Source organism: Vigna unguiculata, chromosome 10 (genome assembly GCF_037176805.1).
Source record: "Vigna unguiculata cultivar grain cowpea cultivar isolate G323 ecotype 2 chromosome 10, ASM3717680v1, whole genome shotgun sequence".
NCBI classification, from domain to species: Eukaryota; Viridiplantae; Streptophyta; class Magnoliopsida; order Fabales; family Fabaceae; genus Vigna; species Vigna unguiculata.
The window spans coordinates 13,113,848-13,185,936 of record NC_140801.1 but is presented as its reverse complement, the minus strand read 5'-3'; the positions used below and the strand labels follow the sequence as shown (position 1 = coordinate 13,185,936).

General features: G+C 32.9%; 2 protein-coding genes and 2 pseudogenes across 2 annotated transcripts; 2 read left to right on the top strand and 2 right to left on the bottom strand.

Moving 5' to 3' along the window:
* Window positions 1-25,877: 25,877 nt before the first annotated feature.
* On the bottom strand, window positions 25,878-27,661 carry LOC114165265 (uncharacterized). Its single transcript, XM_028049923.2, has 4 exons — window positions 27,632-27,661; window positions 26,609-27,472; window positions 26,320-26,463; window positions 25,878-26,144 (listed from the first exon to the last, which is right to left on the bottom strand). The coding sequence occupies exons 1-4, from the start codon at window positions 27,659-27,661 to the stop codon at window positions 25,920-25,922; spliced, it is 1,263 nt and encodes a 420-aa protein (XP_027905724.1). The 3' UTR covers window positions 25,878-25,919.
* A 7,722-nt stretch (window positions 27,662-35,383) lies between these two features.
* Window positions 35,384-37,818, top strand: LOC146882168 (uncharacterized; annotated as a pseudogene).
* Window positions 37,819-56,779: 18,961 nt separating this feature from the next.
* On the bottom strand, window positions 56,780-58,395 carry LOC114165264 (uncharacterized). The gene is made up of 3 exons (XM_028049921.2): window positions 57,539-58,395; window positions 57,250-57,393; window positions 56,780-57,073 (listed from the first exon to the last, which is right to left on the bottom strand). The coding sequence occupies exons 1-3, from the start codon at window positions 58,352-58,354 to the stop codon at window positions 56,849-56,851; spliced, it is 1,185 nt and encodes a 394-aa protein (XP_027905722.2). The 5' UTR covers window positions 58,355-58,395; the 3' UTR covers window positions 56,780-56,848.
* Window positions 58,396-65,216: 6,821 nt separating this feature from the next.
* On the top strand, window positions 65,217-70,070 carry LOC146882167 (uncharacterized; annotated as a pseudogene).
* The last annotated feature ends 2,019 nt before the right edge of the window (window positions 70,071-72,089 follow it).

Genomic DNA, 72,089 nt, shown 5'->3' with positions numbered 1-72,089 from the left:
GAAGGCGAAGGTGGAGCATCAGAGGCCCGGTGGGATTCTACAGCCTTTGGAGATACCAGTATGGAAATGGGACAGCATCTCCATGGACTTTGTGACCTATTTGCCATGAACTTTTAGAGGACATGACACCATCTGGGTGATAGTAGATCGACTGACCAAGAGCGCACACTTCTTGGCGATGAACTTGAGAATGTCTATGGCCAAGTTGGCCTAGTTGTACATTACGGAGATAGTAAGACTTCATGGGTGCCCTCGAGCATAGTTTCCGACAGAGACCCGCAGTTCACATCCTGATTTTGGCAGACGTTACAGAGTGTTATGGGTAGCAAGCTCACCATGAGTTCAACTTATCACCCTCAGACCGATGGCCAGTCTGAGAGGACGATCCAATCACTAGAGGATTTGTTGAGGACATGCATACTGGACCACCTGGGAGCTTGGGATGAGGTATTGCCTTTGATAGAGTTTACCTACAACAACAGTTTTCATGCGAGCATTGGCATGGCGCCATACAAGGCTCTTTATGGCAGGAGGTGTAGGACTCCTCTTTGTTGGTATCAGGATGGAGAAGTGGTGTTGGTTGGACCAGAGTTATTAGAACAGACCATTGAGAAAGTGAGAATGGTGAGGAACAGGATGCAGGCTTCTCAGAGTAGGCAGAAGGCCTATGCAGACCGTAGGAGGAGGCCCTTGGAGTTCACAGCTGGCGATCATGTGTTCTTGAGGGTGACCCGAACCACTGGTGTGGGAAGGGCTCTCCGCTCAAGAAAGCTTTCCCCTAAATTTCTTGGCCCGTATCAGATCACGAGAAGGATCGGGCTAGTGGCTTATGAGATAGCATTACCCCCGCAGTTGGCGAACCTTCATCCAGTGTTTCATGTGTCACAACTGAGGAAGTATGTATTCGATCCGGCCCATGTACTGGAAGCTGAGGATATACAGATCAGGGAAGACCTCATGGTGGAAGTACCACCAATCGCTCTTAAGGATAGCAAGGTCGAGGAACGTCGAGGAAAGACGGTTAGTTTGATGAAAGTCATCTGGGATCGGAGGACGGATGACTCAACTTGGGAGTTAGAGGAGGACATGAGAAAATCACACCCACATCTGTTTACCTGGTGAGTCTTTATTTTCGAGGTCGAAAATTTTTGTTGTTGGAGGGAATGTAAGGCCCAATTGTTTCTGCCACCTTAATTTTAAGGGCTGCCCTGCAACAGTGGGCCTAAAGGCTGGCCCATGATATAAGAACCCTTCGTGTTGCCCTAATTCCACATTTTTTCATTCACTTTCAGAAAACCAGTCGTCACCCCTTGCTCTCACAAGACGCTCTGTTAGGGTTTCTCCCCAAGCTTTCTCGAACTAGCTCCGAAGCAGTTCCTCCTCCACGTAAGTGCCCCTTTTCTAGATCGTATGAGTTCTAGTGCTTTCCTTTGTATTTTTACAGTTAGGGTTCGTACTAATCCGCCCTTGTCCCGTGTACCTCCTGTCTTTTTCAGCTCTTTAGTGCGTTCCGAGGGCTGCGTGCTCGTGTCGTGTCGTCAAGGCTTCGGTTGGCTCTGTTTCCAGGTAGGGAAGCGAGAACCCCCTTGTGTACTTTGTTTTTGCTGCTGTTTTGCTTTCGTGCTGAGAGTCCTTGGTTGGTTTGATGTTCTGAATGTGTGCAATGGCTTGATACGTTGTTGTGGACTGGTGGGTGCCATTGTTCCAGGAAAATAGTGGCGAGACCTGTTAATCTCGCCCAAGCGAGCCAGTCTCGCCTAGGCGAGATGAACAGGGAGCTCGCCCAGGACTTTTGCGCGAAAGGTCGCCCAGGCGACCAGCTCGGCTTTTGAGCGAGCGAGCATCTCGCCCAAGCGAGATGGGTCTCGCCTAAGCGAGATCCCGCAAGTGCTTCTGCTCCCTTTCTTGAGCCCTCGCCTAGGCGAAGGGGGAGCTCGCCTGAGCGAGCACGTCTCGCCTGAGCGAGACCCCTCAGCCTGAGCGAGGTGCTGGGCGAGACAGTGCTGTGTTGAGATGTTTGTTTATTTCTAGATGATCTGTTTTGGGTGGGTATGAATGTTATGATGCGAGACATGTATATAATGGAGCATGATGAATACGTAGCATGATTCATGAAATTTAAATGATGGTTTTGGTATGAGTTTTGGCATGTGAACTAAATGAGATTGGTATTACTAAAGTGGCATGAAAATGAGATGAGTTGGATTCTATGTACATGAATGGATTATGATGAGTTGGAATGGGTTGGACCTGGAAATGTGAAAGGTAACTACTTTAAAGGTTGACATAATGAATGTACCCTTGCATGGTGAATATTATTTGATTGTATGATCGTATTTTTGTCGATGTCAGTGCATAATTCCTTGGGGTATCTAGGTGAGACTTTCAGGGTCGCGCTTCAGTGGTCGGGACGTAATTTCATGGCCCCTGGTAGTGGGTGTCCATGGTGGTGCCCCATTTGTATAACTAGGTAAGGATTCAAGGTAAGGTTGCATCCTGACACTCTAAGGAGTCAGTTAGTCTCACCTAGAGCGGACTGACTCCTGTGGTGAGAGTAGCAAGAGGCCCGAAATTCATTAAGGGCTAACCTTGTGGTGAGGGAAAATTAATCCATCGTAACACTTGTAACACATAGCTCGGGGGTGAGCAGAGGTATCCACCACAAGTGTGGGCATTCGCTGAATCCGACCAAGTTATACGTATCCGGATGAGTCGAGTCGAGTCGTAGTGTATTGATTGAAGAGTCATAACATGCTTGGTTGTGGTATGGATATTGGATGGTGAAAGTATATTTGACTGTATGATGAAAATATTGTTGGCTCTAGCTTACCCTGTTTGTTGTCTGGTTGTCTTGTATGTGGTTCTTCTTTCTTGCGATGATCATCAATTTGATTGATGGGAGCAGATGGGCGAGGTTCTCGTGGTTAGCAAGGAAATGGTGATTCCGCTACTTAGCCTTTTGGGTTGGATTTATCTTATTCATGATTTCTTTAGGGCTATGGCCCATGTATCGTTTTACGCATTCCTACTCTACACTCTTTGTTAGACTTGTATCTGGTTTCCGTTGGCATCGTGGTGTGCCCAGGTTGTAGGGGTTGGGTTAAGGACCCCAAGACTGCGCTACTGCACTATCGTCTGCGTGACGTTTTCTTTAATTTCATTTAATAATTAAATGGGACGTTACATTCACACTAATGAATATGCCAATAAATGTTTATGCATGCATAAAGTATCCGTTCCGCATCATCTTAATTACATAAAATTTCAGTATAAGTATTCATAGAACAGAAAAGAATAAAATCAGTTTTTTTTTTTTTCATAAATTAGAAAACAGTTTCTATAAAATTAAACTTTGTTAATAGAAAATTTCTTTTAACTTTTTTATTCTTTCCTATCATTATTTATGAAAAAGTCATTCCACATGTATGAGACTTTAGGTAGAAGATCCACCTGAATTTATTAATTGCTTGATACTTCTTATGGTTTGTATACGAATCAATCTTTTTACTTTTCATATAAAAGGTTATCTTGAGTTATAGGAAGACTTTAATTTTTACCTTTTTCATATATAACCACGTGAAATGAGTTGGCCTCATTCTGTGGTAGTGTGTGCACTTTTTGGGTCATATTTAGATGCAATGTTTTGTTTTGAACTCAATTCCCCTAACCCCGTTTTCCTTCATCATGATTATTGCTACACACGTTATCTCCTCAGTTTTTTAACCATTTCCATGAAATTCATAATTTAGTGAGGTTTATGCACATCATAATGTATAAATCAATCAAGAAAAAGGTATATATTGAATATTAAATGAACTAGTAAATTAAAAATATGTTAGTTTTACGTAGAAGTATCAGAAAAAACCGAGAAATATCATATTTCTTAGTCTTACCTAATACTTTTCTGTAAAATTAATATATTTCTAATTTATTAATTCATATAACGTTAAGCTTAAACTTTCTCGTTTTATACATGGTACAGTACAAAAACAATTTCATGTATATAAAATATTTAAAATATTTGCTTAATAACTAGACATGCTTAAATTTATTCATTTATAAGTCATTCCAACCAATTTATGTGTGTGTCACTCTCATGCATTTTATTCAACATAAACTTACCATTTTTTTATAAACTAAAACATATATATATATATATATATATATATATATATATATATTATTTAGTTATAATAAAAAAAGGTAAGAACAATAAATTGATGTATGCACCTCAAGTAACAACTTATATTATCTCATGGATTTGGAATTTTTGGAGTAAAAGAAGTGAAAGAAGTTTCCAATAATTTATATAAAAATAAACAATTAAATTTATATTTTATACTTGTTTTTATTTTTTCAATATATTTTTGTAATTTGTTCATATTTTTAAGATTATACGTGCTTCAATTTTTCCATTTTTTTTAAATCCAACCAATTTAATATTTGTATAAAATGTGTGATGATGACATTATTAACATACCCATATTACATGTTTCCTTTGACGACTCAATTTTTAATAGTTAGTTTATCGTTCCTTGTTTATATTCAAAAAATAAAACAAATTAAAAATGAAATTTAATAAAATGATGATAAAGAAATGACAAAAACTTAAATGTACTTTTTACCAATTTGACAAGTTCATAATTTTAGTCCTAAAGAAATTTAATTGCTTAAATGAAGTAATTTTACTCAATCACTGTACAGGATGTTTACTCTTACAAATATTAAATCTTATTTTAAAAATAATTTATGTAGTCTTTTAATTCAATTATATTAAATTTGTTTACGTGTTAAATAATGTTCTAAATTGACATTTGGACTTAAACGTATTAAATTATATAAATAAATCAGACTTTAATCTAAATTATTATTTGATTCGTAAGAAAAACTTACTACAATTAGGTTATGAATTCATTTTCAAAACTTAGACACCAAATTATATCAAAGAAATAAAAATAAAATTTTCACATTAAAGTTCATAGAATAAAATATATTTAACTATTTTATCATTTATTTTGTAATTGATAACAGCTACACCTTGGCAAGCAAAGCAATAGTGTAGATATAGTAGACGAGCGTGCGCATTCCATTCCATAGATTTTAGTTATGATTGCGAAGGCCATTATATCCAATTTCAATCATGTTGTCCAGGTATATACGTTTGGGTAATTATTGTTCATAATAACACAAACTATTTGCAACCATTTATCAATTTTGTTTACTTGTAATACATTAGGTTTAATTTATAATGGTGATCGTGTAAGGGATTTAATTAGAAAGGAAAAAGTTGTGATATCAAATGTCACATAAGAATAAAAGCACTTTTGTTAAGGAATAAAACATATGAGAATATACAAATGCAGAATGTTTTTGTCTTCGTAAAAAAAAAAAAAAAAACTTTCTTTAGATACTTAAAGTCAAAGCTAAGGACTAATATTAACAAAATTGCTTTGCATTGCATAATAATAATAATAATAATAATAATAATAATAAAATTATTATTAATGTTTACAAATTATATAATATTTTGGATTGGTTATTCTTATCAGTCTTCATTAATCGCGTAATGCTTGTTCAGAAACCTTATTATTGAATAACTTTTTTTAATCATATTATGGAAAAATAATTCTTTAATCGTAATTTAGATTTATAATCTCAAAAGTGTTCATATTAGACAAATAAGATTAATTCAGACCACCGAGTTCAAAATTTGGGTGTCAAACGATTATTATCAACCTTATGGATTCAGTCCTAATTGAAATTATTCTCTCGGAGGACATAGCACAGAAATAATATAAGTTAAAATTTTTCATGCGTATTAATTATTGTAAATCAGTTTAATACCAGTTTTTTAAACAAAACTATAAAATTATATATTTATATATTTTATTTTTCTTATAAAAGATAATTATCTTTCTATAAAAATTTTAATTTCTGTAATTTTTTGTGAATTTATTGAAATAATTGAACTATGTATTTAGTCATTCGTTGATAATTGTCTCGTATATTTACAAAATAAAAAATTAAGTTAATTCAGGTTTCTCGATATTTGATTTTTTTATAATATCTTTCAATGAATTAAATTAAATGTATCACCCATTTAAATAATAATATAATTAAATGAAATCTTACACCGGATAATATAAAGAGTCAAGTTGTGAAGTATAAGGTCACTCCTTACTGTTATCCAAGGTACATAAAAGGAATACTAAAGCTCACTAAAATGCCTACAACCCAGAGGAGTAAGGGATAGCCAACATTCAAAAGAAAGCCTTAGGGGCAACACAATACACGAGCCTTAGCCCTAAAGAAAAAGCCCAAATGAAACGTGAAGTCCAGCAGCCCAAGTAGACTATGCAGCGGAATCATCTCTTCCCTGTTGATCACGAGTACCACTCGCATATGCTCCCATAAATAAATTGATGATCATCGCAAAGGTAGAAGAACAACATACAAGGCAATCAAACAAGCAAAGGGTAAGCTAGAGCCAAAAAGATTTTATCATGCAATCAGATATATTTTCACAGTCCAATATACACACATCATCCAAGCATGTTATGACCTTCGAATCAATACACTAAGACTCGAATCGACTCATCCGGATACATATAACTTGGTCAGATTCAGTGGATGCTTGCACTTGTGGTGGATACCTTTGCTCACCCCCGAGCTGCTCACCCCCGTGCTATATGTTACAAATGTTACAATGAATCAATTCCCTCACACACAAGGTTAGCCCTAAACGAGTTTCAGGCCTCCTGCTACTCTCACCACAAGAGTCAGTCCGCTCTAAGTGAGACTAACTGACTCCTTAGAGTGTCAGGATGCAATCCTTACCTTGAATCCTTACCAAGTTATATAGATGGGGCACCACCATAGACACCCACTAACAAGGGCCATGGAATTACGTCCCGACCACTGAAGCACGACCTTGAAACCCCACCTAGAGATTTCAAGGAATTACGCACTGACCATGGACCAATCATAATCAAACAAGTAAGTAATGTATTCATCACGCATATATATCCCATGTCAACCTTTATAATCAACCTCTTTTATATTCCAGGTCAAACCCATACCAACTCCACATACTCCATCCATGAATATAGAATTTTAGCTCATCTCATTACCACGCCACTTTCATAGCCAACCATCTCATGTTTATTATATGCCAAGAATTTATCCAGTTCGTCATTCATAACCCATACACCCTCCCACTCATGCATATTTATCCCTTTCATGACATTATTCAATAATCCAATCAATTTCATGCCAAAATCACACCAACACATCAATCCAATTTCATAACCCCTGATCTCCATGCATTTTCTAAGCCTCATATTTTAAATCGGGTAAATCCATTAATCAAACAGTCCATAACTACCAAGCGAAGGAAAATAGCGTGACCTGCAGCGGGTCTCGCTCAAGCCAGACGTCCTCGCTTAGGCGAGAGGAGTACCCTCGCTCAAGCTGCAGACTCTCGCTTAGGCGAGACTACGATAGTGGCCTTGGGAGAGTTTGGGGGTGCTCGCTGAGGCGAGGCCATCTCACTTGAGCGAGATGGTTTTTCGCTCAAAAAATCAGTTCACTCGCTTGAGCAAGTACTCGCGCAATACTCCTGGGCGAGTTTCTGCAACTCTCGCCTAGGCGAGATGAGCTCGCCTGGGCGAGAACATCAGTTCGCCATCTCCTGCTTCACGTGACAGAGACATACACCCATTCCCAACGATAACCAGTTCATTCTTATTTCAAGACAAGCATTTTCCAAGCACAACAATCATAAAACAGAAGTGAAACAACCAACATACGACAAAAAGCGAAGAACCCTAGGTTCCCTTGCCTGGAATGAGCTAGTGCAAGGCCTCGACACCAACAGCGGAGCACCACAACTCAAGGAACAAACTTAGAAGATGGAGCAGAAAATGAGATCGAGCTTGAGTAATGTTGACCAAGTTTGGGGGTTAAATCCTAGCAGAGAGTTCGCAACTGCTCTAGAAAGGAATAAGGGAACTGTTTTTCTGAAAATGAGACGAATGAGTGGGTTTGGGCAGGTCTTGGGTTATTTAGCTCCCTCTGGGCCAACCCTTAGGCCCATTAGACCTTGGGGCAGCCCTTAAAGATTGGGGCTGAAATAAGAGGGCTTTAAATTCTTCCCAACAACAAAATTTTCGTCCTCAAAAATTCATCGATGTGGTAGGAAGGAACTATGTTCTCCTTATATCCTCTGAGAACCACCACTCAAAGATGACTGATATAGCGACTCCAACACCTATAGTCACTGGAAACTTTGCCTCTATGCTAAGCGATGTGTGTTCAACTGTGTAGATAAGTTTAGTCACTACTCTCGAAGCACTCCTAATCCTCCAGATTTAAAATTGGAATGCTCCTCCATACCTGCCCCACTAACTTGTATCTGATATACTGACTCACTTACCATATGCTCTCCACTACCCCTCGTAGGTTTTTACCAAAACCTCAGATGCCTTCAAGTCTCAAACTAACGCATGTTAGTTATCACTCCACACCACCTTGTTCCCTCCTTGTAGCATCACTTCACTGACTTGATCGCCCTTGACTTCTGGTTTATTGCCTCATATCAACACTCTCGGTCACCTTTATCCATGATGACACTCATAACATCTTGCCTCCTTTACTAACTTAAACCAATGGTAACAAGGTCCTTAACCAAGTCATTCCATTTCCAAATCAAACTTTTATCTGTTACAACCACCCAATTTATTTCAGTATCTTCCCTTCATTTTTGATCTACTAACTTGTAACCATCCTTCCACAAAAGCCTTAGAACCATGTCTTTCCTTGACTTGAAATTTTTAGTTTGATTTATACCTATCAAATCTAAGATACTTCTCAACTAAGATTTTTCTGAATTGCTTCTCCCCCAACCCTGTTGAGGGAATCACTAGTTCTAGTTGGATGACCCAACTAATGAAATCTCCTCACACATTCTCTTTCCAACCCAAACACTTATGTTTCTCAATCAACCCTTACTCTTAACTCGTTAAATCACGGATCTTGAATTCCATTCCCTGGCTAAACATCTACTCTCACTTTCTCAATTCCAAGTTGGCACTCTAATTTGAAATCATAACTCAAACCATCTCCTACTACTCTTGCACAACTTTCTCCGAGTAACCCCAAAATTCCAACTCTAAATGATTCTCTGAACATCTTTAATTGATACTCATAAGAACGACACTTTTGTTGTTCAACAAGAACTGGTTGTTGTAGTAATACTCTAGGTCGTGAGTAAGATAGTTCTTTTCACGCACCTCTTACCCTTCATAAGTATCACTTGTCGTCATCCCGTTGCGCCACTCTGATCAACACACAAAGTCACTTATTTGTTTACTCAAAATGATGCTCCTTTCATGTCTGCCGTGATAAGGAATCAATCATCGCTGAGAAACCTTCCTCCAAAACTTCTATGGAACTTGCAAAACCCTTTTGACTCCCTTGTGTATAGCCTTAACATCCTATTTTCTCAACATCGCATCCACCCTTTTTAAACCATATGTCTTACTAGTCACTCCGACCTTTGTCAATACTCCTCTTGAACATTCTAAGGACTCTCTTCACACTTGGAAAACTCACCGCTAAACCTTGATGATACCGTTAACCTGTTTGAAATTCCTTACCTTCATCATGTTTCCACCCTTTAAACCATAGGCCAAGAAGTCTACCCTCCCTTATCCAACGTTTTCCCTTGAACAGTCTATCCTCCCACTACCTCTCCTTTAAGATTCACCAAGCTCAGAGTCATCCTTGTCGTTATATTTAGTATAAGCCACTACTCGTCCAACATCTCCCCCATTTCCGTATTTACTTCAAATTCTTAGTAGGAACCATCCAATTAGAAATTATTGGCACAAGTCCTCCTTCAGACACCAATGCAAAAGTGAACTCCACCACACCAAGGTTAAAATTCTAATACTTGCTTTAGAACACGTCTACAAACTCTTCTGCTACCGAGACCCTTTGCGTCTATTATTCACTTTCCTTTGTTAGATGACTCTGATTCACGTGACACTTTGTGTAAGACCCATGAAAATTAATTAATTAATCAATAAATGCGGATAGAAAGAGCCTTTATGGCATTAATTATTGTTTGATGTGACGTGGAAAAGTACTAGCTTAAATGGTTGAGAGTTGGTTTGTGTGAGAGGACTTGGGTTCGAGTCCTATGTATGCCAATTATGTGTTGTTGTTTTATTATTGATTTTAATGATATGTATGAGTATGGAATTGGTATTGTAAACTTATATTGATTGGACTGTATCACTAAATGTGAATTGGCATAGTGGTTGTGCTTTGGCCTCATGAGTGGAGGGTCACGGGTTCAAACCTTGTTGGACATAAAGTATGCTTTATTTTTGCTAATTCTAGCTTGGGGTGGAGTTGAAAGGGCAAAGGTAAAAATCAGAGGGAGGAGCAGCCAAAGGGTTGAAAAACCAGTATTAAACCACTGTAATTACCCTTAAATTGAAATGTATAACACCTCATTAAGGGTATTTTCGTGTTTTCATTTAAACCCATTAACAAGACACATATAAAAGCCCAAGGTAGAAGTAAGGGTTTTGGCAGTGTTGGTTAGTGGCTGTGAGAGAAGCAACGAAAATTGGCTTGCGTGTGGTGAATTTTGGGTGCACAAGGGAGAATTGGGAGAAGGTTTGAGGAGGAGCGTTCTATCTTCTCAATTTTTGACTAAAAACTCCAGGTTAGGGGAGCTGAACCTAATTTTTGTATTGTTACTTTAGGTGTATGAAATTGATAATTGTATGGTATGAAATTCGTGTTGAATGCAATATGAGTTTGTGGTTGGGATGTTTTGATATTGTGGATTGAAAATCTACCAATTGTATAGGTTGGAGGGGCTCATGCATAGTTCACGTGGTTTATGGTTCTAAACTGGTTTTTTAGACTATATTGGGTCTCTACTGTTATAAATGGTATTCTGTGAAATCAGAATTTCGTGTGGCAGGTGTTGTAAATTGGTAATTTGGTTGGTTGAGATTGTGTGTAAAGACATGTTATGCATCCTTATGATTAGAGTGAGGGTTTTAGGAATTGCATGGTTAAAATTGGATAAATATTGGGTCTTGGTAGTTCCATCGGATGCAAATATGTAAACTAATATGTGGATGGTTGATTTGAAATGCTTGGTATAGTATCTATTGGGTTTTGGGTATGGTGTGGGTTGTTTTCGTGATGGAACAATGGCGAAGCTCTGCGATTTTCGCTCAAGCGACTCCTTCTCGCCTAGGCGAGAGTTGCAGGAGTCCATTCAGTGATTATACTCGAGCAATTCGCTCAGGCGACCAGGGTTGGGTTTGAGCGAAATACAGTCTCGCTTAGGCGAGATTGGCTCGCCTAGGCGAGGTTACGAGGAAGTTATTAGGGTTTTGAGCGCGACTTCTCGCCTAGGCAAGAAGTTATTAGGGTTTTGAGCGACAGGATGCTCGCTTAGGCGAGAATGGCTCGCCTAAGCGAGGTAGCAATGAGAATTGATGTTGGTTTGATTGAATTCTCATTCAGGAGAGGTGTGGGTTAATTTGAGCGAAGGTCTGGCTCGCCCAGGGGAGAGGATCTCGCCTAAGCGAGATAACGTGATGATGCTACTATTTTAAGCTCCCTCAGGCGAGATGAACTAGCCTAAGCAAGGCTGAGGGCTTAGCTTGGGTGAGAGTCCCTGGCTTAAGCGAGTTTATGCAAATTACCATGTTTGTGTGTGCTTGTGTGTGTTGATTTGGCTATTTTCCCTAAGTATAGGAAGTATATGCATGTAGTGTGGTGTTTGGGCTTGAAGGACTAAGTCCAATAGGGGTCTGGGATGTGCTTGAATGGTTGAACGCATGATGGGCATGGAACTGGTTGAGTTCCCTTCGGCTACTGTTGGGCGAGGAGTCCTTAGTACGGTGATTACATGCGTTGGACACACGATGGGCAAGGAACTGTGATGTTCCCATCGACTACTATTGGGCAAGGAGTCCATAGTATGGTGATTGCGTGCGTGCTAGGGTCCAAGTCGAGAAGGCTTGGAGGATTTACTATAGATGAGGAGTCTATAGGGCAGGACTATGAGCGTGATAGGTTCATAGGGTTGGACCACGAATGAGTTAGTTTCGGGGAGCACAGTGAAGTCCTAAGACCTAGTTAATGAATATGACTCATGAAGGACTATGAGGTCATGGTTGGGTAATTTGAAAAATGATGAAATTTTAGTTATGTTATTTTGGGATCGGTGGTATATTTATTTTATGTATCTGTTTATATTTTGTGCATAGCTCACCCTTTCTGTGTGTGTGTGGCGATGATCGGGTAACTCGTTATCCGGGAGCAAATGATTTGACAGGTGGGCCAGGAGATGCATAAACTCGGAGCGAGGGATAGCATGGGATTTTGTTCATATGTTTAGTATTTTGGTTTTGAGATAAATATGTAATCCTTTGGGAGCAAATAAGGACCCTAGTAGATTGGGGGTTAAACCCTAGTAGAGAGTTCGCAGCTGCTCTAGGAAGGAATAAGGGAACTATTTTTCTGAAAATGAGACGAATGAGTGGGTTAGGGCAGGTCTTGGGTCATTTAGCTCCCTGTGGACAACCCTTAGGCCCATTAGATTTTGGGGCAGCCCTTAAAGATTGAGGCTGAAATAAGAGGGCTTTACATTAAATCTCCTCAAACATATTTGTTTTAGTAAATTAGCAAACTATTATAGTAAATTAGCAAACATATTTTCAATCAGATTTAAAAGTAATTGAAATATGATTCATAGATAGTAAGTAAAAGTAAAATGTGTATGTTACCATAATAATAATAACTATTATAATAATTATAGTTGATAACAACAATTATAGTTAATAATAATTATTATTATTATAATTAGAGATAATAATAATAATAATAATTCAAGTTATAATTGATAATAATAACAATAATATAAAAATAAAATAATAAATATCATGAAAATTAGGTTATACTGTTGTAAATGTTATTATTAATGAAATGAAGTTTAAATTCAGTTTTAAATATAATAAATAAAATTAATATCATAGTATGGTGCAGTTAATTGATTTTAAAAAATAATTATAATAGTATATGACTCGTGCGTGTACGTACATTTTTTTATTTATTTCAAATCTGTTTAGAATAATAATATTATTGTTATTATATTTATTTAACCATTAAAAATAATAATAATAATAATAATATTAATATAAGTTATAAATTATAAATTACCAAGATATAGAGATAAAATGAATAACAAAACAAATACAAAGGGCAAATAATTGAGATACGATCCCGTAATAAATAAAAGTAAAATATGTGTCTAACTATAATAATAATAATAATACTATTATAATAATATCGCGTAGTGATAAAAAAATATTAATACTACTACTAATAATAATATTAATAATAATACAATTACATATATAAAGAAATAAACATCTTTGGTGTCCTTTTTATTTTATCATTTATATCCTCTTAATTATTATATTTTAAATTTAAATAATTATTTATAATAAAAAAATATTTTTCATTTCATTATTTTACTAATTTTAGTAACTATTTTTTTAAATTGAAATAATTGTTCAAATGGAAAGATAAATGAACAACAAAACAAATAAAAATGATAAATAATTGAAACATGATTCCTACTAGGGATAACAACGGGTCGGGTCGGGCACGGATAGTGCTTACCCGCAACCCGACCCGCAAAAAAAAAACAACCTGCTACACACCCGTTTACCCGTCGGGTATCCACTTAAAAAATACCCATGGATATTTTTAAAATTCGCGGGTATCCATGGATACCCGATACCTGCAAATATTTAAAAAAAAATTATATTTTATAAATTTTTTAATATAAAATTATAAAAATAAAATATAAATTAAATTAAATTTTAATTATAATTAAATTTGACATAATAAAATATACTGTTAATTTTAATTTTTATTAAATTTAACTTAATAAAATATAAATTAAATTTTAATTTTAATTTTTTGCGGGTAACGGGTACCCGCTGGTACAGATAGTATGATACCCGTACCCGATCCGTTTATAAGCAGGTATTAAAATACCCCCAACCCGTTATCCGCAGGTAGTAACTATACGTCGCGGATTTTATCTGCGGATATCCGCTGGCGCGGGTATTTTTGTCATCCCTAATTCCTACATAGTAAATAAAAGTAAAATGTGTATCTAACAATAATAATAAATAATAATAATAATAATAACTATTATAATAATTATAGTTCTTATTAATAATAATAATAATAGTAATATAATAATATAAATAATTATAATTAATAATAATGATAATAATATTTATAATTGATAGTAATAATGATTATTAATTATAGTTGATAATGATAATCCGTGACGGAACTTGACCAATAATTTTGGAGGAGCCAAAGTAATTTATGGTAAAAAATTTTGAACTCATCAATAATTTATTGGGAATAAAAATCTCTAGTTATTCCTCTTTGAATGTAAATAACCATATTGTGTTTAAGAAATTTATCTTTCATCTTATTCTGAATTTTGTTTTGATAATCTTCGTTGTAGAAAATGAAACATTAAGAGTTAAATAAAATGAATTAGACAATCAATCAAGTAAAATATCTTTAATTTGTTTGCTTTTGTCAAAGATTGACATAATTCAATAATGGTCGACGAATCCTTCAAATTTGGTATGAACATCAACAATAAAATATTGGAGTGAAATTTTAAAATAATCATATATTTATCAATATACCTATTTTTTTTAAGTTTAAGACAAATAAATAATTTATCATAATCTAATAAAAATTGAGACATAATTACTAACAAAAATATATAATAGTAATAATATTATATATTACAAATAAGAGTAATAACTTTACTACTAATAATGTTAATAATACTAATAGTAATAATATATAATAGTAACATATAATAATAACAATAATATTACTAATATTTGTTATAATTTTAGTACAAATCACTATAAATAATATTTATAATAATAATATTATTAATAATTAGAAACACTAATACTTATAAAAATATTGCAAATAATAATATTATTTATAATTAATATTATAGTACAAATGAAAAAATTAAAAGCAAATTGACTTTTGTAGGATTTGAACCCTGGTCCTTTTGTACCAGAATTTTAAAATGACGAAAAAACTAATTTTTATGACACGTGTCAAGAAAAGAAAATGAGTAATATAGTAATTTTGGTAGTATATTCTTTTCTTAATATATAATCTATAACAATATATAAAGAAGATTTCTCTTTTTGTGTCCACATTTCGAAATACCAATTTTACCCTTTAAATATAATAACTTTTTAATTTTTTAAAAATTAACCGTTATTTTTACAAACTTTTTATAAAATAGGCTACTTTGTTTCTTCTTTTCTTTTTTATTTATCAAATGGTTATTCTTTCTTCTGTTCTGATATATTTCACTTTATTTTTAATCGGTTATCTTTGTTTCTTCTTTTCTTCTTTATTTATCAAATTGTTATTCTTTTTCCTGTTTTGATATATTTCACTTTATTTTTATCTATAACAATATATAAAGGGATTTCCCTTTTTGTGTCCACATTTTGAAATACCAATTTTACCCTTTAAATATAATAATTTATTAAATTTTTAAAAATTAACCGTTATTTTTACAAACCTTTTATAAAATCGGCTATTTTTGTTTCTTCTTTTCTTTTTTATTTATCAAATGGTTATTCTTTCTTTTGTTTTGATATATTTCACTTTATTTTTAATCAGTTATCTTTGTTTCTTCTTTTCTTCTTTATCTATCAAATGATTATTTTTTCTTCTGTTCTGATATAGATTAACTTAAGAACGTTACAATATTATCACCTACTAATATAATATTATGCATATTTAAACAATCATACATATAGGCGCGATAACGCCTGTGTTTATGCTAGTAGATAAATAGATAGATTCAAAAGCATGGTATAATTTTATTTATTTCTTAGGTTTAATAATTTATTATTATTATTATTATTATTATTATTATTATTTTGTTTAACTATTTTTAATGATTTTTTTATATTTAAGAAAATTAATTTAACTGTTACCACATTATTACCCCATATTCATGGTTTGTACTATGTTATATTAATTATGCAGCAACCGAGGTTTTTCTACCGTGTAAAAAGAGTTACGTAAGTAAAATAAGTCATAATATTGTCAAACGTGTGAATTAGTTAACATGAAATTATTTTAATGTAATTAATAGTTTCAAGCATTAAATATACAATCATATTAAATATTATAAAAAAACACTTATATGTAAAAATATAAAATTTCAAAATACATTGAGTTATGTATATCTAATCTACTTGTTGGACTTTTATAGGTTAGATTTAAAAAATAACGATAAATAGTGGGTAATTTTAAAAGAGAAAATATAACTGTATAAGTCCATGCCTAAATGTGCAAAAGAAAAGGAAAAGGAAGCAAAAGCAAGAAACGCCATCATTACAAAGGAAATTTTCATGCAAAAGCACAACCTCATGACACTCCTTTTGGCCCACAACCTTATACATCATATATAAATCAAAGGCGTTTAGGTTTTTGTGAATAAAATAAAAATGTTGAGAATCATAGACTACTTTAATAACCAAACCCTAAATTTGGGCCCAACTTGTCTCCGCAGATCTTAGTTCACATTATGCCATCTTGCTCCATCCAATTATTTGTGACGAATTTTATAATCATAAAATTACTGAAAAATGCTTCTTCATATATTATCAATGATTATCTTTTATAAAAAAAAGTAGAAACTTTTATTGAATTTTTTTTAGTTATTTTTTTAAGTTTAATTATATATTTTATCTCTCAATTATTACTACTTTATGAATTTTATTATGTAAGTTTTTTTCTAGCATCTTGTTATCATCAATATTTTATGGATATATATTAAATGTGAAACAACAAAATTGACGTGTAATAGTTAGGTTTGATCACATTTTTTACAAAACAATGCTGTTTTATTACCAAAACATAAAGCTAAATGTGCCTTGAAAAATGCAATGGTAAAATATATAAAAAGAAAATTCATATGATAAAATGTATAAAAATTGAACTTAAAATAAAGTGTGAAAAATTGTATGTTCAAATTCGTGAAATGATAATAATTATGTGACAAAATGTGTTATATTAATTTTTTTTATTTATAATATTTGAATATCATTTATTTAGATGTATCAAAATTAATTACATTTTCTTTATAGATATTTAAGATGAGTTGAAACTTTTTAATTGATAAGAATGAGTAAAACAAATATATAAGTAGAATATCACATAAAATTATTATTGATTGAAAGTTGTGTTTATATTTCATACGAGTTTGTCCAAGATCTATTGATGTCGATTTTTTTTTATTGTGTGTGTTTATCCTCCAAACATCTCGTAATTTTAACAATTTTTTTAACCGTAGTATTATTACAAAATTAGTTCTCCTTTCAACATAGTTTGTTTATATACAAAACAACATAAAAAAATTGAACCCGAAGCACTAAATTAAGAAATATAAATTGATATTGTTGTAACAAAGAATGTTAAAGCGATTGCACAATTTGATCACATGAAAACAACAATTATAGTGTATAATGATACTGAGGAAGAAAAATGTGGCATATAGGTTTAACATAATAGACAATAAATCATCTTTTCCGGCGCGCTAATCACGCTTCGGTGTCCATATCTGACTTAATGCTCTCAATTAAATGAACTGTTTACAAATTGTTTTATTCATGTTCTTATCAAATTATTAGGTCCTAGAAAATTTCTTAAACCTCTATACGTGGTCCTAAAGGAGTTGCTTGAAGTGGCCACGATTGTGCATATTTTTTGTCTAGTTAACTTGCACGAGGTAATTCCATCATGAGATAAATGTCTAGTGATATATAGCTATGATAGTGCATAAATAGGATATATATGCAAGGCTACTATAGAATGAAGGATTCTTAATGGAGGATGTAGAGTTTAGCATGTTAGTAAAGCAAGGCAAAAAGGGAAAAGATGTACACGAAATGTATGGCATCCAGGTAAGAGAGAATTTAGAATACACTTGTTAAAAGTGTGTTTGAGTAAATTAATTTGATCTATTATGAGTATTACACAACTATACATTTATACATTTTAACTTGTATTCCAATAGAATTCCAAATAAGTTTATGATTCACCTTATATTCTCGTATAATTGTGAAATGTCTCATTTATTTTTATCTTTTTTTTCCATTTTATTCCTTCTTGCATATGTCTCTTCCTTCTTTTTCCTCCATCTTAACTGACGTTCATTTCTTCACCTTCATTGAAGTCCTTTCATCCACTTTCGTTGGTGTCGCTTTTTCTTCCTCTACCTCTACTCACGACCCTTTCTTCCTTCACCTCCTCTAAAACCCTTTCCTCCATTGGCCTTTTACTCCTTCCCCCACACACCCTCTTCACCTTTTTCTTCCTCAAAAAGATATTCTAGATTGTGCGACAATGCAAAATAAAAAATGCATTCTGGATTATGCAATTTGAAATGTGGTTTTTTTTTTTTTTTATTTTGAGTTCAAAATGTATAATCCAAAATGTATTTTTTATTTTATATTCTGGAATGTACAATTTGAAATACAAAACTTGTATTCTAGATTATACATTATGGAATGCAAGAATTATATTTGGGATTCTACATTCCAAAATGTATAATTCGAAATACAGTTTTTTGCATTCCAAACTATGCTTACAAGAACATCTCCAAATTGTGTATTATGAAACTCAAAATAAAAAGAGGGTGAAGTTGGAATTTTTAAGTGTATGGAGGTGTAGGAAGAAATTACTAAGGTGCATGAAGAAATTTTGGAGGTGTAAAAGCAAACTTCCTTAGCATGATTGAATTGGGTTAAAAAAATTACGATTTTTGACGTGGGTTGAAATTGAACTCAACTCATTAAGAATTTTGTTCGCCTAAGTTGAATCCATAGTCATTGAGACAAATTCACAAACCTATGATAAAAAAACAATTTTACAAAGTTTAATAACAATATAACATTATAAAAAATGGACAGAGAAAATATATAGAAAGTTCAAGGTTTTGTTATCCTCTTCAAGTTTCCTTCTCTCTCACTTCTTTTATTTCAAAATCAATACCTCTTAATCCACGGGGTTGTTTTCTCAACATTATTATTATTATTATTATCACCATATGAAATTAATTTAATTATTCATTATTTAATCTTTCATTGAATTAGTGAAAAAGAAAATTATAAATGAAGATTGTTACACTAGTGCAGGGAAGAGATTATGCCGCAGGTATTTTGGCTTTTTGGCTTCGGTTTTACACTCGAGGCATATACTGGCGAGGTAAAAAAAAGATATGTTTTATGCCTCAGTTATGAACCGAGGCATATGCGAGGGTTACTACCTCGGTTCTAGAAGGAACCGAGGCCTAATGTGCATCGCAAATTAAAAAAAAAAGTACTTTCTGATCCAATAACAACATCACATGTAGCCATGATCCTTGTACACACACCTACACCAACCATACTGTGCCACATCATCATCTTCAACCTTCTTCCAAATCAAAAACCCTGGCCACCATTCAAACCCTAAATGCCTCTAGTGTGTCGTCACCACCATCTTCGACCACCGCATCACACCGGAACAGCTTCACGACGCCTTCATTCATCTCGCTAGCGAAGCAGAACAACCTCTCTTCACCACTATATCTGAACGGAAAACGTCAAACATCCCACGACTAACCATTATGAGCCAAATCGTGACTTCGACACACACATCGATAGACATATGAAACCCACATGAGAGTTATATGATTTGGAAAAGGAGAAGCACATACCTACAAGCGGGATTGAATGACGACAATGGAGGCATCTTCGCAACCTCTGCGACAACAATAATGGAGGAGGCGCGCGCGATGGAGGAGGCCCGTTCAACGGCAGATCATTCCAATTCTTTTAAACAATTTATGGCTTCGTGTGACATTCTGCATCAAACTTCTTGTGCATATACATCTCAATAAAATGTGGTGGCTGAACGCAAAAATAGACATCCTATTGAAACAACTCGCACTCTTTTAATTCATGGTGAGGTTCCTCAATATTTTTTGGGTGATGTTGTTCTTATTGATTATTATCTTATTAATCGAATGCCTTCTTCGGTTTTAGATAATAAAATACCTCATTCTATTTTATTTCCTCATGAACCTCTTCATCCCTTACCTCTCAAGGTTTTTGGGTCTACATGTTTTGTGCACAATTTTAGTCATAGTCTTGATAAATTGTCTCCTCGATCACCCAAATGTGTCTTTTTAGGGTTTACGAGATCACAAAAAGGATACAAGTTTTTTTCTCCTCCCCTTAACCGTTATTTTGTTTCTGCAGATGTCACATTCAACGAGTCTTCCTTTTACTTTAACAGTCCTTGCATTCCACTGAGTCTCCATCTAATACAGTTAATATTCCCAGTATTGTCAATATTCCTGTCATTTGATGGAATTACTAGTTTATCTTTCCAAAACAACAAGCCATTTTTTGCATAATAATTGGAATCATGGAGATATCCATCAACACAATTATCATACAATTCATGCAAGGTGGTATCCTTTTAAGGGAATTCTTTAACCTCTTGAAGCCATAAACCTGTAGGAGTAGACCAAGCCATAGAAAAAAGGTCTAGATAAACAACATTAAAGAACAAACAAGATTGATTCCTGTGAGTTATACAAACATGAGCAAAGCTTCAAATTATGCTATATCACACAAGAATGTCAAAAAGATGGTTCAAATAAAAATTCTTTAAACTTTAAAGCGCAATATAAGTGAGAAGGGTTAGAAAAAAGAGCAATGCACAAGATTTTTATACTGGTTCACTCAAACCTGAGATACATCAAGTTGGTCAAGGCAACCTAAGCCTGACCTTTGCACTATTTCAAAAGATTTACAAAGTTTACAACACTACACTTTCCAAATATGCAAAAACACCATACAATGACTCTTGAATCTCACCAACACAACCAGCCACCTCTTGTAGACCTAAAAAACCACTAGGCACAACCTAAAAGCTTGAGAAAGACCAAACGTTAGTGATATGATAACCTTGCCTACCAAAACCACCTTTTCTAAGCTTCAAACACCAAGCAAAAGCTCCAAGAATGATCCAAGGTCAATCTTCAACAGCTACACATTGTATGATCATGAAAGAGAGAAAGTTTCACAGACTCCAGAAGGTTTTCGTTCTAAAAAATGGTTTCCTCAACTCTCTTTCGAAAAATACAACTTTTATAGTCAAATTTTTACGAAATTCAACAAGTTGATTTTCGCATCAATCAGTTGATTTCACTTAACTTAAGTGAAATTAGTCGATTATAAAATAAATCAACTGATTGAATATGTCCTAGTTAAGACTATTGTAGCAAACCTTTTAATCGGTTAAAAATCCATTCAATAGATTAAAAGACACCATTTAACCTGTTGAAAAACCTTTCAACAGATTAAAAGGCACAACTACGACCCTATACATCTAATTAATGCAAAATGGTCTACAACATGAATTACAATCTTCAAGCTTGTATCACCATGAATAATCCAAATAGAGAGCATGCACAGAAGGCTTGATCAACATGTGAAACATCAAATCTCCACATCTTCATCAATGTAAGCATGGTTCAACATGTTTTAAGGCAATGACTTCATGTACTTTCATCAAATCTTCAAGCACCAAATCATCCAGACTATTTGTGCCAACGTTCTCCGCCTGATTTGATGAAGCCAACCTCCATTGAATATTGCTTCCATTGGATCACCCTTTATTTGCTTGGACTCCATGAATTGATGAAGTCCCATCTAAGCATCATCTTCCAAATTGGATTGAACTTGTGAATTTGAAAAATGTTTCCAAAAGAAGTACATACAAGATAACAAGCACAAACATATGTAAATGCCCCCTATCAATAATATGGCTTCAATTCCATTAAATTCCAAATTTATTGATCCAATTTTAATGCTTCCAATTTTTCTCCCCCTTTGGATTCATCAAATAGAGATAAAGCATTAAGATCACAAAAAAAGGATAAAGTTTGATTGATAGTAGGACACAATAAATGGGTCAGGTGCGGGTATAATACTATTCGTACCCGCAGCGGGTACCCGTTATCCATAAAAAAATAAATTTAAATTTAAATTATTTTTTATTAAGTTAAATTTAATTAAAATTAAAATTTAATTTATATTTTATTAGATTAAATTAAATTTATATTTAATTAAATTTATATTTTATATTATATAATTTTTTAATTTTATTTAAATTTCATTTTAAAAATTTATGATTTTTTTTTAAATATTCATGGGTATCCACGGGTATCCATGAGTTTTAAAATACCTACAAGTATTTTTTAAATGGATACTCGACAAGTAAACGAATGGATAGCGAATGAATTTTTTTTTTGCGAGTCAAATTGCGAGTAGGCACTATCCATACCCGACTCGACCTGTTATCATCCCTACACCTTAAGTAGTGGGCCTGATGATCTAATTATGATAAACCCTAAAGACCCAATCAAAATTTTACCTAACATCACAAACCCTATATAAGACCAATAACTTACAACAAATGAATAATTATATAAAGCTTGTCAAATTATTTTATTTCTTACAAGTGTACAAAATTTCAAATGTGAAAATTACAAGTGAAAAAAAATCTAAGAAAGAAATAATATGAGTATTTAGGGAGTGATTTAATGTACAAATGATAAAAAAATATTTTAATTAAGCTTAATTACGAATTTGGTCTTAAATTGGAGAGGACAAAATTGGATCAATTTAAAAAATAAGGGGACTAAATTCAATTAAAATTATAAACAGAGGGACTAAATTAACAAAAACAATTGTTATACTGACACGTGGCACAACTATGACATGACACGTGGTACTTTTATTATGATAAAAAATCAAAAAAATTAAACATTCATGAATTGACATGTGGAAGGATCATAGCCTAACACATGGCAGTTTATGTTTTTTATCTAAAAAAATAATAAAAAAAAAATAAAATAGAAAATTCCACAATGACACGTGGTATGTACGGTCACAGTGTTAACATTTATTTAATGAAAATGACTAAATTGAATCTTTTTAAAAAATTGGAGAACTTAATTGAATCTAAAAATAATAAGAGGACTAAAATGAGCGAAACCAACAAATTAGATGACTAAATCACCAATTATGCCTATTTGATAAAGTGGAAAGCGGAAGATTTTTTAATGAAATAATAACTTAAGCTCTTTCAAATGTTAAGAGTGGAAGCAATGACTTGTGTGCAACATCATGAAGAAAACGTATTTTCATATATCAAAAGTAGATAAAAGGGCAAGTTTCAAATTTTCTATCCTTTGCCCAATGGACGAAACTATTTTGACCTTTGTGTTTTCTCTTTAACTTTAGGTAAAAGACACTCCATTTTTTGAGGGAAGATTTCCCAAATTTATTATAGATTTAAAATATAATTAAGCCATACATAATAAAGGTTGTTATATATTTCGCCAATACATTGTTATAAGTCAAAGAAGATTTAGCATTCTCTCAATTTAGAGCAAAGAATTTATTCCATTTTTTTATTTAAATTTTAAAATTCATTATTTTTTTTTTCATTTCAAGAACTTTCTAATTTGATTCAATCAATCAAGATCATTAATCATCCTACATATTTTGAATTTCCTTTCACAAAAGTGAATTATAGGAATTTCTATATGGATGTAAAAAAACATTAGCTTGAATAATACGAGAGAAAACTTATCCATTTTTAGCTTTTGTGTTTATTCCTTTCGCTTCATCTTCACTTTGGTTTGATTCGTTATTAACCCTACACATTCTTTTGTTATTAAGGGATTCAATTTGACACTAAGTTCACAAAAACTTTATTTTTTAAGTATAATATCAATTAGCATAAAAATGATTGTATACCGTATAACCCACCAAGAGAACATAAGCGTAAACCAAGTATTTAAGGACTACTTAAGTATTTAAGTCAAAAGGAGTAATCTAAATATTAAGTATTTAGGAGAGTAAAAAACATAAGGACTACTTAAGTATTTAAGTCATCAAGAGTGACCTAAATATTAAGTACTTATTTCATTTATAAGGGATTGTAATAATTAACATATTCAATTAATAAGAATATTAATATATATATATATATATATATATATATATATATATATATATTTATTTATTAAAAATTAAATAATTCAATATCTGATATAAATGAATATCAACATTATTATACATTAAAATTATTGTTATTAAAATTTAATTATCTAGACAGATGTGATCAAAACAATATCTAGCTGTCATGATATTGAGTATGATCGATTCATTTTCAATTTTTCATTTATTTCTTTTTCGTAATGTTCATTTTTGTGTTATTTGCACCTCACTTTAAACAAGTATTTTTATTGTTCTCCGACTCAAAATGACACTTAATTCAAAACATATTTTAAATTATAAGCTCAATTAGTAAACGAGATTTTCTTAGTGTATTGTTAGCAAAACAAAAAATCATTCACCCACCTGTGAAAAACCAAATAGGGAAAAGAGACGTAGCACTTATGTGAGAAGGACCCTTCTTTCTTCTGCTTTGTTGTGACAAAAGAATCACGCAGCAACACTTGTGCACAGCGGAAAAAAAAACTTAGTTCTCCCCATTCAAGATTCTCCCATTTTCCGTAGATTTAGGGTTCATTGTCAAAAATTTTGGAAGATTTAGAGATTTTGGGAGAGTGGGAGCTAGGTTTCAAGACATTTGTGGAGACAATAGGTTTGAATAGAAATTTTATGAAATTTGGAACGTTCAATAGATTTTGGCAGAAGAATATTAATTTTTTTTGTTTTTAATTTATTTTTTTAGGTTTATTTTATCCATGGATTAATTAGTCTTATCCATGGATTTTATTTCCCATTATCCCTATTCTCGTAGATAACTTTATTATGGGTCAAGCTTTCCTATTTTTTTATTTTTTTATTAATATTATTAAAATCAGTGGGAAATTCCGTATGTAATAGCTATTTACAGACTAACTTTTTTCTGTAGATAATTATCCGTGGGTAATTCAGCTTATTCTTGTAGTGTATATATATATATATATATATATATATATATATATATATATATATATATATATATATATATATATATATATCAAACAATGCATCAACCAAACACTAAAACTCAAATAAAACCATCATAAACTAAGCGGTGGGTTAAAAGTAAACCAAAAATAATACACGTAGTAATAATTTTGAAATGATATTTATATATTAAACCTATTTTAAAATTAAATATGAAAAAACATAAATTTAGCAATGATGCATTAAGATAGTTAATTTCTTGAAAGAATGTATAATTTATTAAAAATGTATTACCAATTAATATAAGTGCAGAAGATTTAACATAAGTTTTTAAATTCCCCTTTAAAAAAGTGAATTGTAGGGATCTCTACATGGATGGAAAAAAACTAGCTTGCATAATACGAGAGAAAACTTAATCATTTTCAACTTTTGTGCTTATTCCTTTCACTTCATCTTCACTTTGGTTTGATTCGCGATTAACTCCGCACATTCTTTTATTATTAAGGGATTCAATTTGACACTTGGTTAACAAAAACTTTATTTTTTATGTATAATATCAATTAGCATAAAAATGATTGTATACCATATAACCCACCAAGAGAACATGATCGTAAACCAAGTAATGGAGTAAAAGTAACACAACATTAATACACATAATGATGATCTAGAATTGGTATTGATGTATTACAATTATACTACAAATTGTATAAGTCATTATAGAAAGATAAATAACTACTTCACATCAAATTTCCTTCAAATACTTATTTGGTCTGCCAAGTAAATGTAAAAATGCCCCATAGCTCCGGTACGAAACTTGTTTTCATATACGGATTCTAGTGTTAGAATTTCACCATCTTCGATCTTGATAGAACCGGGTTTAGGATAACAAACTGACATTCCAACTAGGTAACCCTTTTCATTTCCTGCTTCTTTTCCAGTTCCGTATTTTGGATTTGAAGTGCATAAAACCCTTCCATCCTAAGTTAAGCATAATCGTAAATATAGAGATGATTCAATAAACTTGTTAATTTCTTATAGAAATATAGAAACAAGAACAAAATGCATTCCTAATGAACATATGAATTACACCAAATTTAATGTAAGTTTAACTACATGATACAACTTATATGGGAACAACAAATATCAATATTACCTGTCCATATAGAGTAACATTAACAACACCGGTGTGCATATGAGCAGTGCCATATACAAGATAACCACCTTTTGTCATTGGTATGTTTGCTTTCTTAATATGAGGGATGTCATTGTAATGATTTCTCGGGATCGTATACTCTGCCTATAACAAATTGAGAAATTAATTTTACTCACATACCGACAAAAAAAGTAATTAATAGCCTAATACTTTTGTTTGGAAAATAGATGAGTTTCAAAAGTTTGCTTATGATTTGTAAAGTATTGTATGTATTGAATAAGTCATCTACCTGACAATCATGAATTGGTGTAGAACCGTTTGATCTTACACGATCAGTTGAATCAAGTATGTAGAACTTAAGAGGCACTTGGTTTTCATCCCAATCAACCCACTTTATTTTGTATCTTAGGGAAAGCTTTCTCGTTGGGCCACGAAAACCATTTCTTAATTTGCATTGTACGTTATCTTGACAACAAAAGAGTCCTCCTTTATAATTTCTAGGCAACAATTGACCATTAATGCCCGTTGTGACATTGTAAAAGTCCTTTGGGAGATTCATAAGCTTACACCTGCACTCTGTACAACCTTTTCTATCTTGTGTTCCACGTGTATCAATAACCATGATGCTAAACAACCATTTTTCTTTAAACCCATGCTTTATTTTCGTAGGATTACCTAATTCAATTGCAAAAGGATCTGGAAGATTTGAAGATGTTCCCCGTGATTCTGCTCCCAAGCCCCAATAATGTGGAAGTAAAAAACCTTGGCATGCACCATCATTTCTTTCAAATTCGATACCATTGCGAAGGTCATGAGATTGTTTAATGTACTGTGACATGGTAATGTTTTCAATATATTTTACAGCAAACCAATGGTGAAGGTAAGTTTCATACAACGGTACTGAATTACCATCTTCATCAACTACTTCAACATCAAAACTTTTGACCCCAATGTGACCCCTTGGAAAGTCAATATCTAATAATGTTTTCACCACAATTTTTCCTGGTCCCACTTCAAAATTTTCAGACAAAAAAGTAGCTGACTTTATATGATTTTCATCAGGCTCTAAAACAATTGAGTGAGTTTTGTCAAATAGCAACATCATTATTGAAAATAAAATTATTGCTCCTCTAGAGATAGTCCTCACATGAACCTACACAAAAATTGTTACCATTAGCCATGAAAATATCTGTATAAGGTCATTCATTTGATATTCTTGTGGATGTTTCAAAGTGCAGTGAAAATGTGTCAAGTGGATAAGAATGAAAAGAAAAGGAAAACTAATAGAACATTGACAATAAAATGTTCATACCATATAAGAAAGAGATATTGTGTTGATCATGGTGATGATTTGTTCTTAGATGAAGACGTATGATAGTTGAAATTTTAAAGCAGGTAAATTTATGAGTATATGAAATTAATTACTAGTTTATATAGGGTGAATCACTAAATGATGATATATTTGGCATAACTAAATTTTAAATTGATGTTGGTTGTCTCTTTTTAGTTCGGTTTATAAGGTGTTTGGTAATGTATTTAAACCTAAATTAACTTGTATTCACATAATTTTACAGATCTACAAAACTATTTGGGAACTTTTCAACGATTTGTAGATGTAAACACAACTTGATTAATGATTTGTTTGGGTAAACTTGACATGATTTCACTTTTGTAGTTTGTTTTCTTAAATATCAACATTCTAATATTATATGACAGTATGTTTTGGGCTAAATTATGCTTAAAAGATGAAAAAAAAATATCAATCATATAAATTTAACAAAAGGAAGTTTATTCAAATAAATAGGTTATAAAGGGAAAAGAAATATTATTTTAATAACATTAATTATTGGCACTTAAGACATAACATATATAAAATTAATTGTAGATAGAGATAATTATAATATAAAATGTTGATTAAGTATGCATGTTTTATCACTATTCATAGTAATTTAGTAAGAAACAAAATATATCTCTATATGATTTAAATACATTCTAAATACCTCCAAATTTATATAAGTTAATTATATTTTAAGGTTGTACTTTTGAAGTTGATTTGTTGTGGCCTTGAATGTTAAAATACTAGAAACAAAAATGTTTATAGCGTAGCTATAACAAACAAATTAACTTAGCTTTTTTAATCACAATAAACAATGAATTAAACGCACAACAATGGAAGGTTGTGGACTTTTTTAATGTGCAAGTGCTACGATTGTGATATCATTTGTATCAAATGCTGAATAATTAACTTCTAAATAATTCAATAAAAGAAAGATTATAAGACATTTATCATCTTAAAAACACATATGTATGTTGCTCAATGTAATGTGACTCAGTAAAAATGGAAAACATATGTATAAACTAAAACGAAAATCTGTGAATGTACGTAAACCAATTTATTTCAATGGTTTTATTTTTATAAAAGACAAATATACACAAAAATAAAAATCATTGGCATCTACTTATTAAGAAAAAGGGGTTAATCAAAGAGAAATTCTCATCTTCATTAAAGAGGGACCATAAACTTTTGTAAATCAATCATATAAAAACTACATTGACTCTAAAAGAAATCACTCCTTTTCTGGTCCAAAAGGTTATGGAAAAGGAAAAAAGAAACATGATTCTTTATTTCTTGAATTTATACTATTTTGATGGTTTTGACTTTTGTTTCGGGTATAGGGTTGAACGTCCACTTAAAACAATTTCCTGGTCTTTTGACTCTGGTGTTATCCTCTTCGTGCCAGGGTAATCTATTTGCCAACTAATGAGGGGTTACTTCTTAAAGGTGCTCCAATGCTAATCTAAGCTCAGGTTCAATCGGTTTAAACAATTAACGTTATATTAAAAGTTTAATGAATGTCTGAACAACTACACATTTGACGTGTATTTCTAGTTTTCTCCATAGGCTTTTTATTAGGTATGAACTAATTACGACCCAATTTCCTTTAAACATTCTTAACGACATGTTTATGTTAATTAGATGTTTAGCTGATTTTAATAATGACTTTCCACATTTGAGCGGTTGGTTATACTCTATTCAGCACGGTTTGTACCGTTGGTACATACAATACAACTTTATTATTCTCTTCAGACACTTCCTAGTATTTAGGAGAGATAAATTTATATTCTTAATTGAATCTTATCTTGAATCATATGATCAAGTGCCTATTTAATTTAACACTTATCTTGAAACATCTTTTAATGGCATGGCCTCTTCCGTTAAATCATAAGTTCTTCATCCTCATATTATCTTTTCTGCCTTTCAAACTTTGAATGGAATGTTATTTCCTTTTCAAATTTATGATATTCTCTAACCATGTACACACGCATAATATATACATACATACATATATACATATATATATATATATATACATATATATGTATATATATACATATACATATATATGTATATATGTATATATATATATATATATATATATACATATATATGTATATATATATATATATGTATATATATTGATGTTCTTTCATCTTTTAGGAAATCTTTCACTTTGATATAATTAAATAGATTTAACTTGTGTCCAATTGCATGCTTCTAAGAATTTATATCTTATCTTTTCTCACTAGTGCAGTTTTGGCCTTTTAACTCGCGTTACAGGCCTCGGTTGTCGCTCAACCGAAGCATAAAATGGCGCGGTGGCAATTTTGTAATTTTTTTCAACTTTTATGCCTCGGTTCATTAAAAAACCGGTGCCAAAAGGTCTAATATGCCTCGGCTTTGAAGACTCGAAGCCTAAAAGTTGGCTAATATTTCAAAAATGCCATTATAGCAGTGACATTTGGCCTCGGTTGGAATTGAACCGCTGCCAAAAACTGTTTTTTGCCTCGGTTAAAATTGAACCGAGGCCAAAAACTGATTTTCTGCCTCGGGTGGAATTGAACCGCTGCCAAAAACCGGTTTTCTGCCTCGGTTAAAAATTGAACCGAGGCCAAAAGGTTCATTAGGGTTCAAAAATCGCGAATCACTTTTTTCCTCTTCTTCCTCGCGTGCGCGTTCTCTCTCTCAGCCACCCACCTCCACTGCTGCTGTTGCACTCCGACCACTCACAACTACTAGACGTTTGGCTCATTCGTGTTCTGGCTTGGCGAAGTGCGATTTGGGGCTCGCGAAGTGGGCATCAGTTCGTTGTGTTACAGGTGCGTGGTAGATTGGTGTTGTGCGTGGATGGAGATCTGTCGTTGATGATTGCGAAGGAGGTGGTTTCGCGATTTGGAGGAGGAGACGCGATTTAAGGTTTGTGATTTGCTGCAGATGGTTGATTTTTGTTTGCATTTATGCAAGTGTGATGTTCACATTTTTGTGTATGAAGAACATGGAGGTTCCATGGTGGTTGCACGATTCAAAAATTGCTCTTACGATGAAGGAGAAGACTGCAGTTGCTACAGATCTTTCGTTTTGAGTTTCAGATCTGGCGGTGGTTGACGGAGTTGTGGTGTAACCATGGTGACTACCTAGGGTTTCTGATGGAGAAGATGGGCAGAGAAGCACATATGGCCTCGGTTCTCAACAGAACCGAGGCAAAATATGAAGCTTCTGCTTCGGTTGAGACCCGAGGCAAAATGCTAACCTTTTTGGCCTCGTTCTAATATGCCTCGGTTCTAGAACCGAGGCAAAATGACAAAAATAACCGCTGCCAAAAGCCCTTCCTGCACTAGTGTCTATATATCCTTGTTCTCTTATTTTTGTATTCTTGCTCTTATTCCATTCTCTCATGCAAACTTTCACACTTAATCATATGAATTAAATTTTTGTTTAGTGGTGGGTATCATTGAGATGCATGTTGTTAATTTTATACTTTTAAAATAAAAGAATATTTAGGTTTCAATACTAAATCAAGCTAAAACATATTTAGACACTAATCAAGAAAACTCTGGCTAAAAAAACACCGTCAGCCCTAACCTTAACATCCAATAACAAAAAATAATTTGACCACACACCTTTGAAATCCACCCATCATATCACAATTAACACAACAAAACATTGCTTGAAAAATACTAAGTGTTCTTCCATCTCCTACATGTTAGGAACAAGGCAATAAAGGAAAGAATAAAGGAGATAAAAATAGACACAAAGAATTTAACGTGGTTCGGCGTACAATGTGTATGCCTACGTCCAGACTACACTAGGAAGTATTTGTATTTTTGGTGTATCTTAAAGCTTTACATAGAGTCTCTTATATAGTAAAATAGAGAACCACATCTCACTATTCTAAGCGATGTGGGACTAAATCAAGCACCATAATACTAACAATTCTCCCACTTGGGGTTTGATTTACATTACCACCTAGTGTAGTGCCTTCATCATCAATTTTCTCGAAGGCCAGTTGAGGCAATGCAAAGCCTCAACTTAGTTGTTGTGACAGTCTTGGTCAACATATCAGCTGGATTCTCTGCACCTGGAATCTTCAACAAAATCAAATCTCCATCATTTATCAAGTTTCTGATAAAATGATACTTCAATTCAATGTGTTTGCATCTGGAGTGAAGAATTGGATTTTTAGCAAGACAAATGGCACTTTGACTGTCACTGAACAATGAAGGTTCATCTTGCCCTTTTCCTAATTCTTTTAGAAGATTCTTCAACCATATCATCTCTTTTGTTGTTTCTAAGATAGCTATTTATTCAGCTTCAGTGGTTGAAAGGGAGACTCTTCCTTGAAGTTTGGACTTCCAACTAATAGTTGTGCCACCCAACGTAAAAATATAACATGTTGTGCTCTTTCTACCATCCAAATCACCTCCCAAATCTGCATCAGAAAACTCCTGTAAAGTGAGATTACTTCTTTTAAAGGACAAATGCATCTTTGAAGTGCCCTTCAAATATCTCAATATCCACTTCACGCCTTCCCAATGCTCCTTTCCGGGATTGGATAGAAACCTGCTCACAACTCCCACTGCATGTGCTATATCAGGTCTGGTGCAAACCATAGCATACATCAAGCTCCCTACTGCAGATGCATATGGCACTTTAGACATGTGATTTTCTTCTTCCTCTGTTTGAGAAGATTGCCTTTTTGAGAACTTTAAGTGAGTTCCCAAAGGTGTATTCCTGGTTTTAGCATTTCCAACATTGAACCTGCTAAGCAATTTTTCTATATATTTTTCCTGAGATAAGTTTAGAATACCTTTAGATCTATCCCTGGAAATTCTCATACCAAGAATTTGCTTGGCTGGACCAAGATCCTTCATTTCAAAATTTTCTGACAATTTTTTCTTCAACCTCTCAATTTCTGTCATATTAGCACCAACAATCAACATGTCATCAACATACAAGGCAAGAATGATATAACTATCAACATATTTCTTCACGTAACAACAATGATCTTCTTCACATCATGTGAAATCCTGAGTTTCTCATAAACTCATTAAACTTCTTATACCATTGTCGCGGTGCTTGTTTCAACCCATACAAACTTTTATGAAGCTTGCATACAAGATTCTCTTTGCCTTGTACTTCAAAACCTTTTGGTTGTGCCATAAAGATTTCTTCCTCAAGATCTCCATGTAGGAATGCAGTTTTCACATCTAACTGCTCTATATGAAGATTTTTTGCAGCTACTATACTCAAGATAACTCTGATGGTAGTCATCTTGACAACAAGAGAGAAAATTTCTGTGAAGTCAATTCCTTGTCTCTGTTGGAACCCTTTCACTACGAGTTTGGCCTTATATCGTTTGCTGCCATCTGGTTCTTCTTTTAACCGATAGACCCACCTGTTTTGCAAAACCTTCTTTCCTTCTGGAAGCTTGGTTAAAGACCATGTCTTATTCTTCTGAAGACACTTTATCTCATCTTCCATTGCTAGCTCCCACTTAATAGATTCACCTCCCTGCATAGCCTCAGCAAAATGCTTTGGCTCACCAGCATCAGTCAACAACAAGTAATGCAATGAAGGGGAGTACCTTTGTGGTGGTACAATTGTTCTGCTAGACCTTCTAGTCGGTAATTCAGGAGTAAATGACTCTACTATCTGTTCAGGTTCTGACCCAAACTCTGACTCGGGCTCTGACTCAGACTCTACTTTTGTATTCTACCTTCTGTTGGCTACATCACTTTCTGAAATTTCTTCTAATGATACCTGCTTTAGCTTTTTATTTGCATTTGCAAATTCTGCAGTCCTGTCCTTATAGAACATGTTTTCATTAAAAGTAACATTTCTACTTCTGATAATTTTCTTGTTTTGGTCATCCCAAAACCTGTAGCCATACATGTCAGATCCATAGCCAATGAAATAACATCGCTTTGCCTTAGGGTCCAATTTATCTCTACTATTAGAGTTCAAAAAAATATATGAAGTACAACCAAAAACTTTCAAATGTGAAAGGTTTACCTCATTTCTAGACCATACTTCTTCAGGTAACTGATAGCCTTAAGGTTTTGGGTTGAGAGTGGTGTCAGTGTCTTATGTGGTTAGACTCAGATCTCATTGGTGTTGTTCTCCCCAGTGAAACCCCCTCCTTAAAAACCTGACAAGTGGTATCAGAGCCGATGGTTAAAACCGGCTCAGACGAGTGCAGTATGGTCCTAGTATCGAAAGTCTTCCTGGCAAAGGTTCTAGGTAAGGGTTCCAGGTAAAACGTGTCCCGTTAAGAATAACGACGGTACAGAAAAGGGCAGAAAAGGAGTACTCGTGGTTGGGCAGCTTCCGCTGGAGGGGGAGTGTACCAATGTGGTTGAAGCGACTTGTAACATTCAAAAAAATAAAAATAAAATATATATATAATAATAATATAAATAAATAATATAAAAGATATATATATATATATATATATATATATATATATATATTTGAATATTTTATGAAATTATAATTATCTTTTTCACATAATTGAAGAATTATTGAGGACAAATTTAAAATATAAGATAATTAGATTTTTTTAAAAATCACTTATATATGAAATATATATTCAAATTAAACTATCAGACTTTATAATTGGAATTAATAATAAATGATTACAGTATAAGGTAATTCTGTTAAAGAAAAAAAAATTATATATATATAGAGAATAAAAGAATGATAAGTAGATAACGTAAAAGCTATTGAAAAAAATAATAATAATAAAATATGAAAGGATAACATGACAATAAATGCCACTTTATCATGTTACTGTGAGGAAAAAAAAGATCTGCGAACGAGTAATTGAATTGGAACGTAAAAACCAAAACCAAAGGAAATGAGGTTAAGGTTGAACTAATGTAATCATTACAAATAGGAGTATAAATAGAATGAATAGGAAGAAAGGAGAGATATTGAGAACCAAAGAAGAAAAAAAAGAGAGGAACAGAAGAAGAAGCCCTGCGTGTGAGAAGGAAGAAAGAGGAAAAAGAAAAAAGAGAAAAAATTAATTTATCATCAAAGTCTTAGTACAACCTTGGTATAATTTTCACGATAAATAAGGTAAGGGGAGGAGACATCCATCACTTTATCTTTTTACTTTGATTTTTTTTTATCTATTTGTAATTATTTTATCTCGATATTTACCCTAAGTGAGGTGTCCCTAACCTCATTCTAAATTATATTTAGTTCCCAATCCTATTTATTTATTTATTTATTTATATTCATCTCCAGTTATGCACTGATCCTATTTATTCAATTTATATTTACTTTCATTTACTTATTTATATTTATCTCTAGTTACGTATTGACCCTTTTTATTCATTTATATCTATTTTAATTATTCATTGATCCTATCTATTTATTTATATAATTATATATTTAATATTGAAATAAAATTTATGATAAATAAAGATTTGATTATTGTAGTTGGAGGTATGACCTTGGGGATTTAAACGAGTTAGTATTACTCAAGATGATATGTTCTTGAGTTACTTTGTTGGCCATGAGCTCATTTATCCTGACTAGTCACTGCAAAATTAATCAATATCTTTATAAAAGTATAATAAAAATTCAGTTTCATGGTTTTGGGAGAATTTTTATTCCATTTTATTTTATTATGATATGTTTTTTTTTGTAGATATTTGTCTCACTTCCCTATTTCTTTTGATTGTGTGCGAAAAACAAAATTTTATAACATTATCATAGATGGCTGCTCCGAACACGCCTGATCCCTTCTTCGCCGACATTGTGGCTATTTTTCTGGGAAATGCATGGCAAACCAATGTAGTGAATAATTCTGTAACATTTCAGGGAACGGGAAACTCTACCATTACCTTTCTCTCTGCTCCGAATGCACCGATTGTCATCGAAGGACAAATCGGAGTTACCTTTTATTTACCCCCAACAGTCCAAATGAATCCTATCCATAACCTTTTCCCTCCACCTGTTTGATAAACCGCATATGAAGGGGGGAAACTGTAAATAAATAACCCTTCTTCCTCTTCTAGTGTAGGAAATATAAAATGTACTAAACAATGTGGATATAGGAAGTATATAGTATTGTAAATATACATATAAATGTGAATATTTTAAATATAATTATATATTAGTGTATAAATTTTTGCCTCTAAATTTTTGTAAGTATACTGTAATAAATAAATAAATAGAATTTTTTTTCGTCACATTAGATGGTATCAGAGCGACGTTTCATGCGAGATCTGTGAAATGTGCTCATTATATATATATATATATTTGTTTTTTTTTTCTTTCTAACTTATACAATTCCAGATAGCAAACATTAGAAGAAACAATGAATTAACTGAAGCAATGCAAGCTATCTGAGACATGGCTGCTGCTCTAATGAGGAATCAAAGACCTGAAGGAAACCCTGAATCACAAGGATTAGCTGAATTTAGGAGAAACAAACCCCCACAATTCTCTAGAGGATATGATCCTGAAAAGGCTGAATTATGGATTAAAGAAATGGAGAAAATATTTCGAGTTATGAACTGCGCTGACAACCAAAAGGTGAATTATGCTGTATTTATGTTAATAGGAGAAGCCGAATATTGGTGGGATGGTACTAGGAGATTACTTGAAGGAGGAAGAATAATTATTACCTGGGATGTATTTAGAACAAGGTTTTTAGAAAAATATTTCCCTAATGATGTGAGGAGAGCAAAAGAAATAGAGTTTATGTAGTTGAAGCAAGGAAGTATGACTGTAGCCTGTAGGGGAATATGCTTCTAAGTTTGAAGAATTAGGAAAATACTCTACTTTCTTTTATCACCTAGAGGAAAGGATGAAATGTATAAAATTTGAAAATGGACTTAGAGATGAATTGGGAAAAGCAGTAGGGATACTAGAAATTGCTGATTTTCCTATGCTTATTCACAAGTGTAGATTTTTGGAAGATTTTGAGAACAACCAAAATATCAAACCAAAGTATTTTGGACCCTAGACAAATAAAAATAAACGCAATGAGGGAAAACCTTACAATCGTCCACAATGGAGGACCCAATCCAACCAATCTTCATCACGAAATTCTAGTAGACCTGTATATGATCATATCAGATGCTTTAAATGCGGACAAGGTCATCATGCTAAAGATTGTCACCTTAAAGGACCTGTCTGTTTCAAGTGTGGGAAACCTGGTCACATATTCTCTGAGTGTGGACAACAGAAGCCACATTTCAATCCAACTGCAACCAAGACAAGACCTACCACAACAAGAAGAGTGTACACCATGACTGGAGCTGAAGCTGCTAAAAACCATGATCTAATTCAAGGTATGTGTTTTATTAAAGGAAAAACTTTAAATGTACTGTATGACTCAGGTGCAACTCACTCATTCATTTCCAATCATTGTGTTCAACATCTTAATATGTCGACCTCTTTTCTAAAAACTAGTTTGGTTGTTTCAACTCCCACAAATGACTCAGTAATAACGAATAGAGTTTTTTTAGACTGTCCACTGTTCATTGAGAATACAAAATTCCTTGTAAATTTAATATGTCTACCTTTATCTCAATTAGATGTAATCTTAGGTATGGACTGGTTATCTTCCAATCAAGTCCTTTTGAATTGTGCTAAGAAATCAGTGATATTTCCAAACTCTGAGAATCTTCTAAAATCACCTACCAATTCAAAAAGTGAGCCTTTAAGGAATGAAATTCAAGGGTACTTGTTATTATCTTCTATGGAAATAAAAGAGGAAGTTGAGTTGAAAAATATAGCAGTTGTTCAAAATTTTCCTGAAGTCTTTCCCAATGATATTCCTGGTTTACCACCTAACAGAGAAATTGAATTTTCCATAGATCTGATGCCTGGAGTTGGACCAATCTCTATGGCACCATATAGGATGTCACCCTCTGAATTAGCAGAATTGAAGAAACAATTAGAAGAGTTACTTGAAAAACAGTTCATTCGTCCTAGTGTGTCACCTTGGGGAGCCCCTGTTTTGTTAGTTAAAAAGAAAGATGGAAGTTTTAGGTTGTGCGTAGATTACCGTCAATTAAATAAATTCACCATAAAGAATAAATACCCTCTTCCTAGAATAGATGACTTGATGGACCAATTGAGAGGAGCCTCTGTATTTTCTAAAATAGATTTAAGGTCCGGATATCATCAGATTAGAGTAAAAGCAGAAGACATACAAAAAACTGCTTTCAGAACTAGGTATGGTCATTATGAATATCAAGTGATGCCTTTTGGTGTGACCAATGCTCCTGCAATATTCATGGATTACATGAATAGGATCTTTCATCCATTTTTAGATCAATTTGTGGTTATTTTTATAGATGACATTCTTATTTACTCTAAGACTCTTGAGGAACATGAGGAACACCTTCGGATTGTCTTGCAAATCTTGAAAGAAAAGAAATTGTATGCTAAATTGTCTAAGTGTGAATTCTGGTTAGAGGAAGTAAAATTCTTAGGACATGTGATTTCCAATAACGGAGTGTTAGTGGATCCGACCAAAGTAGAAGCAGTTTTACAATGGGAACCACCAAAAACAGTGACTGAGATTCGCAGTTTTCTCGATTTGGCAGGATATTATAGGAGATTCATTGAGGGATTTTCTAAAATAGCTTTGCCTTTAACCCAACTCACCAAAAAGGGCCAAGCTTTTGTGTGGACAGAAAAATGTGAAAATAGTTTTCAAGAACTCAAGAAAAGATTAACCACTTCTCCTGTTTTAGCATTACTTGATCCTACTGGACACTTTGTTATATTGTGTGATGCTTCCAAAATGGGATTAGGTTGTGTTCTTATGCAAGATAGAAGGGTAGTGGCATATAGTTCCAGGCAACTGAGAACACATGAGAAAAATTACCCAACCCATGATCTAGAACTAGCTGCCATTGTTTTTGCACTTAAGATATGAAGACATTATGTTTATGGTGGAAAGTTTGAAGTTTTTAGTGATCATAAGAGTCTCAAATACTTGTTTGACAAAAAAGAATTAAATATGAGACAAAGAAGATGGATGGAATTTCTGAAAGATTATGATTTTGAATTACAGTACCACCCAGGTAAGGCAAATGTAGTGGCAGATGTGTTAAGCAGAATATCTTTACATATGTCTCTTCACTAATGATTCATGAAATGAATTTGTTAGAAAAATTTAGAGACATGAATTTGTCGGTCACCCTAAGCCATGATAAAATGCAATTAAACTCCATTCAGATCATTAACAATTTACAAAAGCAAATCCATGAGGCACAAGAAAGTGATGAGTTAATTAATAAGAAAAAGAAATTGATAGGTCAAAGGGGTGGGGAGAATTTTGGCATAGATAAAACCGGAACTTTAAGATTTAAGGACAGGATGTGTGTACCCAATAATGAGGAAATTAAGGAAATGATTCTAGAAGAAGCACATAAAAGCAAATTAAGCATACATCCGGGCACAACAAAAATGTATCAAGATCTCAAGAAAATGTTTTGGTGGCCCAAAATGAAAAAGGAAGTGGCGCAATATGTAGCAAAATGTCTAGTTTGTCAAAAAGCTAAAATAGAACACCAAAAGCCAGCAGGAATGCTACAATCCTTAGATATACTTGAATGGAAATGGGATAGTATAGCAATGGATTTTGTAGTTGGCCTCCCACGAACCATTCAAAAATTTGATTCCATATGGGTTATCGTGGATAGGTTAACAAAGTCTGCTCATTTCTTACCCATTAACATTAGGTATTCATTGGAAAAATTGACTGATTTATACATAAGAGAAATTGTCAGGTTACATGGAGTTCCAATAAGTATTATATCTGATAGGGACCCTATATTCACTTCAAAATTTTGGGGAAGTTTACATCAAGCCTTAGGTACCAAGCTTCACCTTAGCTCAGCTTATCATCCCCAAACTGATGGACAATTTGAACGAACCATTCAATCTTTGGAAGATTTGCTGAGAGCTTGTGTGTTAGAAAATTCTGATAGTTGGGATCGATACCTGCCTTTGATTGAGTTCACCTATAACAACAGTTTCCATTCTTGTTGCATATCAAATTTGCTTACCTCCGTTCCTTTCAAATCTCCATAATGTCTTTCATGTGTCTTAATTAAGAAAATATATTTCTGATCCAACTCATGTGATAAGACCTGATACAGTACAATTAAAGAATAACCTTACATTTGACGCAATACATGTACAGATTATGGACAAGAAGATCAAAGAATTGAGAGGCAGACAAATCCCTCTAGTGAAGGTCATGTGGAATGAAGCTAATGGAGATATTACATGGGAATTAGAAGAAAAAAATAAGAGGAATTTATCCTCATTTATTTTAGTCAAAAATAAAATAAAATAAAATTTCGAGGACGAAATTTCTATAAGTAGGGGAAAATTGTAACATCCAATATATATATATATATATATATATATATATATATATATATATATATATAATAATATAAAAAAATAAAATAAAAGAGAGATATATATATTTTTTTGATTATTTTATGAAATTATAATTATCTTTTTCACATAATTTAAGAATTATTGAGGACAAATTTAAAATATAAGATTAATTAGATTTTTTTTAAAATCACTTATATATGAAATATATATTCAAATTAAACTATCAGACTTTATAATTGGAATTAATAATCAATGATTACCGTATAAGGTAATTCTGTGAAAGAAAAAAAAATTATATATATATAGAGAATAAAAGAATGATAAGTAGATAACGTAAAAGCTATTGAAAAAAATAATAATAATAAAATATGAAAGGATAACATGACAATAAATGCCACTTTATCATGTTACTGTGAGGAAAAAAAAGATCTATGAACGAGTAATTGAATTGGAACGTAAAAAGCAAAACCAAAGGAAATGAGGTTAAGGTTGAACTAATGTAATCATTACAAATAGGAGTATAAATAGAATGAATAGGAAGAAAGGAGAGATATTGAGAACCAAAGAAGAAAAAAAAGAGAGGAACAGAAGAAGAAGCTCTGCGTGTGAGAAGGAAGAAAGAAGAAAAAGAAAAAAGAGAAAAATTAATTTATCATCAAAGTCTTAGTACAACCTTGGTATAATTTTCACGATAAATAAGGTAAGGGGAGGAGACATCCATCACTTTATCTTTTTACTTTGATTTTTTTTTATCTATTTGTAATTATTTTATCTCGATATTTACCCTAAGTGAGGTGTCCCTAACCTCATTCTAAATTATATTTAGTTCCCAATCCTATTTATTTATTTATTTATATTCATCTCCAGTTATGCACTGATCCTATTTATTCAATTTATATTTACTTTCATTTACTTATTTATATTTATCTCTAGTTACGTATTGACCCTTTTTATTCATTGAAATAAAATTTATGATAAATAAAGATTTGATTATTGTAGTTGGAGGTATGACCTTGGGGATTTAAACGAGTTAGTATTACTCAAGATGATATGTTCTTGAGTTACTTTGTTGGCCATGAGCTCATTTATCCTGACTAGTCACTACAAAATTAATCAATATCTTTATAAAAGTATAATAAAAATTCAGTTTCATGGTTTTGGGAGAATTTTTATTCCATTTTATTTTATTATGATATGTTTTTTTTTTGTGATATTTGTCTCACTTCCCTATTTCTTTTGATTGTGTGCGAAAAACAAAATTTTATAACATTATCATAGATGGCTGCTCCGAACACGCCTGATCCCTTCTTCGCCGACATTGTGGCTGTTTTTCCGGGAAATGCATGGCAAACCAATGTAGTGAATAATTCTGTAACTTTTCAGGGAACGGGAAACTTTACCATTACTTTTCTCTCTGCTCCGAATGCACCGATTGTCATCGAAGGACAAATCGGAGTTACCTTTTATTTACCCCCAACAGTCCAAATGAATCCTATCCATAACCTTTTCCCTCCACCTGTTTGATAAACCGCATATGAAGGGGGGAAACTGTAAATAAATAACCCTTCTTCCTCTTCTAGTGTAGGAAATATAAAATGTACTAAACAATGTGGATATAGGAAGTATATAGTATTGTAAATATACATATAAATGTGAATATTTTAAATATAATTATATATTAGTGTATAAATTTTTGCCTCTAAATTTTTATAAGTATACTGTATTAAATAAATAAATAGAATTTTTTTTTTCGTCACAGGACTCACCCTTGAGGGGAGATTGTTAGGAATCCAAGTGTGAGTCTAAGTCCCACATTGACTAGAATTGAGAAAGTAGAGCACTATATAAGAATAAAGACCCATAAACCCATTGCCTTAAGGTTTTGGGTTGAGAGTGGTGTCAGTGTCTTATGTGGTTAGGCTCAGATCTCATTGGTGTTGTTCTCCCTAGTGAAACCCCCTCTGTAAAACCTGACAAAGTGAGTTAAAAATGGAGGTCGTGCAGAAATATAAACAAATTTACGTCAAACGTGCGACCTCTATCTTAAAATTTATGACAGACAATGTTGTGAAATGAGGTATATCATAAAATTTTTAATGAACCTTACGACGTCCCACCTAAAAAAATTGATTTTAACAACAAAAATATCATTGCACATTTTTTACCTCATGTTCCTTTGTGTTAGACAACAATTTCCTAATGCATGTTACTCTTTCCACTATTGGTCGTTCAAGTTTCAAGTAAGTCATCCTTGTTATGTAGTGTCAGGTTTTATAGAGGGGGTTTCACTGGGGAGAACAACACCAATGAGATCTGACCCCAACCACATAAGACACTGACACCACTCTCAACCCAAAACCTTAAGGCAATGGGTTTATGGGCCTTGATCCTTATATGGTGCTCTACTTTCTCATTTCTAGTCAATGTGGGACTTAGACTCACACTTGGATTCCTAACAATCTCCCCCTCAAGGGTGAGTCCCTTCAACCACATTGGTACACTCCCCCTCCAGTGGAAGCTGCCCAACCACGAGTACTCCTTTCTGCCCTTTTCTGTACCGCCGTTCTTTTCTTAACGGGACACGCTTACCTGACCAACACTGTCAGAAGACTTTCGATACTAGGACCATACTGCACTCATCTGAGCCGGTATTAACCATCGTCTCTGATACCAATTGTTAGGAACAAGGCAATAAAGGAAAGAATAACGGCGGTACAGAAAAAGGGCAGAAAAAGAGTACTCGTGGTTGGGAATGCTTCCGCTGGAGGGGGAGTGTACCAATGTGGTTGAAGGGACTCACCCTTGAGGGGGAGATTGTTAGGGATACAAGTGTGAGTCTAAGTCCCACATTTACCAGAATTGAGAAAGTAGAGCACCATATAAGGATCAAGGCCCATAAACCCATTGCCTTAAGGTTTTGGGTTGAGAGTGGTGTCAGTGTCTTATGTGGTTAGACTCAGATCTCATTAGTGTTGTTCTCCCCAGTGAAACCCCCTCCTTAAAAACCTGACAAGTGGTATCAGAGTCGATGGTTAAAACTGGCTCAGACGAGTGCAGTATGGTCCTAGTATCGAAAGTATTCCTGGCAAAGGTCCCAAGTAAGGGTTCCAAGTAAAGCGTGTCCCGTTAAGAATAACGGCGGTATAGAAAAGGGCAGAAAAGGAGTACTCGTGGTTGGGCAGCTTCCGTTGGAGGGGGAGTGTACCAATGTGGTTGAAGGGACTCACCCTTGAGGGGGAGATTGTTAAGAATCCAAGTGTGAGTCTAAGTCCCACATTGACCAGAATTGAGAAAATAGAGCACTATATAAGAATAAAGACCCATAAACCTATTGCCTTAAGGTTTTGGGTTGAGAGTTGTGTTAGTGTCTTATGTGGTTGGGCTCAGATCTCATTGGTGTTGTTCTCCCCAATGAAACCCCCTCTGTAAAACCTGACACACTTCTGCCTCACGTTTCTAAAATATTGGCTATCTTCCTTGGTCGTTGCTCCGACGACTGGGTTCCTAGGTACATTGGTGATTTAAATGGTAATTTTCTTTCGTCGTAGCGAGTGGTTGCTTCTGTTTGATTGGGTATAAGGTTAATAGTTTTGATAGAGGTTAACGATCTAAACCTCCATCTAGTCTTTTAAATTTATATTGTGGTTATTTTAGGTAATCTCAATCATGATAATGTATACATTTCTTTTTTGAATTATTATTGCTTTGATAACGTGTTATATCGATGTTTACATTTGATATTGTGAATACCGAAATTAGTATTTAAAATTAAGTTAAATACATAAAAATAATTATATTTTTAAAAATGAATTCAAAATATTAGGAGAGTAAAAAATATGAGGACTACTTAAGTATTTAAGTCATCAGGAGTGACCTAAAGATTAAGTACTTATTTCATTTACAAGGGATTGTAATAATTAACGTATTTAATTAATAAGAATATTAATATATATATATATATATATATATATATATATATATATATATATATATATAAATATAAGTAGTTGTATTTCATAAGATAAATAATAGAAGGTCTTGAAACATTAAAATTTTTTATTAAAAATTAAACAATTCAATATCTGATATAAATGAATATCAACATTATTATACATGAAAATTATTGTTATTAAAATTTAATTATTTAGATAGATGTGATCAAAACAATATCGAGCTTTCATGATATGGAGTATGATCGATTCATTTTCAATTTTCATTTATTTCTTTTTCCTAATGTACATTTTTGTGTTATTTGCGCCTCACTTTAAACAAGTATTTTTATTGTTCTCGGACTCAAATTGGCACTTGATTCAAAACATCTTTTAAATTATAAGCTCAATTAGAAAACAAAATTTTCTTAGTGTATTGTTAGCAAAACAATAATTATATATATATATATATATATATATATATATATATATATATATATATATATATATATCAAACAATGCATCTACCAAACACTAAATCTCAAATAAAAACATCGTAAACTAAGCGATGGGTTAAAAGTAAACCAACAATAATGCATGTAGTAATAATTTTGAAATGATATTTATATATTAAACCTATTTTAAAATTAAATATGAAATAACATAAATTTAGCAATGATGCATTAAGATAGTTAATTTCTTGAAAGAATATATAATTTATTAAAAAATGTATTACCAATTAATATAAGAAGTGCAGAAGATTTAACGTAAGTTTTTAAATCCCCTTTTAATAAAGTGAAATGTAGGGATCTCTACATGGATGGAAAAATATAGCTTGCATAAGACGAGAGAAAACTTATTCATTTTCAACTTTTGTGTTTATTCCTTTCACTTCATCTTCACTTTGCTTTGATTCGCAATTAGCTCTACACATTCTTTTGTTATTAAGGAATTCAATTTGACACTTGGTATAAGACCTAGGAAAGCATGTCTTAAGTGGTTGAGAGCACTTGATTATGTTGAGAAGACATGGGTTTGAGTCTTGTGTATACCATTAGTATGTTTATTTAATTTTGTTTTATTTTGCAAATATATTATGAATGTGGAAGCATGGCTTAAGGTGGTATGTACATAAGAATTGACATGAATCATGTGATAGCTTGTTGGTTGTGCATAGACTTGGTGTGTGGAAGGGTGTGAGTTTGAGTCTAGGTTAGCATGAGTTATTCTTTTTCATGTTTAATATTTTTGCTAAAGAAGGAAAAACCTAGAAACTCTAGAGCTCCCCTCTGAGAAAATAGAAGGGCGATGTAAAGGCAGTCGTTGGGGAATTTAAAGCACAAGTTAATGGCCACTAACCTTAGATATTAATTAATTTTCGTTTTAGTATTTTTATTTATTTATTTTGAGGGCTAGAAATTGAGAGGGAGAAGAGAGTGAGTAAAAAAATAGAGAGTCAGAAAGTGTGGTAGCAAGGAAATGTGGAGGGAGACAAAACTTACAATTGAGGGAGAGAAAAGGGAGTGTTGAAAATGAGCTTTTAGGTGATAAGTCACAAATAGAGGGGTCACTAGCGCGTGCCGCTTGGTGAAATGGAATTACCGCCATGCGGGCTGGAGCACAATTTCTCTTGGCAGCGCTTAGGCAATGCCAGGCGATAGTGCTGGGGCAAGGATCCATTGCATATGGATTTGCATGGATGAGTTTGATGGCTTGGTCAGGGACATGTTGGATTAGTTACGAGCGACGTGGTTATTAACGGAGATTTGAGATGCGTGATTGATGTAGGCAGGGAGCAGTGGCGGATCTTGACTAATAATTATGGGGGAGCCAAATTAATATATTCAAAATTTTGAACTTGTATTTGATATGAACACCATTTTAGATACACTCTCATAATTTCATCTTTTTTACTAATTGAATATTCTCAAATTTGAATATGTTTTCCTGTATAATATTGTTTCAAAGAATTAATATCAAATTCATCATCACCTATAATTTTTGTAACCTTAAGAAATGACTCCTCGAATTGAACAATTGGATTATAAGTACGATATTCTGGTTTGTGTAAAGAATTTGAATTTGTTTTCATTTTCATCTTCGTGGGTAGTTTTCCTTTTATTATTTTTGAAAAATAAATATAAATTCTTTTACTCTTCATCAATTGACCTATTATTTTTAAGTTTGAAATTCAAAAATAGTTTATCATAATCTAATGAAAAATTCAAATATATAACTAATAAAAGAAAACTCTAATAATCAATTCACAATTGAAAACTTGTTATGAAAAAACACATAGTACATTAATTTTTTTTCTATCTTAATAAAAAGTGAGCATGCAAAGGCTCATGAGATAAAAAAAATAATGCTAACTATAATAAATTATAAAATTATAAATTACAAAATTTTAAAATAATAATATAATAAAATAATAAAATGATATAGATAACAAGTCAGACATGGAAAGATAATAATTACGTCAGCCTCTTAAGAGTCACATCATTCCATTAAGAAAAAAAGTTAATATCAGAGACTTCTCGAGGGATCACACAAATTTATCACAACTCAATTGAAAATTATCAAATTTATCATGAACCTAAAACATAATTAAACTAAAAATAAATAATTTAATTTTTATTAATTTTTAATTTAAAATTTTATAAAAATATTAAAAATTCAATATATAAATTTTAAAAAATTAAAAAATAAAAATTGGGGGGGCCGTGGCCCCACCCTGCCCTGTAGAAGCTCCGCCGCTGGCAGGGAGGTTCGTATCTATTTCACTCTTATGTGGGGATACGAGCGGGGAGGTTTGTATGTTTCGTGCTCACACTTGCGGCTACAATGAGTGGGGAGGTTCATAGTAGGTATTCACGCATGTTGGACTACGAGTAGGCAGGTTCGTAGAATTGAACTATGGGCGGGGAGGTCCGTAGAGTTGGACCACGAGCGGGTAGGTTTGTGGGAGCATGATAATCCCTAAAGACCAAGGTGGTGAATGGATCTTTCTCATATAGGTTATGAGATTGGGGTAGAATATGGAAAGTAATTGATGAATTAAAAAATGAATGAGAGGAATTGGGTGAAGGTTAAATCTATTATTTATTTAATGTGTTATTTTCTTTCTTGGCTCACCTTTTCTGTTTTGTGTTTGACGATGATCGTGTGACTTGTCATGCGGGAGCAAATGTGAACCCAGGTGAACATGTTTATGCATAGAGACGGAGCATGGCAGACTATGGGGGATTTTTCACTATGTTTTAGTTCAGGCATTTTCTTATAAATTTTTTATGATGTTTTCTCTACTATGAACTTGTCATAAAGATGGAGTAGTGTAATTGAACTGCAGCGAGATAAGTTTTAAATTTTCCCGCGCATGGGAACTTTATATATTATTTTAAATTCCAAAAGAAACTATATGATACATGCTTTATCTAGTAATATCCACCTAGGGTGTTACATTTGGTATTAGAGCATATGATTTCAAAATAATTTTTGGGCCTTGGGGAGTGAGCTTATCGCGATTATGAGATTAGTATGAATTTATTAAATTGTAGAGTTATTAAAATTTGTGTTATTGCGTGGCATGTATTAATAATGAATTTTTCAAGATAAATTATAACAGTGTATGATACCCTATGTTCTAGAACTAGGAAAAGGCTAGTGGAAGAGGTAGAAGAATTGGTGCCAATAACTTAGTTGATGAAATTGCCCATGCAATTCACCGATTGGTTGATGCCATGCAGCCACAATAGGTGGTACTACCACAGCTTACACCACGACCGGTCACCATGGATGATTTCATGAGGCACAAACCAGCCAAGTTCAATGGCAAGGCCACTCCTGATGATGCAGATCCATGGATTAGGGAGTGCGAGAAAATATTCCGTGTACTAGCTTGCTCATATGAGCAAAAACTGGCATATGCTACTTTTCTCTTGGTGAGTGATGCGGAATGGTGGTTTGGAATGCAACAACAGATGCAGACCAGGGAGGAAGAGGTGAGTTGGGAAAACTTCAAGAAGAGGTTCCTGGAAAAGTATTTTCTGGATAGCGCTAAGCATGAGAAGGATGATGAATTTCTGACTCTACAATAGGGTAATATGACCGTACAGGCTTATGTTAACAAGTTTGAGTATATGGAAGGGTTTTTTACGCAAAATATCACAGAGGAATGGCGTTGTTAGAAGTTTGAGAGGGGTCTGCGACATGAGTTGCTTAGGGTTCTAGTTCCACTCAGGTTCCAAGAATTTCCCCTTTTGCTGGAGTAGGTGAAGAGTGTGGAACAGTTAGAGATTGGGCCTAGCCGAGTAGAGAGGCCACAGAGAAATGTTGTCAAGGCTATACAACAGAAGACGCCTTACAACCGACCATAGAAATCGTCAAAAGGATTGAAATGTTACCAGTGTGGGGGAGCACATTTGAAGAGAGATTGTCCCTGACTTACTCGAAATATAAGGGGCAATGTTGGAGGGCGAAAGTGCTTTTTGTGTGATCAAATAGGCCATTTTGCAGACAGGTGTCCCAATAAAAAGACAGTTGCAAAGCCACGACCATAGTTGCCTTCTATAGAAAGACCAGGAGGTACCCTACAACCGCTGGACATACCCTAGTGGAAGTGGGATAGTATTTCCATGGACATTGTGCCTCACTTGCCTAGATCTGTAAAGGGACATGATGCCATTTGGGTGATAGTTGATCGACTCACGAAGTGTGGTCATTTCTTACCAATCAATCTGAGGATGTCCATGGGTAAACTTGTTGAGTTGTACATTCGGGAAGTAGTCATATTACATGGGGTTCCTGCAAGCATAGTATCAGATCGTGATATGAGATTTACTTCATGATTTTAGCAATCATTACAAGCAGTGCTGGGGACCCAATTGAGAATGAGTTTCGCTTATCATCCACAAACGGATGGTCAATCTGAACAGACGATTCAGTCATTGGAAGATCTTCTTAGGGCGTGTTTATTGGATCACTTGGGTGGTTGGAGTGAAGTACTTCCATTGGTGGATTTCACATACAACAATAGTTACCACTCAAATATTGGAATGGCGCCGTATGAGGCGTTATATGGGAGAAGGTGTAGAACACCGCTTTGTTGGTACCAGGATGGAGAGTCAGTAACTATTGGACCAGAGTCGTTACAAAAGACGACAAAGAAAGTCAAATTAATTCAAGACTGGATGCGTGCGACGCAGAACAGACAAAATTTGTATGCAGAAAAAAGAAGAAGGCCACTAGAGTTTGAGGAGTGGGATCATGTATTCCTCAGGGTTACTCCGACCACGAGCATTGGGGGCGATCATATCTAGAAGGTTGACACCGAAGTTCATAGGGCCATATCAGATTAAAAGGCGGATTAGACAAGTAGCATTTGGGATCACGTTGCCACCACATCTGGCAAACTTGCACAATGTGTTTCACGTGTCCTAATTATGGAAATACATTACGGATCCCACTCATGTACTAGAGGCAGATGATGTCCAACTCAAGGATGATTTGACTTTAGACGTGAGACCAGTAAGGATATTGGACTCTCAGGTAACGAAGTTGAGGGGGAAAGAGATTCGAATAGTAAAGGTCCTTTGGGATGAAGCAACGCAAGAGGCAACGTGGGAGATGGAGGATCTTATGAAGGAATCATATCTATACTTATTTCCTGGTAAGTGAAATTTTTGAGGACGAAAATTCTTTTAAGTTGGGGGGAATGTAAGACCTAGGAAATTCATACAAATAATAATTAATAAAGTACAAGTAATGGTGGGTTGAGAATACCCTAAGGGAGTTCCTTGATAAACCCTAGACAAGGAATAATGTTAGCTTAAGTGGTTGAGAGCACTTGGTTATGTTGAGAGGACTTGGGTTCGAGTCTTGTGTATGTTTATTTAATTTAATTTTGTATGTTTATTTAATTTTGTTTCATTTTGCAAATATATTGTGAATGTGGAAGCATGGCTTAAGGTGGTCTTATTTATTTATTTTGAGGGTTGGAAATTGAGAGGGGAAGTAAAAGCACAAGTTAATGGCCATTAACCTTAGCTATTAATTAATTTTCGCTTTAGTATTTTTATTTATTTATTTTGAGGGCTGAAAATTGAGAGGGAGAAGAGGGTGAGGGAGAAAGCATAGAGTCATAAAGTGTGGCAGCAAGGAAAGGCATAGGGAGACGAAATTTACAATTGAGGGAGAGAAAAGGGAGTGTTGGAAAGGAGTTTTTAGAGTGGGAACAAAGGTTGAAGCGTTGGGGACGAGAATGGATTAGTGAGAGTACACTAGGAGTAAGGAAACTAGGTAAGGGGAGCTAACTAGATCTCCTTCTTTTATCTGAGTATGCGTTGTTTAGTGATGTTGATAATATTTGAATATGAATGAATATACAACTAAGAATTTGTATGTAATTTAAGCCATTGAATGATTGTTGTTTTGCTTGTTTATCCCAAAGGTAGTGTTGTGTTTGAATTATAATTTGTAAGGCTGTTAAAGTGTGGGAATTTAGTGTTTAGTGATGCGAAAGTGAAGTAAAGTATTTAAGGTCTCGTAAATAATTTTTTTCCTTGAGGCTGGATGCATTTTTCATAGATTGGCATCTACGGAGGTGTTGGTTAGAGAGAAATTGGGTGGGCATGAATTAAAAGTGTCGTGGGTTAAAATTAGGAAATTAGGAAATTATTTGGGAGAATTGGATGCACTGGAAGATAATTAAAAGGATTCGAGAGGTGAAATGAAATTTAGATTTCACAAAACCAAGGATATATTACAAGAATTAAAATAAGATGTAAGTAGTGTGCAATATTACCATTAGTGTATATTTGTTTTATTTAGGAATGTAGAATTTAGATTTATGGTTGAATTGGTTATAGTAATATTGTATTTTCTTTATTTGAATTTATAAAATTCTAAAGATAATTGGATGTGGTTCCTTATTTCACGAAATTCAAATGATTTATAATAATTTATAAGTCATCAATTTTTATTTTAGGAAGAAAGGATTATAATATATCATAATAATAAGTGTTCATTTTAGGTAAAATAAAAGTGAAAAATAGTTTAACTTGTCATTGGGAGGAGTGATGAATCTGGCATATGATTATATTGTTAACCGAAATAATTGTGGTTAGATATTTATATAACCAATATGATTGTATAAGCACGTGGTAATCACGATTTTGATTATTGCATTTGGTTGAAACTTTAGTATTATTATAATATAATATAAGAAGTAACTGTGATGTTCATTTTTTTTGGTATTTTATTTTGTAGTATTAATAATTTTATGCATATAAATGGAGTTGTGGGCACTGCAAAAGAATTATTTGAATTGGGGAAATTGTAGCAATGCTTTAAAGTTTACGTGCTTAGTGGTGGCAATGGTGTTTATTTTTTTTATAGGTATATAATGGCAATAGGATGCTTGCAGGTTCGTTTTAAGTCTTGAACAGTCTATAAGTTAAATTATGGAATGTGCGAAAATATTTTTTTTTTTATAAAAGTAAAGTCAGTACAATGTGGTTGCTAAGGAAAAGATTTGGTACTGTTTTGGAGGTATGTTGAATTGTGAAAATACACACTTGGTATTCTAGCTGTGTAGAAATGATTGCTTAATGTGTTAGGATCAATTCTACAGTGCCTAAACCAGTAGAAGTCATTTTTACTGGTGTGGCGCCTGGTGACGGATATGCTTTCGCCAGGCGATAAGTCACAAATAGAGGGGCCACTAGCTCGTGGCACCTGGTGGCATGGGATTACCACCATGTGGGCTAGAGCAAAATTTCGCTTCGCAACTGTACCACACCTAACCAAACTCAATCAAATAAGTAAACAATGCATCAAGGCAGCCAAGTATTCAACCTAGGCCGAGTCAGCCTAACTTGTACCGGACCTGGTCAACTTAACCATATAAATGATAACCGTCACGTACATGCCAGAGACAACCCAAGTACACGACTTGGGCTGCCATGGACTCAAACTTAACTGAATAAAGGCTAAAGTAACAACAAAGTGGCCAACATGGACAGTATGCGGCCAAGGACGACATCTGATAAGTTAAAAAGTAAACGAATCAGACCGCTCTTGAAGACTTGGTAAAATGGAAGCCCCCGCGTTCAATAGACCTTAAGGGCCTGGATTAGGACCCAGGCCCACTCACAGCCCAAGCTAGGGCCCAAGCCAAGGCCCGGCCCACTGGATAACCAGACACCATTAATGCTCTATAAATACGCATGGACCCCAGTAATTAAAGGTACGCATTCATTAATCACTGATTTGACTTTCTGAGAGCTTTGACTTACTTGAGCTTCGGAGACTCTTCTGCAGGTAACCCCTCCTGGGTTCAAGCTGACATGTATCAACTGGGGAGAGACCAACTGAGGAGATAACGGACTACATGGTAAGGTGATACTAGTGCCTAACTCATCTTATTTGTTCTCTGCAGGAATAGCAACGCTTAGGCAATGCCAGGCGATAGTGCAGAGGCAATGATCCATTGCAGATGGATTTGCATGGATGGGTTTGATGGCTTGCGTTAAGGTTAAATCTATTATTTATTTATTTTGTTATTTTCTTTCTCTACTCATCCTTTCTCTTTGTGTTTGGCGATGATCATGTGACTTGTCACGCGGTAGCAGATGTGAACCTAGGTGAGCATGTTGATTCATAGAGATGAAGCAGGGCAGACTATGGGGGATTTTTCACTATGTTTTAGTTCAGGCATTTTCTAATAAATTTTTTATGATGTTTTCTCCACTATGAACTTGTCATAAAGATGGAGTAGTGTAATTGAACTGCAACAAGATAAGTTTTAAATTTTCCCGCACTTGGTCCGCACTTGGTCCGCACTTGGGAACTTTATATATTATTTTAAATTCCAAAAGAAATTATATGATACATGCTTTATATAGTAATATCCATCTAGGATGTTACATTTGGTATCAAAGCATATGATTTCAAAATTATTTTTGGGCCTTGGGGATGAGCTTATCGTGATTGTGAAATTAGGATAAATTTATTGAATTGTAGAGTTCTTGAAATTTGTGTTATTGTGTGGTGTGTATTTATAATGAATTTTCTGAGATAAATTGTAATGGTGTATGATACCCTATGTTCCAGAACTAGAAAATGGCTAGCGGAAGAGGTAGAAGAATTGGTGCCAATAACTTAGTTGATGAAATTGTCCATGCAATTCACCGATTGGTTGAGGCTATGCAACCACAACAGGTGGTGCTACCACAGTCTACACCACGACCGGTCACCATGGATGATTTCATGAGGCACAAACCAGCCAAGTTCAATGGCAAGGCCACTCCTGATGACACAGATGCGTGGATTAGGGATTGCGAGAAGATATTTCGTGTACTAGTTTGCTCGGATTAGCAGAAACTGGCATATGCTACTTTTCTCTTGGTGAGTGATGCGGAATATTGGTGGGTTGGAATGCAACAACAGATGCAGACCAGGGAAGAAGAGGTGAGCTAGAAAAACTTCAAGAAGAGATTCCTAGAAAAGTATTTTTTGGATAACATATGAAAAACACCATATTCAAGATAACCGAAGCTCTAGATACCAAATGATGAAAGATTATCTTGTTTCCTTTTAAGATTATGGAATATGGTGAATAATTGTTTAGGAAAACTCAAGGAAATCCCCATTGGACATTAAGATAGCAAGTTATCTATATGTGAAGGTTCCTTTACAAGAGTTCAATAGAAAAAAGAGATGGACTGTAGTTCTTAACAATTAAAATAAGGATGGAAACACAAAATGAAATTGCAACGAAAGAAGAAGAACAAAGTAAAATGGAAGAGACGAAAGTAATGGTTATGGAAGTGGAGCACGCCACTCATAGAGGGGGCAAAGCCAAACCAAGCTCTAGAGATGAGTGATATGGTGTCGCCACTTGCATAAGCAAGATAAGGCAAGAGTTCTTCCACTTCTAGAAGGAGGGCTTAGCTCACGAAAAAATGGTTGAAACAAGAGTGTTTTGATTCAAAATGTTCAACCCTTTTACACTTGGTAGAGCTCCCTTTAAACAGATAGTCTTAGGGGTCTCTAAGAAAAATACAAAAGTTGTAAAGGGCTAACTAGAAAAGTAAGAGAAACCCAAATTCTAGAAGCATCTTCAAGCTGTTGGTATTGCGTAGTGGGCCTGATGATCTAATTATGATAAACCCTAAAGACCCAATCAAAATTTTACCTAACATCACAAACCCTATATAAGACCAATAACTTACAACAAATGAATAATTATATAAAGCTTGTCAAATTATTTTATTTCTTACAAGTGTACAAAAATTCAAGTGTGAAAATTACAAGTGAAAAAAAATCTAAGAAAGAAATAATATGAGTATTTAGGGAGTGATTTAATGTACAAATGATAAAAAAATATTTTAATTAAGCTTAATTACGAATTTGGTCTTAAATTGGAGAGGACAAAATTGGATCAATTTAAAAAATAAGGGGACTAAATTCAATTAAAATTATAAACAGAGGGACTAAATTAACAAAAACAATTGTTATACTGGCACGTGGCACAACCATGACATGACACGTGGTACTTTTATTATGATAAAAAATCAAAAAAATTAAACATTCATGAATTGACATGTGGAAGGATCATAGCCTAACACATGGCAGTTTATGTTTTTTATCTAAAAAAATAATAAAAAAAAATAAAATAGAAAATTCCACAATGACACGTGGTATGTACGGTCACAGTGTTAACATTTATTTAATGAAAATGACTAAATTGAATCTTTTTAAAAAATTGGAGAACTTAATTGAATCAAAAAATAATAAGAGGACTAAAATGAGCGAAACTAACAAATTAGATGATTAAATCACCAATTATGCCTATTTGATAAAGTGGAAAGCGGAAGATTTTTTAATGAAATAATAACTTAAGCTCTTTCAAATGTTGAGAGTGGAAGCAATGACTTGTGTGCAACATCATGAAGAAAACGTATTTTCATATATCAAAAGTAGATAAAAGGGCAAGTTTCAAATTTTCTATCCTTTGCCCAATGGACGAAACTATTTTGACATTTGTGTTTTCTCTTTAACTTTAGGTAAAAGACACTCCATTTTTTGAGGGAAGATTTCCCAAATTTATTATAGATTTAAAATATAATTAAGCCATACATAATAAAGGTTGTTATATATTTCGCCAATACATTGTTATAAGTCAAAGAAGATTTAGCATTCTCTCAATTTAGAGCAAAGAATTTCTTCCATTTTTTTATTTAAATTTTAAAATTCATTATTTTTTTTTTTCATTTCAAGAACTTTCTAATTTGATTCAATCAGTCAAGATCATTAATCATCCTACATATTTTGAATTTCCTTTCACAAAAGTGAATTATAGGAATTTCTATATGGATGTAAAAAAACATTAGCTTGAATAATACGAGAGAAAACTTATCCATTTTCAGCTTTTGTGTTTATTCCTTTCGCTTCATCTTCACTTTGGTTTGATTCGTTATTAACCCTACACATTCTTTTGTTATTAAGGGATTCAATTTGACACTAAGTTCACAAAAACTTTATTTTTTAAGTATAATATCAATTAGCATAAAAATGATTGTATACCGCATAACCCACCAAGAGAACATAAGCGTAAACCAAGTATTTAAGGACTACTTAAGTATTTAAGTCATAAGGAGTAATCTAAATATTAAGTATTTAGGAGAGTAAAAAATATAAGTACTACTTAAGGATTTAAGTCATCAAGAGTGACCTAAATATTAAGTACTTATTTCATTTACAAGGGATTGTAATAATTAACATATTCAATTAATAAGAATATTAATATATATATATATATATATATATATATATATATATATTTATTAAAAATTAAACAATTCAATATCTGATATAAATGAATATCAACATTAGTATACATTAAAATTATTGTTATTAAAATTTAATTATTTAGATAGATGTGATCAAAACAATATCTAGCTGTCATGATATGGAGTATGATCGATTCATTTTCAATTTTTCATTTATTTCTTTTTCGTAATGTTCATTTTTGTGTTATTTGCACCTCACTTTAAACAAGTATTTTTATTGTTCTCCGACTCAAAATGACACTTAATTCAAAACATATTTTAAATTATAAGCTCAATTAGTAAACGAGATTTTCTTAGTGTATTGTTAGCAAAACAATAATTATATATATATATATATATATCAAACAATGCATCAACCAAACACTAAAACTCAAATAAAACCATCATAAACTAAGCGGTGGGTTAAAAGTAAACCAAAAATAATACACGTAGTAATAATTTTGAAATGATATTTATATATTAAACCTATTTTAAAATTAAATATGAAAAAACATAAATTTAGCAATGATGCATTAAGATAGTTAATTTCTTGAAAGAATGTATAATTTATTAAAAATGTATTACCAATTAATATAAGTGCAGAAGATTTAACATAAGTTTTTAAATTCCCCTTTAAAAAAGTGAATTGTAGGGATCTCTACATGGATGGAAAAAAAACTAGCTTGCATAATACGAGAGAAAACTTAATCATTTTCAACTTTTGTGCTTATTCCTTTCACTTCATCTTCACTTTGGTTTGATTCGCGATTAACTCCGCACATTCTTTTATTATTAAGGGATTCAATTTGACACTTGGTTAACAAAAACTTTATTTTTTTATGTATAATATCAATTAGCATAAAAATGATTGTATACCATATAACCCACCAAGAGAACATGATCGTAAACCAAGTAATGGATTAAAAGTAACACAACATTAATACACATAATGATGATCTAGAATTGGTATTGATGTATTACAATTATACTACAAATTATATAAGTCATTATAGAAAGATAAATAACTACTTCACATCAAATTTCCTTCAAATACTTATTTGGTCTGCCAAGTAAATGTAGAAATGCCCCATAGCTCCGGTACGAAACTTGTTTTCATATACGGATTCTAGTGTTAGAATTTCACCATCTTCGATCTTGATAGAACCGGGTTTAGGATAACAAACTGACATTCCAACTAGGTAACCCTTTTCATTTCCTGCTTCTTTTCCAGTTCCGTATTTTGGATTTGAAGTGCATAAAACCTTTCCATCCTAAGTTAAGCATAATCGTAAATATAGAGATGATTCAATAAACTTGTTAATTTCTTATAGAAATATAGAAACAAGAACAAAATGCATTCCTAATGAACATATGAATTACACCAAATTTAATGTAAGTTTAACTACATGATACAACTTATATGGGAACAACAAATATCAAATATTACCTGTCCATATAGAGTAACATTAACAACACCGGTGTGCATATGAGCAGTGCCATATACAAGATAACCACCTTTTGTCATTGGTATGTTTGCTTTCTTAATATGAGGGATGTCATTGTAATGATTTCTCGGGATCGTATACTCTGCCTATAACAAATTGAGAAATTAATTTTACTCACATACCGACGAAAAAAGTAATTAATAGCCTAATACTTTTGTTTGGAAAATAGATGAGTTTCAAAAGTTTGCTTATGATTTGTAAAGTATTGTATGTATTGAATAAGTCATCTACCTGACAATCATGAATTGGTGTAGAACCGTTTGATCTTACACGATCAGTTGAATCAAGTATGTAGAACTTAAGAGGCACTTGGTTTTCATCCCAATCAACCCACTTTATTTTGTATCTTAGGGAAAGCTTTCTCGTTGGGCCACGAAAACCATTTCTTAATTTGCATTGTACGTTATCTTGACAACAAAAGAGTCCTCCTTTATAATTTCTAGGCAACAATTGACCATTAATGCCCGTTGTGACATTGTAAAAGTCCTTTGGGAGATTCATAAGCTTACACCTGCACTCTGTACAACCTTTTCTATCTTGTGTTCCACGTGTATCAATAACCATGATGCTAAACAACCATTTTTCTTTAAACCCATGCTTTATTTTCGTAGGATTACCTAATTCAATTGCAAAAGGATCTGGAAGATTTGAAGATGTTCCCCGTGATTCTGCTCCCAAGCCCCAATAATGTGGAAGTAAAAAACCTTGGCATGCACCATCATTTCTTTCAAATTTGATACCATTGCGAAGGTCATGAGATTGTTTAATGTACTGTGACATGGTAATGTTTTCAATATATTTTACAGCAAACCAATGGTGAAGGTAAGTTTCATACAACGGTACTGAATTACCATCTTCATCAACTACTTCAACATCAAAACTTTTGACCCCAATGTGACCCCTTGGAAAGTCAATATCTAATAATGTTTTCACCACAATTTTTCCTGGTCCCACTTCAAAATTTTCAGACAAAAAAGTAGCTGACTTTATATGATTTTCATCAGGCTCTAAAACAATTGAGTGAGTTTTGTCAAATAGCAACATCATTATTGAAAATAAAATTATTGCTCCTCTAGAGATAGTCCTCACATGAACCTACACAAAAATTGATACCATTAGCCATGAAAATATCTGTATAAGGTCATTCATTTGATAATCTTGTGGATGTTTCAAAGTGCAGTGAAAATGTGTCAAGTGGATAAGAATGAAAAGAAAAGGAAAACTAATAGAACATTGACAATAAAATGTTCATACCATATAAGAAAGAGATATTGTGTTGATCATGGTGATGATTTGTTCTTAGATGAAGACGTATGATAGTTGAAATTTTAAAGCAGGTAAATTTATGAGTATATGAAATTAATTACTAGTTTATATAGGGTGAATCACTAAATGATGATATATTTGGCATAACTAAATTTTAAATTGATGTTGGTTGTCTCTTTTTAGTTCGGTTTATAAGGTGTTTGATAATGTATTTAAACCTAAATTAACTTGTATTCACATAGTTTTACAGATCTACAAAACTATTTGGGAACTTTTCAACGATTTGTAGATGTAAACACAACTTGATTAATGATTTGTTTGGGTAAACTTGACATGATTTCACTTTTGTAGTTTGTTTTCTTAAATATCAACATTCTAATATTATATGACAGTATGTTTTGGGCTAAATTATGCTTAAAAGATAAAAAAAAATATCAATCATATAAATTTAACAAAAGGAAGTTTATTCAAATAAATAGGTAATAAAAGGAAAAGAAATATTATTTTAATAACATTAATTATTGGCACTTAAGACATAGCATATATAAAATTAATTGTAGATAGAGATAATTATAATATAAAATTAATTGTAGATAGAGATAATTATAATATAAAATGTTGATTAAGTATGCATGTTTTATCACTATTCATAGTAATTTAGTAAGAAACAAAATGATATCTCTATACGATTTAAATACATTCTAAATACCTCCAAATTTATATAAGTTAATTATATTTTATGGTTGTACTTTAGAAGTTGATTTGTTGTGGCCTTGAATGTTAAAATACTAGAAACAAAAATGTTTATAGCGTAGCTATAACAAACAAATTAACTTAGCTTTTTTAATCACAATAAACAATGAATTAAACGCACAACAATAGAAGGTTGTGTACTTTTTTAATGTGCAAGTGCTACGATTGTGATATCATTTGTATCAAATGCTGAATAATTAACTTCTAAATAATTCAATGAAAGAAAGATTATAAGACATTTATCATCTTAAAAACACATATGTATGTTGCTCAATGTAATGTGACACAGTAAAAATGGACAACATATGTATAAACTAAAACGAAAATCTGTGAATGTACATAAACCAATTTATTTAAATGGTTTTATTTTTATAAAAGACAAACAAACACAAAAATAAAAATCATTGGCATCTACTTATTAAGAAAAAGGGGTTAATCAAAGAGAAATTATCATCTTCATTAAAGAGGGACCATAAACTTTTGTAAATCAATCATATAAAAACTACATTGACTCTAAAAAAATCACTCCTTTTCTGGTCCAAAAGGTTATGAAAAAGGAAAAAAGAAACATGATTCTTTATTCCTTGAATTTATACTATTTTGATGGTTTTGACTTTTGTTTCGGGTATAGGGTTGAACGTCCACTTAAAACAATTTCCTGGTCTTTTGACTCTGGTGTTATCCTCTTCGTGCCAGGGTAATCTATTTGCCAACTAATGAGGGGTTACTTCTTAAAGGTGCTCCAATGCTAATCTAAGCTCAGGTTCAATCGGTTTAAACAATTAACGTTATATTAAAAGTTTAATGAATGTCTGAACAACTACACATTTGACGTGTATTTCTAGTTTTCTCCATGGGCTTTTTATTAGGTATGAACTAATTACGACCCAATTTCCTTTAAACATTCTTAACGACATGTTTATGTTAATTAGATGTTTAGCTGATTTTAATAATGACTTTCCACATTTGAGCGGTTGGTTATACTCTATTCAGCACGGTTTGTACCGTTGGCACATACAATACAACTTTATTATTCTCTTCAGACACTTCCTAGTATTTAGGAGAGATAAATTTATATTCTTAATTGAATCTTATATTGAATCATATGATCAAGTGCCTATTTAATTTAACACTTATCTTGAAACATCTTTTAATGGCATGGCCTCTTCCGTTAAATCATAAGTTCTTCATCCTCATATTATCTTTTCTGCCTTTCAAACTTTGAATGGAATGTTATTTCCTTTTCAAATTTATGATATTCTCTAACCATGTACACACGCATAATATATACATACATATATACATATATATGTATATATATATATATATGTATATATATATACATATATATGTATATATATATATAGATATATATATATATATATATATATATATATATGTATATATATTGATGTTCTTTCATCTTTTAGGAAATCTTTCACTCTGATATAATTAAATAGATTTAACTTGTGTCCAATTGCATGCTTCTAAGAATTTATATCTTATCTTTTCTATATATCCTTGTTCTCTTATTTTTGTATTCTTGCTCTTATTCCATTCTCTCATGCAAACTTTCACACTTAATCATATGAATTAAATTTTTGTTTAGTGGTGGGTATCATTGAGATGCATGTTGTTAATTTTATACTTTTAAAATAAAAGAATATTTAGGTTTCAATACTAAATCAAGCTAAAACATATTTAGACACTAATCAAGAAAATTCTGCCTAAAAAAACACCGTCAGCCCTAACCTTAACATCCAATAACAAAAAATAATTTGACCACACACCTTTGAAATCCACCCATCATATCACAATTAACACAACAAAACATTGCTTGAAAAGTACTAAGTGTTCTTCCATCTCCTACATGTTAGGAACAAGGCAATAAAGGAAAGAATAAAGGAGATAAAAATAGACACAGAGAATTTAACGTGGTTCGGCGTACAATGTGTATGCCTACGTCCACGACTACACTAGGAAGTATTTGTATTTCTGGTGTATCTTAAAGCTTTACATAGAGTCTCTTATATAGTAAAATAGAGAACTACATCTCACTATTCTAAGCGATGTGGGACTAAATCAAGCACCATAATACTAACAATTCTCCCACTTGGGGTTTGATTTACATTACCACCTAGTGTAGTGCCTTCATCATCAATTTTCTCGAAGGCCAGTTGAGGCAATGCAAAGCCTCAACTTAGTTGTTGTGACAGTCTTGGTCAACATATCAGCTGGATTCTCTGCACCTGGAATCTTCAACAAAATCAAATCTCCATCATTTATCAAGTTTCTGATAAAATGATACTTCAATTCAATGTGTTTGCATCTGGAGTGAAGAATTGGATTTTTAGCAAGACAAATGGCACTTTGACTGTCACTGAACAATGAAGGTTCATCTTGCCCTTTTCCTAATTCTTTTAGAAGATTCTTCAACTATATCATCTCTTTTGTTGTTTCTGAGATAGCTATTTATTCAGCTTCAGTGGTTGAAAGGGAGACTCTTCCTTGAAGTTTGGACTTCCAACTAATAGTTGTGCCACCCAACGTAAAAACATAACATGTTGTGCTCTTTCTACCATCCAAATCACCTCCCAAATCTGCATCAAAAAACTCCTGTAAAGTGAGATTACTTCTTTTAAAGGACAAATGCATCTTTGAAGTGCCCTTCAAATATCTCAATATCCACTTCACGCCATCCCAATGCTCCTTTCCGGGATTGGATAGAAACCTGCTCACAACTCCCACTGCATGTGCTATATCAGGTCTGGTGCAAACCATAGCATACATCAAGCTCCCTACTGTAGATGCATATGGCACTTTAGACATGTGATTTTCTTCTTCCTCTGTTTGAGAAGATTTCCTTTTTGAGAACTTTAAGTGAGTTCCCAAAGGTGTATTCCTGGTTTTAGCATTTCCAACATTGAACCTGCTAAGCAATTTTTCTATATATTTTTCCTGAGATAAGTTTAGAATACCTTTAGATCTATCCCTGGAAATTCTCATACCAAGAATTTACTTGGCTGGACCAAGATCCTTCATTTCAAAATTTTCTGACAATTGTTTCTTCAACCTCTCAATTTCTGTCATATTAGCACCAACAATCAACATGTCATCAACATACAAGGCAAGAATGATATAACTATCAACATATTTCTTCACGTAACAACAATGATCTTCTTCACATTTGTGAAATCCTGAGTTTCTCATAAACTCATTAAACTTCTTATACCATTGTCGCGGTGCTTGTTTCAACCCATACAAACTTTTATGAAGCTTGCATACAAGATTCTCTTTGCCTTGTACTTCAAAACCTTTTGGTTGTGCCATAAAGATTTCTTCCTCAAGATCTCCATGTAGGAATGCAGTTTTCACATCTAACTGCTCTATATGAAGATTTTTTGCAGCTACTATACTCAAGATAACTCTGATGGTAGTCATCTTGACAACAAGAGAGAAAATTTCTGTGAAGTCAATTCCTTGTCTCTGTTGGAACCCTTTCACTACGAGTCTGGCCTTATATCGTTTGCTGCCATCTGGTTCTTCTTTTAACCGATAGACCCACCTGTTTTGCAAAACCTTCTTTCCTTCTGGAAGCTTGGTTAAAGACCATGTCTTATTCTTCTAAAGAGACTTTATCTCATCTTCCATTGCTAGCTCCCACTTAATAGATTCACCTCCCTGCATAGCCTCAGCAAAATGCTCTGGCTCACCAGCATCAGTCAACAACAAGTAATGCAATGAAGGGGAGTACCTTTGTGGTGGTACAATTGTTCTGCTAGACCTTCTAGTCAGTAATTCTGGAGTAACTGACTCTACTATCTGTTCAGGTTCTGACCCAAACTCTGACTCGGGCTCTGACTCAGGCTCTACTTTTGTATTCTACCTTCTGTTGGCTACATCACTTTCTGAAATTTCTTCTAATGATACCTGCTCTGGCTTTTTATTTGCATTTGCAAATTCTGCAGTCCTGTCCTTATAGAACATGTTTTCATTAAAAGTAACATTTCTACTTCTGATAATTTTCTTGTTTTGGTCATCCCAAAACCTGTAGCCATACATGTCAGATCCATAGCCAATGAAATAACATCGCTTTGCCTTAGGGTCCAATTTATCTCTACTATTAGAGTTCAACAAAATATATGAAGTACAACCAAAAACTTTCAAATGTGAAAGGTTTACCTCATTTCTAGACCATACTTCTTCAGGTAACTGATAGCCTTAAGGTTTTGGGTTGAGAGTGGTGTCAGTGTCTTATGTGGTTAGACTCAGATCTCATTGGTGTTGTTCTCCCCAGTGAAACCCCCTCCTTAAAAACCTGACAAGTGGTATCAGAGCCGATGGTTAAAACCGGCTCAGACGAGTGCAGTATGGTCCTAGTATCGAAAGTCTTCCTGGCAAAGGTTCCAGGTAAGGGTTCCAGGTAAAGCGTGTCCCGTTAAGAATAACGACGGTATAGAAAAGGGCAGAAAAGGAGTACTCGTGGTTGGGCAGCTTCCGCTGGAGGGGGAGTGTACCAATGTGGTTGAAGGGACTTGTAACATTCAAAAAAATAAAAATAAAAAATATATATAATAATAATATAAATAAATAATATAAAAGAGATATATATATATATATATATATATATTTGAATATTTTATGAAATTATAATTATCTTTTTCACATAATTTAAGAATTATTGAGGACAAATTTAAAATATAAGATAATTAGATTTTTTTTAAAATCACTTATATATGAAATATATATTCAAATTAAACTATGAGACTTTATAATTGGAATTAATAATAAATGATTACCGTATAAGGTAATTCTGTTAAAGAAAAAAAAATTATATATATATATATATATAGAGAGAATAAAAGAATGATAAGTAGATAACGTAAAAGCTATTGAAAAAAATAATAATAATAAAATATGAAAGGATAACATGACAATAAATGCCACTTTATCATGTTACTGTGAGGAAAAAAAAGATCTGCGAACGAGTAATTGAATTGGAACGTAAAAAGCAAAACCAAAGGAAATGAGGTTAAGGTTGAACTAATGTAATCATTACAAATAGGAGTATAAATAGAATGAATAGGAAGAAAGGAGAGATATTGAGAACCAAAGAAGAAAAAAAAGAGAGGAACAGAAGAAGAAGCTCTGCGTGTGAGAAGGAAGAAAGAGGAAAAAGAAAAAAGAGAAAAATTAATTTATCATCAAAGTCTTAGTACCTTGGTATAATTTTCACGATAAATAAGGTAAAGGGAGGAGACATCCATCACTTTATCTTTTTACTTTGATTTTTTTTTATCTATTTGTAATTATTTTATCTCGATATTTACCCTAAGTGAGATGTCCCTAACCTCATTCTAAATTATATTTAGTTCCCAATCCTATTTATTTATTTATTTATATTCATCTCCAGTTATGCACTGATCCTATTTATTCAATTTATATTTACTTTCATTTACTTATTTATATTTATCTCTAGTTACGTATTGACCCTTTTTATTCATTTATATCTATTTTAATTATTCATTGATCCTATCTATTTATTTATATAATTATATATTTAATATTGAAATAAAATTTATGATAAATAAAGATTTGATTATTGTAGTTGGAGGTATGACCTTGGGGATTTAAACGAGTTAGTATTACTCAAGATGATATGTTCTTGAGTTACTTTGTTGGCCATGAGCTCATTTATCCTGACTAGTCACTACAAAATTAATCAATATCTTTATAAAAGTATAATAAAAATTCAGTTTCATGGTTTTGGGAGAATTTTTATTCCATTTTATTTTATTATGATATGTTTTTTTTTTTTGTAGATATTTGTCTCACTTCCCTATTTCTTTTGATTGTGTGCGAAAAACAAAATTTTATAACATTATCATAGATGGCTGCTCCGAACACGCCTGATCCCTTCTTCGCCGACATTGTGGCTATTTTTCCGGGAAATGCTTGGCAAACCAATGTAGTGAATAATTCCGTAACATTTCAGGGAACGGGAAACTCTACCATTACTTTTCTCTCTGCTCCGAATGCACCGATTGTCATCGAAGGACAAATCGGAGTTACCTTTTATTTACCCCCAACAGTCCAAATGAATCCTATCCATAACCTTTTCCCTCCACCTGTTTGATAAACCGCATATGAAGGGGGGAAACTGTAAATAAATAACCCTTCTTCCTCTTCTAGTGTAGGAAATATAAAATGTACTAAACAATGTGGATATAGGAAGTATATAGTATTGTAAATATACATATAAATGTGAATATTTTAAATATAATTATATATTAGTGTATAAATTTTTGCCTCTAAATTTTTGTAAGTATACTGTAATAAATAAATAAATAGAATTTTTTTTCGTCACATTAGATGGTATCAGAGCGACGTTTCATGCGAGATCTGTGAAATGTGCTCATTATATATATATATATATATATTTGTTTTTTTTTTCTTTCTAACTCATACAATTCCAGATAGCAAACATTAGAAGAAACAATGAATTAACTGAAGCAATGCAAGCTATCCGAGACATGGCTGCTGCTCTAATGAGGAATCAAAGACCTGAAGGAAACCCTAAATCACAAGGATTAGCTGAATTTAGGAGAAACAAACCCCCACAATTCTCTAGAGGATATGATCCTGAAAAGGCTGAATTATGGATTAAAGAAATGGAGAAGATATTTCGAGTTATGAACTGCGCTGACAACCAAAAGGTGAATTATGCTGTATTTATGTTAATAGAAGAAGCCGAATATTGGTGGGATGGTACTAGGAGATTACTTGAAGGAGGAAGAATAATTATTACCTGGGATGTATTTAGAACAAGGTTTTTAGAAAAATATTTCCCTAATGATGTGAGGAGAGCAAAAGAAATAGAGTTTATGCAGTTGAAGCAAGGAAGTATGACTGTAGCCTGTAGGGGAATATGCTTCTAAGTTTGAAGAATTAGGAAAATACTCTACTTTCTTTTATCACCCAGAGGAAAGGATGAAATGTATAAAATTTGAAAATGGACTTAGAGATGAATTGGGAAAAGCAGTAGGGATACTAGAAATTGCTGATTTTCCTATGCTTATTCACAAGTGTAGATTTTTGGAAGATTTTGAGAACAACCAAAATATCAAACCAAAGTATTTTGGACCCTAGACAAATAAAAATAAACGCAATGAGGGAAAACCTTACAATCGTCCACAATGGAGGACCCAATCCAACCAATCTTCATCACGAAATTCTAGTAGACCTGTATATGATCATATCAGATGCTTTAAATGCGGACAAGGTCATCATGCTAAAGATTGTCACCTTAAAGGACCTGTCTGTTTCAAGTGTGGGAAACCTGGTCACATATTCTCTGAGTGTGGACAACAGAAGCCACATTTCAATCCAACTGCAACCAAGACAAGACCTACCACAACAGGAAGAGTGTACACCATGACTGGAGCTGAAGATGCTAAAAACCATGATCTAATTCAAGGTATGTGTTTTATTAAAGGAAAAACTTTAAATGTACTGTATGACTCAGGTGCAACTCACTCATTCATTTCCAATCATTGTGTTCAACATCTTAATATGTCAACCTCTTTTCTAAAAACTAGTTTGGTTGTTTCAACTCCCACAAATGACTCAGTAATAACCAATAGAGTTTTTTTAGACTGTCCACTGTTCATTGAGAATACAAAATTCCTTGTAAATTTAATATGTCTACCTTTATCTCAATTAGATGTAATCTTAGGTATGGACTGGTTATCTTCCAATCAAGTCCTTTTGAATTGTGCTAAGAAATCAGTGATATTTCCAAACTCTGAGAATCTTCTAAAATCACCTACCAATTCAAAAAGTGAGCCTTTAAGGAATGAAATTCAAGGGTACTTGTTATTATCTTCTATGGAAATAAAAGAGGAAGTTGAGTTGAAAAATATAGCAGTTGTTCAAAATTTTCCTGAAGTCTTTCCCAATGATATTCCTGGTTTACCACCTAACAGAGAAATTGAATTTTCCATAGATCTGATGCCTGGAGTTGGACCAATCTCTATGGCACCATATAGGATGTCACCCTCTGAATTAGCAGAATTGAAGAAACAATTAGAAGAGTTACTTGAAAAACAGTTCATTCGTCCTAGTGTGTCACCTTGGGGAGCCCCTGTTTTGTTAGTTAAAAAGAAAGATGGAAGTTTTAGGTTGTGCGTAGATTACCGTCAATTAAATAAATTCACCATAAAGAATAAATACCCTCTTCCTAGAATAGATGACTTGATGGACCAATTGAGAGGAGCCTCTGTATTTTCTAAAATAGATTTAAGGTCCGGATATCATCAGATTAGAGTAAAAGCAGAAGACATACAAAAAACTGCTTTCAGAACTAGGTATGGTCATTATGAATATCAAGTGATGCCTTTTGGTGTGACCAATGCTCCTGCAATATTCATGGATTACATGAATAGGATCTTTCATCCATTTTTAGATCAATTTGTGGTTGTTTTTATAGATGACATTCTTATTTACTCTAAGACTCTTGAGGAACATGAGGAACACCTTCGGATTGTCTTGCAAATCTTGAAAGAAAAGAAATTGTATGCTAAATTGTCTAAGTGTGAATTCTGGTTAGAGGAAGTAAAATTCTTAGGACATGTGATTTCCAATAACGGAGTGTCAGTGGATCCGACCAAAGTAGAAGCAGTTTTACAATGGGAACCACAAAAAACAGTGACTGAGATTCGCAGTTTTCTCGGTTTGGCAGGATATTATAGGAGATTCATTGAGGGATTTTCTAAAATAGCTTTGCCTTTAACCCAACTCACCAAAAAGGGCCAAGCTTTTGTGTGGACAGAAAAATGTGAAAATAGTTTTCAAGAACTCAAGAAAAGATTAACCACTTCTCCTGTTTTAGCATTACTTGATCCTACTGGACACTTTGTTATATTTTGTGATGCTTCCGAAATGGGATTAGGTTGTGTTCTTATGCAAGATAGAAGGGTAGTGGCATATAGTTCCAGGCAACTGAGAACACATGAGAAAAATTACCCAACCCATGATCTAGAACTAGCTGCCATTGTTTTTGCACTTAAGATATGAAGACATTATGTTTATGGTGGAAAGTTTGAAGTTTTTAGTGATCATAAGAGTCTCAAATACTTGTTTGACAAAAAAGAATTAAATATGAGACAAAGAAGATGGATGGAATTTCTGAAAGATTATGATTTTGAATTACAGTACCACCCAGGTAAGGCAAATGTAGTGGCAGATGCGTTAAGCAGAAAATCTTTACATATGTCTCTTCACTAATGATTCATGAAATGAATTTGTTAGAAAAATTTAGAGACATGAATTTGTCGGTCACCCTAAGCCATGATAAAATGCAATTAAACTCCATTCAGATCATTAACAATTTACAAAAGCAAATCCATGAGGCATAAGAAAGTGATGAGTTAATTAATAAGAAAAAGAAATTGATAGGTCAAAGGGGTGGGGAGAATTTTGGCATAGATAAAACCGGAACTTTAAGATTTAAGGACAGGATGTGTGTACCCAATAATGAGGAAATTAAGGAAATGATTCTAGAAGAAGCACATAAAAGCAAATTAAGCATACATCCGGGCACAACAAAAATGTATCAAGATCTCAAGAAAATGTTTTGGTGGCCCAAAATGAAAAAGGAAGTGGCGCAATATGTAGCAAAATGTCTAGTTTGTCAAAAAGCTAAAATAGAACACCAAAAGCCAGCAGGAATGCTATAATCCTTAGATATACCTGAATGGAAATGGGATAGTATAGCAATGGATTTTGTAGTTGGCCTCCCACAAACCATTCAAAAATTTGATTCCATATGGGTTATCGTGGATAGGTTAACAAAGTCTGCTCATTTCTTACCCATTAACATTAGGTATTCATTGGAAAAATTGACTGATTTATACATAAGAGAAATTGTCAAGTTACATGGAGTTCCAATAAGTATTATATCTGATAGGGACCTTATATTCACTTCAAAATTTTGGGGAAGTTTACATCAAGCCTTAGGTACCAAGCTTCACCTTAGCTCAGCTTATCATCCCCAAACTGATGGACAATTTGAACGAACCATTCAATCTTTGGAAGATTTGCTGAGAGCTTGTGTGTTAGAAAATTCTGATAGTTGGGATCGATACCTGCGTTTGATTGAGTTCACCTATAACAACAGTTTCCATTCTAGCATAGGTATGGAACCCTATGAGGCATTATATGGAAGGAAATGTAGAACACCTTTGTGTTGGTTTGAGACCGGTGATAATTCAGTGTTAGGTCCTGACATGATTCAACATACAACCGAGAAAATCAAAATGATTAGGGAAAAATTGAGAACAACTCAGAGTAGACAAAAAAGTTATGCTGACAAGAAAAGACGACCTCTTGAATTTCAAGAAGGTGATCATGTATTCTTGAAAGTAACACCAACCACTGGAATTGGTAGAGTGATGAAATCAAAGAAACTCACTCCCCGGTTTATTGGCCCTTACCAAATTCTTAGAAAAATAGGTCTTGTTGCATATCAAATTTGCTTACCTCCGTTCCTTTCAAATCTCCATAATGTCTTTCATGTGTCTTAATTAAGAAAATATATTTCTGATCCAACTCATGTGATAAGACCTGATACAGTACAATTAAAGAATAACCTTACATTTGACGCAATACATGTACAGATTATGGACAAGAAGATCAAAGAATTGAGAGGCAGACAAATCCCTCTAGTGAAGGTCATGTGGAATGAAGCTAATGGAGATATTACATGGGAATTAGAAGAAAAAAATAAGAGGAATTTATCCTCATTTATTTTAGTCAAAAAAAAATAAAAAAAAAAATAAAATAAAATTTCGAGGACGAAATTTCTATAAGTAGGGGAAAATTGTAACATCCAATATATATATATATATATATATATATATATATATATATATATATAGAATAATAATAATATAAATAAATAAAATAAAAGAGAGATATATATATATTTTTTTGATTATTTTATGAAATTATAATTATCTTTTTCACATAATTTAAGAATTCTTGAGGACAAATTTAAAATATAAGATTAATTAGATTTTTTTTAAAATCACTTATATATGAAATATATATTCAAATTAAACTATCAGACTTTATAATTGGAATTAATAATCAATGATTACCGTATAAGGTAATTCTGTTAAAGAAAAAAAAATTATATATATATAGAGAATAAAAGAATGATAAGTAGATAACGTAAAAGCTATTGAAAAAAATAATAATAATAAAATATGAAAGGATAACATGACAATAAATGCCACTTTATCATGTTACTGTGAGGAAGAAAAAGATCTACGAACGAGTAATTGAATTGGAACGTAAAAAGCAAAACCAAAGGAAATGAGGTTAAGGTTGAACTAATGTAATCATTACAAATAGGAATATAAATAGAATGAATAGGAAGAAAGGAGAGATATTGAGAACCAAAGAAGAAAAAAAAGAGAGGAACAGAAGAAGAAGCTCTGCGTGTGAGAAGGAAGAAAGAGGAAAAAGAAAAAAGAGAAAAATTAATTTATCATCAAAGTCTTAGTACAACCTTGGTATAATTTTCACGATAAATAAGGTAAAGGGAGGAGACATCCATCACTTTATCTTTTTACTTTGATTTTTTTTATCTATTTGTAATTATTTTATCTCGATATTTACCCTAAGTGAGGTGTCCCTAACCTCATTCTAAATTATATTTAGTTCCCAATCCTATTTATTTATTTATTTATATTCATCTCCAGTTATGCACTGATCCTATTTATTCAATTTATATTTACTTTCATTTACTTATTTATATTTATCTCTAGTTACGTATTGACCCATTTTATTCATTGAAATAAAATTTATGATAAATAAAGATTTGATTATTGTAGTTGGAGGTATGACCTTGGGGATTTAAACGAGTTAGTATTACTCAAGATGATATGTTCTTGAGTTACTTTGTTGGCCATGAGCTCATTTATCCTGACTAGTCACTACAAAATTAATCAATATCTTTATAAAAGTATAATAAAAATTCAGTTTCATGGTTTTGGGAGAATTTTTATTCCATTTTATTTTATTATGATATGTTTTTTTTTGTGATATTTGTCTCACTTCCCTATTTCTTTTGATTGTGTGCGAAAAACAAGTTTTTATAACATTATCATAGATGGCTGCTACGAACACGCCTGATCCCTTCTTCGCCAACATTGTGGCTGTTTTTCCGGGAAATGCATGGCAAACCAATGTAGTGAATAATTCTGTAACATTTCAGGGAACGGGAAACTCTACCATTACTTTTCTCTCTGCTCCGAATGCACCGATTGTCATCGAAGGACAAATCGGAGTTACCTTTTATTTACCCCCAACAGTCCAAATGAATCCTATCCATAACCTTTTCCCTCCACCTGTTTGATAAACCGCATATGAAGGGGGGAAACTGTAAATAAATAACCCTTCTTCCTCTTCTAGTGTAGGAAATATAAAATGTACTAAACAATGTGGATATAGGAAGTATATAGTATTGTAAATATACATATAAATGTGAATATTTTAAATATAATTATATATTAGTGTATAAATTTTTGCCTCTAAATTTTTATAAGTATACTGTAATAAATAAATAAATAGAATTTTTTTTTCGTCACAGGACTCACCCTTGAGGGGAGATTGTTAGGAATCCAAGTGTGAGTCTAAGTCCCACATTGACTAGAATTGAGAAAGTAGAGCACTATATAAGAATAAAGACCCATAAACC

What these genes read in the sequence shown, in the direction of transcription:
- LOC114165265 (XM_028049923.2), bottom strand. Translation starts at nt 27,661, where the DNA reads ATGATCAACACAATATCTCTTTCTTATATG. An exon ending in CAATATCTCTTTCTTATATG is followed by an intron (nt 27,473 to 27,631) that starts GTATGAACATTT and finishes ATTTTTGTGTAG; the next exon opens with GTTCATGTGAGGACTATCTC. An exon ending in ATGTTACTCTATATGGACAG is followed by an intron (nt 26,145 to 26,319) that starts GTAATATTGATA and finishes TGCTTAACTTAG; the next exon opens with GATGGAAGGGTTTTATGCAC.
- LOC114165264 (XM_028049921.2), bottom strand. Translation starts at nt 58,354, where the DNA reads ATGATGTTGCTATTTGACAAAACTCACTCAATTGTTTTAGAGCCTGAT. An exon ending in CACCAATTCATGATTGTCAG is followed by an intron (nt 57,394 to 57,538) that starts GTAGATGACTTA and finishes AATTTGTTATAG; the next exon opens with GCAGAGTATACGATCCCGAG. An exon ending in ATGTTACTCTATATGGACAG is followed by an intron (nt 57,074 to 57,249) that starts GTAATATTTGAT and finishes TGCTTAACTTAG; the next exon opens with GATGGAAAGGTTTTATGCAC.